General features: G+C 40.6%; 4 protein-coding genes across 8 annotated transcripts; 1 reads left to right on the forward strand and 3 right to left on the reverse strand.

Annotated features, from left to right (window-relative positions):
* Nucleotides 1–586: 586 nt before the first annotated feature.
* Nucleotides 587–24,152, reverse strand: tango6 (transport and golgi organization 6 homolog (Drosophila)). Of its 2 annotated transcripts, none has more exons than XM_034534004.1 (18): nucleotides 24,000–24,152; nucleotides 22,802–23,460; nucleotides 22,588–22,722; nucleotides 21,873–22,032; nucleotides 21,303–21,409; nucleotides 19,073–19,235; nucleotides 17,663–17,730; nucleotides 17,008–17,120; nucleotides 15,587–15,763; nucleotides 15,239–15,365; nucleotides 14,816–15,019; nucleotides 13,852–13,995; nucleotides 10,234–10,749; nucleotides 8,625–8,682; nucleotides 8,355–8,513; nucleotides 4,638–4,789; nucleotides 3,586–3,699; nucleotides 587–1,607 (listed from the first exon to the last, which is right to left on the reverse strand). In XM_034534004.1, the coding sequence occupies exons 1-18, from the start codon at nucleotides 24,058–24,060 to the stop codon at nucleotides 1,431–1,433; spliced, it is 3,294 nt and encodes a 1,097-aa protein (XP_034389895.1). In that variant the 5' UTR covers nucleotides 24,061–24,152; the 3' UTR covers nucleotides 587–1,430. The 2 variants fall into 2 exon arrangements, with proteins under 2 accessions (XP_034389895.1, XP_034389896.1); XM_034534005.1 differs by having other exon boundaries at nucleotides 22,802–23,457; nucleotides 24,000–24,135.
* A 958-nt stretch (nucleotides 24,153–25,110) lies between these two features.
* On the reverse strand, nucleotides 25,111–26,276 carry LOC117731745. The gene is made up of 4 exons (XM_034534088.1): nucleotides 26,186–26,276; nucleotides 26,021–26,085; nucleotides 25,886–25,944; nucleotides 25,111–25,800 (listed from the first exon to the last, which is right to left on the reverse strand). The coding sequence occupies exons 2-4, from the start codon at nucleotides 26,023–26,025 to the stop codon at nucleotides 25,208–25,210; spliced, it is 657 nt and encodes a 218-aa protein (XP_034389979.1). The 5' UTR covers nucleotides 26,026–26,085; nucleotides 26,186–26,276; the 3' UTR covers nucleotides 25,111–25,207.
* Nucleotides 26,277–30,270: 3,994 nt separating this feature from the next.
* Nucleotides 30,271–49,253, forward strand: LOC117731704 (C-Jun-amino-terminal kinase-interacting protein 1-like). Of its 2 annotated transcripts, none has more exons than XM_034534025.1 (12): nucleotides 30,271–30,725; nucleotides 37,218–37,293; nucleotides 39,016–39,576; nucleotides 39,871–40,455; nucleotides 41,940–42,131; nucleotides 43,092–43,167; nucleotides 43,246–43,412; nucleotides 43,505–43,608; nucleotides 46,807–46,917; nucleotides 47,194–47,264; nucleotides 47,389–47,487; nucleotides 48,308–49,253. In XM_034534025.1, exons 1-12 carry the CDS (start codon nucleotides 30,654–30,656, stop codon nucleotides 48,378–48,380), a joined length of 2,187 nt encoding a protein of 728 aa, XP_034389916.1. In that variant the 5' UTR covers nucleotides 30,271–30,653; the 3' UTR covers nucleotides 48,381–49,253. The 2 variants fall into 2 exon arrangements, with proteins under 2 accessions (XP_034389916.1, XP_034389917.1); XM_034534026.1 differs by having other exon boundaries at nucleotides 30,278–30,725; nucleotides 39,871–40,158.
* A 10,293-nt stretch (nucleotides 49,254–59,546) lies between these two features.
* On the reverse strand, nucleotides 59,547–69,110 carry c6h11orf49 (chromosome 6 C11orf49 homolog). 3 transcript variants are annotated; one of them, XM_034534076.1, is made up of 10 exons: nucleotides 68,884–69,110; nucleotides 68,640–68,742; nucleotides 67,977–68,107; nucleotides 67,570–67,654; nucleotides 65,590–65,675; nucleotides 64,537–64,747; nucleotides 61,889–61,998; nucleotides 60,963–61,026; nucleotides 60,399–60,481; nucleotides 59,944–60,070 (listed from the first exon to the last, which is right to left on the reverse strand). In XM_034534076.1, exons 1-10 carry the CDS (start codon nucleotides 68,963–68,965, stop codon nucleotides 60,051–60,053), a joined length of 975 nt encoding a protein of 324 aa, XP_034389967.1. In that variant the 5' UTR covers nucleotides 68,966–69,110; the 3' UTR covers nucleotides 59,944–60,050. The 3 variants fall into 3 exon arrangements, with proteins under 3 accessions (XP_034389966.1, XP_034389967.1, XP_034389968.1); XM_034534077.1 differs by lacking the exon at nucleotides 60,399–60,481 and adding an exon at nucleotides 60,337–60,385 and having other exon boundaries at nucleotides 60,031–60,070; XM_034534075.1 differs by lacking the exon at nucleotides 60,399–60,481 and having other exon boundaries at nucleotides 59,547–60,070.
* Between the last annotated feature and the right edge of the window lie 977 nt (nucleotides 69,111–70,087).

Genomic DNA, 70,087 nt, shown 5'->3' on the forward strand with positions numbered 1-70,087 from the left:
CCATGGGCCGCAAACAAAGCTGACGCTCCTTGTGTTTGCCGGCTGTATGTTCACACAGAGGAGGTCTGTGCGACCTGCCTCATACACCGTTAGCCTTTTGACAAATGGGAGGAACAAAACAAGGAATGTCTCTCTCCTCTCTTTGTCAGCCTGACTCGGTTGAAATGCTCCTGGACCGCTATTTGGCATTGTTGACATAGAAATAAAGAAGAATAATAACAGCTTATGTCTCTGTGTATGTCTTTCAAGTTTCTCTACAACTGGTCATCTGATTGACTTCATACTGCTGTGGAGCATCGCTGAGCAGGAAGCACTTGAGATACGGGACATTATTTACCATTAATGTGTAACTGTGTGCGGTGTGGTGCATCGATAGGGGACCCTATTATCTGTAACACCGCCAATCGGCATGCCGAGTACACCGTGCTCGCCGTCACTTGATACAATATTAACGGTTACGGTGACGAACAGCATGCTGGGTACTGTTCTGTTGATGGCCCCTAAATGACACATCTCATGGAACAAAAGGGAGTCAACGGAGCGTTGAGTGTGGGAAGTCGTCTGTATGGATGGTTCAAATCGGTCTATTCTGGATGGGCATTACACTAGGTTTCAAAGTTATGAAGATGCAAATACAGCTTTGTACGAGACCACGTCTGTGTAGAAAACTAAAGTAACGACACTAGGCGCACTTGTTAGAAGTATAACGGTTCCTTCAACACAAAAACACTTGTCTGTATTCGTCTCAAGGAGGTAAAAAGACAATTCTGCATTAGCATAAAACTCTTAAAATCATTTTACATAGAAACAGATTTGCATTCACAAGTAATTAAGATAACTTGCTGCATTCAATAACACTAACTAACAAAATCTTCTCTTCGTTGAAATCTAGCTTACACCTGCTGGTAGCTCCAAAAGTTATCAACCAGCTAATTGTAGTGATTGAACATTAAAAAATTTTTTTGTTTTTAAAGTCCACGGGCATGAGTATTTCTTATTATGATACATTTCAGTGGCTGTACTCAATTTAATTTAGCGCATCTATTTCAGTAACTATCACATCCCCCTGACCACCTCCTCCTAGTCATTAAGTGCTGTTGCTTTAAATATACATTTGTTGTCATTCTTAGAACAATTCTCTTTTTATATGCATGTCACAGTATACTTTTTCTTATGTCCTGCATCCCCCACATGTTTTAAATTCCGAACAATATGTTTTTGAAACTTTATTTTGGAAGTGGACTATTTGTAGTACAGCAGAACATGATGGTAGATACGGTTCCGGTTCTTTTCTTCTTAAGGAAAGACAGTGCTGTTACAGTAGTGTTGTCCTGTAGCTCTGAAACGTCCAGCGCTACCATTAAATCCACTTCACATGGAGGCAGAACTAGTGCTGCCTAGAGGGAGAGCATATACAAAGTCCATAAAGTCTATGGCAGGACAACAATCTTCTTCTCCAGCTTCTGTTCAGGGAAGATGAACCTCCTCATTAGGTCATCAATCTCCTCCAGAGCCAGCTGGGCATGGAGCACGGCAACATCATCCGGGTCTGAGCGAACCACCCACTTTAGAGCTCGGTACAGGTCCAACAAAACATCACCGAGAACCTGGAGAAGTGGAAGGAGAGAGACGGAAGTTACAGTTTTGACTGGTCTGTAGACAATTTGTTGCTACTGATCTTGTTTGTGTTGTCATCCAATTAAGTTTGGCTAATAATTTGGTAATTACTAATACAATTGATGGGCATAACTTCTAAAATAAGATCCAAGTTGTATGCAACTAGAATTCTCCTTCAAAGTTAACTCTCAAGGTGTATTAATAAAAATTAAAAAACTGCGCACAAAAGAAACCTGCTGTTTGCCAACGAGAGATTGCTTTACATAGCTGAAAAATAAAAACGATCATGAGTAAGAAGTTACAATCCTTTTTTCCCCTCAATACATTTGTTTATACCATTTATGGCCATTTTTTAAACTTGTTCAATACTGTTGAATAAACTTGTCACTTACTTTTACACACAATCCTCTAAACATATATATTTAGTGCTATATCTTCATCTCAAATGATCTTAAATCTTGTCATTTGCTCGCTGAGCTGACCTCTTCCCTCATCAAATTCATTTAATTGTACCGTTGACCCTGTCTGTCACGCGCACACACACACACACACACACACACACACACACACACACACACACACACACACACACACACACACACACACACACACACACACACACACACACACACACACACACACACACACACACACACACACACACACACACACACACACACACACACACACACACACACACACACACACACACACACACACACACACACACACACACACACACACACACACACACACACACACACACACACACACACACACACACACACACACACACACACACACACACACACACACACACACACACACACACACACCTCTCTCCTCACGACACTCTATTATTAGCCATGTACAGCTGGTGCTGACTTTCCAGCTGTTCCAGTAATGACAGGACCTGGCCTGGGAACAGCAGCTGGTCAGCTGACTTTAGTAATGGCTGCTTCCAATTTAGGAGGCCGAAGAACTGTGATGTGATTAGCCAGGACCCTGTGGTGGACTATCTAAGAACACCGTAACCACACTGACCCGTATGAGGAATGTGAAACGGTGAGAAAGAGTCAAGAATGGTGTTTGGAGTGAGCCTCCTTCCTGTGCTCGGTGAGAAGCTACCATTTGGTCTATTACCCCACTGATGACCAAAGGGAGACTGGGACTAGATTACAGGACCCGTCCGGCTCTGTAACCACAGCCTCTCACTCTCAAATACACACCTCATTATTCAGCCTGCCTAAAGCCTGAACAGGACACCATTGATCACTCTGACCTTTTGTCTTTGTTGATACAGAAGCTAACCAACCTGTATCTACACATGCTCAAATCTTCCATTCAGTCCTAATTACTAACCAACAGTCACACTGTGTTTAATGGGTTAATAGGTTGTAGAAAATGGTGGGTAATCAACGGAGGCCTAAGCTGTTTGTAATACAGGTTGAATATTATCCAGATTAATACCTAAGTTAAAGGCTAAAAATAAAGGCTCTTTGGTCATGCTAGTTCAGTAGGGTTTTTTTAATGACAAATACAGGATATATATTTCATTTTGTCAGAATGGCAATACAATTAAAATTTTAAAAAATCACTTTTTACCAGACAAAACAAAGAAACAAATCAAATGTATGAGCCTCTTCTGTTTATGAATTTCAATTCATATGAAAGATTACAATAATTGGGTCTATTGACATTTGATTACAAATGAAAGTTTCTCTACAGCCTTGAGACCACCTGAAAGCCTGTGTCCTGATGGGTTATTACCAACATGAGACTTTCAGAAGCAGCAATCACTTGGAACAGGGAGAACAAACACACTGTAAAGCCCTCTGAGGGGAGTTTGTAATTTATGATTTTGGGCTTTATAAAATAAACTGAATTGAAAAAACATTTAAAATATATATGTGTGTGTGTGTGTGTGTGTGTGTGTGTGTGTGTGTGTGTGTGTGTGTGTGTGTGTACCTGGGTGGTTTTGTCGCCAAGGCCTCGGAGCAGCAGGGTGATAACATGGACAGCAGCTCTCCTCACCTCTGCCTCCATCTCTGTCTTTATCAGAGCAGTCAGACAGGAGCTGAGCTGCGCACAATACGGCATTTGCAGTTATTTATAACGGTATAAACATGAAGGAACAGGCAAAAAGATGCACTACAGTTAGTGATCATGTCTAAATAGGATATACAGCACAACCCGGAGCTGTGCTTGATGTGGCATGTTTGTCAAAGACTCCCAATCAGCACGCACGCCTTCTTAAACAATCAGCTGGGATGTGTAGACGTGCTACTACTTTACATTGTGTTGCGTATATGACAATATATCAACAAGGGAAGCATTCCGACTCAGTTGTTTTGTCTTTTGTCTTCCCGTCTACCCCGGAAGTGTTCATGTGTCGTGTGTATAGGTGCAGATCAGCTGCTCGTGATCACCTTGCGCCCGCATTAAATCAAATATGACCAGTTTTACTATATTACGCTCTTTCTTTGAGGTACATCCTCACATGTATTATTTATTCTTTGAGTACACCATAGTGTGCAATATTGCATTTACACTATGGTAACTTCACAAGTAAATCAATACGGGCAAACAAGACATCTTCCATTCATCCATCTTTTTTAGAACAATTTTTTTTCTTTCACCATTTATCTACTGTAAAGCACATCAATTATTGCTATAATTTTTTGCAGTCTAAAACTTTTTAATTTTTTTTATTGAGGTGCCCTGGTGCATGTATTTTCCACAATGTGCTGCAACTATCTTTTTACTCGGAGTGTAAGAAATTATCGATACACTCGAGTATGGCAATATTATGTTTTGTGATATTTTATCTATCAAAAACACTATTGATTTTCAATTAATTGTTGACATGCAAAGATTTGCGGCAGACAATTGCTCAGATTGCACAAAGAAATGTGCTATGATGTTAGGGTCACAGGGACTGCGATAGCAAATCACACTGTTCTGACATGAACCAGTCAAGTTGCAATTTACACCCACTTCTGTCCAAAATGACCTCTCACCTCTTGGGCCAGCGGTCCCAGGGTGTAGTCCAGTTTCTGACACAGCTCACCCAGATTGGACAGACTGCTGGCCCGGACACTTTGGTCCGGGTCCCTGGTTCCTTGCAGGAAGACGACGATCAGAGGACGACCGAGGTGGGCCGCCAGTTCTCCTGGAGAAGGAGGAGTGGAAGAGGACCAAGAGGACAGATTAGTTTGTTGTACATCTAAGATGCATTCGCAGTATTAAAATATGGACATTATTCATGAGGTTAAATAAAGATGTCAACTCTAGCTGAGAGCATCTTCTACATCATAAAAATGAACATCATGTTACATAAGATGGAGAAATGCAAGACCTTCTTTAAAACATTGTTATTATTAAACGTAACAGGAAGTTTTGTCAGGCCTTGAGTCTTTAATATCAAAATAGCATAGCAATTTTGATTTGTGTTGATGTTAAAACTCTGTGTGGACAAAATTGGTAGTGTTTCTGAGCACTAAAGTCTCGTGACCTCTCATTTTACTGCAGCAAAGTCAGATAGTGCCCCGCAAACCTGGTTCTCCCGTGCCTCCCTTCCCACCACTGGGCCCAGCAATATGGCCCATATGAGGCCTAAAGAATATTACAATATTACAGATATTTTGCAGCAAAAATGGATAGTCCGAGAGAGGTCAGTGCTGCGCCAACGTAAGCAAATATTTGCTCAGCTAGCTTCTCAGAAAAACTTGGTGACGTCAACATTTAAGTCAAGCTAGTGAATATCTAATCCAACTTCAGCTTGATGCAGATCATAGAGTAAAACCTGCATCCAGCTGGGGATCCTAAAAAGAACTTCAGCCAGGTGCTTATGCAGTCTTTTTGATCCAGACTCAAATGTCTCCACGTCTATAGAATGGATTGCCGTGACATTTTAAACAAACATTCATGGTCACCAAAGGATGAATCCCACTGACTTTGATGATTCCCCGACTTAACTTGTGACCATTACTGACTAGGTAGAAATGTGTGGTTTCATATGTTTCAACAACTAACAAATGGATTGCATTTAAATTTGGTACAGACGTTTATAAATACATTACTTTTATTATCCCAGGAAGCAATTGGTTCTAAACTAATGCCATTCCCATCAGCCTTGGCTGTATTTTATAATAATAATAATAATAAAACATGAATGAGTCATATAGTGGAGTGCAGGGGTTAGCAGGTGAAGGAGAATTTGAAGAATTGGGTTTTGAGGGCTTGTTTGAATGAAGATAGGGGTGGGGGAGGGGTGTGTGGGGGGGGGGTGCAGCAGCTGATTGCATCATTCCCATGAAGACTCATGGCTGTACTAGCTCAAAAGGGTGCTTCTACTCAATACTGAGCAAAGGGTCTGAATACGTATGACCATGTGATACGTTTGCAAAGATTTCTACATTTCTGTTTTTTCTGTCAAGATGGGGTGCTGAGAATGAGGAATAAAATGAACTTTTTTGATTTTAGCAAATGGCTGCAATGAAACAAAGAGTGAAAAATGTAAAAGGGTCTGAATACTTTCCGTACCCACTGTATGTATGTGGTTTTATATATATATATATATATATATATATATATATATATATATATATATATATATATATATATATATATATATATATATATATACATACACACATATACAAAAAATACACTGCAGGACACCATGCATACATTCAAGAGTTTAAAATTGTGTACAATAAATAAGCATCCTACATTGATTTGCAGAGAGAGAACTAAGCCTACAGACCCAAAAGGAAAATTACAGCTCAGATCAGCGGAGTAACATGCCTAAATAAGCAAAAAGGAAGAGGACACAAGGCAAATACTGTAGAGGGGAGGAGAGTAGAAGTCTCAGTTTGGGCAAGAAAAAGAGATTCATGAGAGCAGCATGGATATCAGAGAGGGAGCTTTAAATGTGATCCAGCCATTTAAATTAACATCTTGACACAGGACTAATATTGTTGATTACAGAATGTAGTTGTACTCTAACAAGCTGAGTGTGGGTGACACTGTCACATAGGCAGACATACAAAGAACACAGCCGACTACCACTGCTCCTGCCAGGCAGCAGGGAGGACAGCCGGAGAGAAAGCAGCCAGATGACTGGCTAGTAGTTGTAAGAACAAGCACACAGACAGACACACACACACACACACACACACACACTCCCTGATCTGTTTACAATGTCCCAGATTACGCTTTTAGAATGCCAAGTACTTCTTCAGAATCACATAGCTCAGCTATTCTCCCTTTATTTACATGTCTCAATAAACTGCTTTAACAGATTTAATGGGAGAGAATCGCTGTGTTTCAGTGAGTGATCAGCAAGCACCCATAAACACACACAACTAAGAAAACAGATGCAACACTCCCACAGATACTATAAGATTTCCTAAACTGTTTTCTATTTATATATCCCCTTCCTGTTTATGTTATGTTAATACACTTTATGTCTCATCATTTTTGGTGCAGAGTTCTTCTGTTTGAGAACATGTTCTGCCCAGCATTGCACACTGTGGGCTTTCACAGGACTCTGTAAGGGCTTCTCTACCAGGCAAGTCAATGAAGAAAAGCGTCTTATTTACAAATGACAGACTACCAAAAAGGCAAATCTTGGCTACTCGGGTTGTTCAAGACAAGCACGGAAGCTATCTGTATGTCTGTGCAGCAAAATAATGTTCTATCCAATCTCTCAGCCAGAATATAAACCCCCGATTGTCCCAGGAAAGTGGTACGATGGCAATCTGGCAGATCAATAACAAGAGCTGGGGAAAAAAAACAAAACTAAACAGGGTTTTCAATCAGAGAACAGTTCTGATACACAAGGTCCCTTCTGAGCAGAGATCCGCATGGGAAACAAGTCTGCACCGGCTCTTATGGTGTGGTGGTTGCATGCGGATAGCGGTCCACCAGACAAATAATAATAATGGAAACAAATATGGACACATAAATAAACAAGCATATGTTAGAAGTGTGACTCTCTAACATTTTACAATTAAACTACGCCTGTACACCACCGTAAAGAATCTCGGCGTTATCTTTGATCAGGACTTGTCCTTTAACTCCCACGTAAAACAAATATTAAGGACTGCATTTTTTCCATCTACGTAACATTAAAAGAATCAGGCACATCCCGTCTCAAAGCGATGCAGAGAAACTGGTTCTGGCATCTCTCCACAGTTAGGCTCTGCAACTGTCATTTTTACTGAATCACTTACAACTGCATTAAAGAATGAGCATTAGTCTTTTTACAACAACAACTTGTTTAACACAAAATATTGTGCATAAAGATGGCCATTTAGATTTGTTGTTGAAGTGCAATTATATACCGAAATATAAGCAGACAATGGATTGAAATAATATATTTTAGGCCTACTTTACTGTAAGGTTGGAGAAGATTGCAAAGCTCTAATACCAAGTTCGTAGCCTTAATTGTTGAAGTCTCATGCACTCGTGAGACGGATGCTCAGACAAAAAGAAAATGGTGACCGGGTGATTGATTATCATTTTTAATTATTTACCATAATCTTGTCAATAGTGTGTTTATTGTCAGAGACGCAGGACACAAACCTCACAACATGGAGCATAATGTATGGTATCAATTGATTTGGTCTCTGTAGCTATGTCATCATCACATGAATGAATGCCTTCTTAGGGGTCATGATATGGGCATCAAGCAAAGGGAGTATCTGGGTTCACAAACAGATGACGCTCACCCATAGCCCTGCTCGCCCTCATCAGGACTTCTCCTACTTTGAGGCGAGATTCCAGGGAGTGCTCCTTGTTGGATGTGGGGAGGGAGGGTCCATGTTGGAAGTCTTTCAGGAGCCTTTCCAGAATCCTCTCGGGGTATGAATCAGCCAATGCAGACAGACCTAAAGACAATTCATACTCAGACTTTCATGTATTGTGTGATAGATTGGTAACAATATAAATCAATAACAACATTTATTAAATGTTTGGTTTAAGCTGCATCATTATATTACCTTGAATGGCTGACAGGTAGATGAATGAGTCTTCATGCTCTAGGTTTTCTAAAAAGAGCTGGAAAAGACATCAGCATAACAATTTAAAAAAAAAAATAGACTGCACTATAGTTTTATACGTTTCACATTACTGGAAACATTCGGCCATTCTGTATGAGAAATATCAACAATGTCACCAATACAGATCTTTCCAGGAGAACAAAAGAGGATGTACAGCACTGAATACATTAAACACAATACAACCAAAGGGAATATTCCCTGCCAATCCCAAGGTGCTTTAAGGGGTCCCTGGAGAATGGGAAAACAAAATCAATAGAGGGGGTCTCTGCTGTAACAGCAGGGGGTTGACGTTTATCTAAGGTGTACGCAGGAGGGGGTTGGGGGGTAGGAGGGCTACTTCTGATTACAGAGAATAGAAAACTAGTTGTTATTCTTTCTTGCCCATACCACATTAACAAGACCCTAGAGTACACTATGGTACCCTCTGGCTCAACCACCTCATTTATTATACATGTGTGCTCATAATGTCCCAGGAGACGAAGATAATACCACTACCTACACACTCCCGATGCACATATACTGCAATAATAGCACCATGTACCCAGCTTCTGTTTCAACCAAGCAAGATCCAACAGGGCGACATGATGACGCCATTGTGGAAGCATCTTGACCCAGCCGCTGCACAAATGCTATGGACTCAATGAAATACACTTTCAATTACGGCGCTATTGTTGGTCCGAACACGGTCTAAAGGTGTACTCGCATTCACCTTCTATTAAGCAAATTCAGGCCCGAAAAAGGACGAGCTGCCAGTGTCAGAATGTGGTTAGGTTACTGAAGCTTGTACAGAAACATTAAAGGTCTCTTTTATTTCATCAGTCATGTGTTACTCTCATGTTCACAGATGCACTATAAAAAAGGAGATAACCTTAATGTTAGTTACTGAAAAATAACAGCAATCAAATTCATTATTAACGCAAAATGGGCATTTCTAATAAATGTTCATTTTTTCCAGGCACTAACCTTGTTAAGTGAAGACATTTGTGTACCACTGATGGTTACTTACATCAGCAAAAGACATAGCCAATAGGATTACTGCTTTAATTATCATTATTATTCTACTACATCCACTGTAGCTGTTATTTTTGGTCGTAACTTTTTCATCATGCCTGCGACTCACTATATGAATCATCATCTGTCATATGCATTTAATGTGTTCTAAGACACGCACACACAGAGAGAGAGAGAGAGAGAGAGAGAGAAAGATGAATAATACACCACAATATAGTAAGGATGTATTAGAGAAAAAAGGCCAAACCTTGCATTGCTGAAAAACAACACTACATTGGCATAGTTTAAATAATTGTTTAACTTACACATTTCTTGGGATTAATGACTTACTATAAATTGTGGGGAAAAAAGCATTATAAAGAATATACTTGATAATTCATCTGAATGTCATATTTGGGTAAACTACCCCATTACATGTATTCTACTCTTCTCAGAAAAATAAAACTTCTATCAATATTTTCAGAGCATCATAACAGACTAAATTATAAGACAACAATAACAAATAAAAAAAACATTTGTACTGAACCAAGCAACCCACCATGAGGACTTTTTCCTGGGCCTGGACAGCCTCTGGGTTTTTGTTTTGCACCATCTGGGTCAGGACCCTCAGGGCAAACGCTCTTGTTGGCACATCCGGGTCACAGGCCTCTAGCAGCCAATCAGACAAGGGCTTGGTAGGAAGGGAAAGGTTCCTGGTTCCAGAGGTTCTACCTCCACCTTCTGGACTTACTCTCGCTGGATGTCTGTTTTGGGTGTTGCTAGGTGAATTACTGTCTGGTAGGGATGATTGAGGATTTATCCGTGAGTTGTTAGCTTCGGTTTGCATATTCTGCTTTTTCCTCGAAGGCACGCTGTTGTTCTTGACTGTCGTTTCAGGGTTTCTGGAGGGCGGCGCGACAGCGGGGAAGTTTTCAGGCCGGTAGGCACCGTGAGTGGCAATGACAGCTCTGAGGTCAGTAGCCAGCTCCTGGATGACCACGTCAGCATGCTTCTGAGACAGCGACTCCAGTAGTGGGAGCAGTCTCGACATTGAAGAGTAGTCCTCTATACTAATCTGTAATATAAAAAGGGGGAAAGGTTGTTTGGGAGAGAGCAGGGTGTGCATAGGAAACCCTAAAGAACTTTGGACTGACAATTTTTCTAATTTATACGACTGCAATGGATTTAAAATAAAGCATTCAATATGTGGTTGGAGTGTAGACTTTCAGCTTCATTTCAATGGACATAGTATGGCATTAACTGAATTAAAGACATTTTCACACGGTCCCCCACGTTTTCAGAGGTTCAGAAGTAATTGGACAAACTAGTGAATATAATGATCATTTTAATACTTGGGAGGAAAAGTCTTCCACCCATAGTCCTCACCAAACGCTGAGTTTCCTCCCTTAAGATGCTTTGCCAGGCCTTTACTGCAGCCTCCTTCAGGTGCTGCTTGTTTGTGGGTCTTTCTACCTTTCTGATCCTGTTCTTCAGTGTTCCCAGTAGTTTGCACTGTGTTGTAAACCATCTGTATTCAGCTTCATAAAAGGCATCTCTTGATTGTAGAATTTGACAAAGTCTACAATCAAGAGAAAGAATTCTACTACGTCTACTTTACATGTCCTCTGTGGTCTTCTGGGCCTTTGTGTTGGCGAGTCCTTACATTTTATTTGCTCACTCCTAATGGTTCTGCTACCTGCCTGATAGGTTGGTGTAGTTCGTCAGCCTTTTAATGGCCTCCTTCACTTGCATTGAAACCTCTTTGGTCTTCATGCTGAGAGTTCCATGGACCAGCTACCAAATGAAAATTCAACATGTTGAATCATCTCGAGACCCTTTTATCTGCTTAATTTGTCATGAAATAATGAGGGAACAGACCATTGTACAATTACCTCTGAAAATGTGGGCGACTGTAAACATTTGTGTAATTCCTAAATGGTTAATGTGATAGTTTTGTTGTATCCCTTGAATTAAAGCTGAAAGTCCACATATTGACTGTCATTTTAAATCCATTGCAGTGATGTAAAGAGGGAAATAAGAACAATAGTGTCACAGCATGAACATGCTGTAGCTTCCATGAATTTTGCTAAATGTTTGTTTGTTAGGGTCCGAGACTATAAATAAAAACTATTTGGCCTCATCACTCAGATTCGCAGCATATGTGCACATTGCATCCTGTAACATGCACAAAAACACAACACTAGGGGGCGCTACAGTAATTCGGCCAATTCTGGCTTTTTTTAATCAATCATCGCCGCTTTTAGCATATTTTACTATTACGCACTCCTCTCACAAAATGTATCCAATCGACTTCATTTTGATTTGTTCAAGGATGATCTGAAGACCTTAAAGATGAATGGTTATCAAAATGGTGAGTTTTCACTGAAAAACCTTGACGTGACGTAGAGCCCATGTTAGAGAAAGTTGTTGTAACTTCAAGGATAATCACAAAATTCTCACACATTATGGCGGTCCAGGTCTGAGCGCATTTACATGAATAAATGTTTGAATTTCTCATAGCGCCACCTAAGCGTTAAGTGACAAACTGCATCGGATTTACAAGACATGGTGTACACTTCACGCAGAGACACATGATGCGTATGTATGTTGACATTGTCATAGCGCCACCTACTGGCAAAAGGAAATTACACTATGATGCATTACTCCTAGTTTAGTGGCAACAACTCATTAAAACAGGCTCTTGGATCTCCACTAGACTTCCTTGAATCTGCCCCAAACGCAGCTACTGACTAAATTGGATGCTACTAATAACTTCCCGTCCCATACAGGTTGCAGCTATGTACCAAAAGAAATCTCATCACATTACCAAATAGAGCGGACAGAATCTCAACTGTTATGACGCACTTCGTATGGCTAATATGGGTCAACTAATATTATAAACATTGTTTATTGGCCCAGACCAATACTTGAGCACTGCATTTGGTCAATCATCCTTTTCTGACGTGGTGAAGAGTTGCAGCTCTATCAGCACTTTAAAAAATTGAAATAAAAATAAATAAATAATCAGTTAAAAGCTGCTCAGCCCTGTACCCGTTAAGCGCTGTAACTCGATTATGGTTTTTACTACTTACTTTTAATGTGCTCTGTGGCTTTGTATTGTGTGTTCTTCTCACCATATATACTGTTGTATTGTGTCTTTCATCCTTTAACGTTTGCTATTGTGTTATGTTTGTTATGACCTCTCAATGACAGATGCAAATTACCTGAAGCTATAATCTGGTACAGTGCATCAAATGGTGACATTTATGTTTGAACTGTACATGGTCCCTTTTAAATAAAGATAATTAAAAAAAAGTGACAAAAATTAAAATATCCAGGCAACTCAAGTTAAAAAGAAGTCAATCATTTGCATGGGAGCCAAAGAACTACAGGCTTTCATGTACATTTTAATTATATTACTGGAGTGAATATATGTCATATTTCAGTTAACCAGCGGATAGTAGCCTGAAACAAAGTACAATAACCTACTTTAAAACTTGTAAACTAGCTAGCCAGCTGTTACCATGTGGGATGTAGCTACATTTACGCAAGCATTCTAAAGCCCAGGCGCAGTGGAGCTCTTCACTGCAGTCGCAAAAAAAACTGCTAAGGATAATTAAGTGATCTAAGTCATACACGGACGGACGGGTAGACGACAGAAGAACTTCCATATAATGGTGGCATCAGGTATCAGTCCTTGGACTATGCCTGTGATGTGTCTGCTGCATGCAATGCAGACACACAATTTAGTGTTTACTCGATGGAAAGATGGCAGAGAGTGAGAGGAATTGATCTCTCTCTCTCTCTCATATATATATATATATATATATATATATATATATATATATATATATATATATATATATATAATATGTGCTTACATTTTGCTTGAATTTGCTTAGGAAGTAAAAAGTTCTGGGGTCAAAAATGGGGCTCGGAAAGAACTTAACCTAAACATCTACATAATGCATAATTTTGTTTTAAAAACAAAATATTTAGATTGTTGTTATTCCTGAGCTGCATGCATGCATTATAAGTGATGAATTAAGTGTTTACTCGTACTTAACTAATGCTTCATAGTGTGCAGTTATTATAAAGTGTTATAATATACATTTTATTGTATATTGACTTTAAATGAATGGCTCTGACTTGACTGGAAGTTTTCAGTTGTGAGTACCTCAGGTCCAGACAGCAGAGTGGCCACAACTCCCATCCCCATGCGCAGTGTTTCGCTCTCTACTGGGTTTCCAAGATGTGGACCAGGGGCCTGATCCAGACCCACGCAGGCCCTCTGAAGCATGGACATCAAGAAGTCCACTACCTGGAGAAAAGACAAACAGAATCACGGATACAAATAGACAGAGATTTAAAGGCCTCAAATGTGTTCAATATCAAAGCTAAATCTCAAGGTGGAGATTGTAGAAGGCCAAATAATAATAATAATAATAATAATAATAATGAACTAGGAGTACCAACAACTACTGCTGAGGACATTTTTTTTAATTGTGTCACAGACCAAATAGTTATGCCCCGACTGCATGTAGGTTATCTAGGCCTTGCTTTTAGCTGTGGCTATCAGAGTAGGTTGGTATTAAAAGGAATAAATGGTTTGTCTTGAAAAGTAGGATGTTATCAAGCTCCTCTTTTATGGAACCACTTTCCACTTTCAGTCCGGGGGGCAGACACAGTCACTCTATGAATAATTTCTGTCATATTCATTGAATGTGCTGTAACTCTTATGTTTTCCATTCTGTACACATGACATCTATTCATCTGTCCATCCTGATAGAGGGATCCTCCTCTGTTGCTCTACTGAAGGTTTCTTCCCTTTTTCTCCCTGTTAAAAGTTTTTTTTTTGGGGGGGGGGGGGGTTCCTGAACCGATGTGAGGGTCAAAGGTCAGGCGATGTCGTATGTGTACAGATTGTAAAGCCTTCTGAGGCAAATTTGAAAAAGTGTGATTCTGGGCTATACAAAATAAATTGAATTTAACTTGTTGTATCCCAATTGGGATAAACTCAATGGTTTTGTGATTTGTAAACCAACTACAAGCTATTTAAGAGTTCTTAGAAAAACACACAAAAGGCCTGGGTTTTGCAATTAAGCATTTCTGTTCATCCTTCTGCATATCTCTCCACTGACCTGTGAGGTTTTTCTCAGCAGCACAGTATGCTGCAGACAATCAACCATCACAGCCAACACCTGAAGCGAAGCGAGTCTCTGGCCTCGCCTCGAAGATGGAGCCAGCAGCCGCCGCTCCACCTCCAGAAGTGTCATAGTTGAGACGTACGGCTCCGGTTCATCTTCCTTGTCTTCATCTGTTGCTGCTGCCCAGCTGGCCAGCTCCTGCAGGAGAAGCAAATAAATGATGGACTGTCGACTGAGGATACCTTCTCTTCCAAGTGGAAAAACTAATAACTGTACAATATAACCCAATCAGCTACATGAATGTGAAGAGACTGCTCTGCCCCAGTCTTAATAAAACTAAATGGGAGTATTTATCACACTGGATTGAATTGTGTGTGTGTGGGGGGGGGGGTTGTGTGTGGTGTGTGTGGGTCTTACTTGCAGCAGGTCAAGGAAGAAGTCTCCAGGCAGGTCACGGTCTTTGAGTTCAGCCAACAGTTGCATAAGACACTCCAGCCTCCACTGCTCTCCTGACAGCTTCTCATAGAGAGCATCGTCCTCTTCACTGGTAGACAACAAAAGAGAAGTGAGGGATGACACTGAGAAACGAAGAGAGGCAAAATATACTATAAGTCATCATAGTATATATATATTTTTTTTTTTACTGTTGCCGATTGGCCCAAAACATCATGAAAGGAACGGTCCCATTCTACATTGTGTTTCTGTCCTGCTCGTCTTACCCTTTAGGGACGACATGCCCATCATGCATTTCTGTCTGTCATTCACCTGCATCTCTCCCTGGAGCTCAGCCTGGCTCCTCCATCGCTGCCCGGGGTGAAATGGAAGTCTGCTGCTACCTCGTTCTTCTGTCCCTGCAGACCTGAAAGCTGTCTCAGTGCTGAAAGGGCCGCAGGCTTCTCAGCGTGCCTCAGGTACCAAAGCAAGATCTCCTGACAGGGGGCGCTGTGGAGCACATTTTCATACGTACAATTTACATATACTATACATTTCTGTTGACTATTTTCCACAGATTCAGGATAGCACTGTTTTGTCTCCAACATGGAGAGATTGTTTAAAGGATAAGACTGGCTGTTCTATATTTCTATAACGGGCAACAAACCCAAAACAACCTTGTGTTTGTCAGTCTCTCAATCCTCTGATTTCCTGTCCTTGTCTTTGGCACTTCCATGCCCACTGGTTCCTACCGAAGACTAAGGGCTCTTTGACAAATACCACGTTTGCTCTGCACTATCGGCCTTCACAATTTCACTCAAGGCAAAAATTACAGGTGTGAGAACTCCCCGAAACACAATCCTGACCAAAAAGCCAAATCCTGGTCGGATCACATTAATCCATGGTTTGTTTCAAGCATGAACATTTTTAGTGTTCAAACCAAGTTCTAGCAGGCTGTTGTCAAAAGAAAATGAGCCGGGCTAGCACCTTGGAGGGGGAGGACAAATGTTTACTGGACATCTGATTTGATGGCTTTAAAGTCAGACACTTTTTATTATTTTACGAGAGAAGAGTTAATGTCAAGTAAGCAGCGTGCACAGTCGACTACAACAGGACGTAATTAGGTCCCGTAGAGATCTCCAGTGTACTCACATATTGGCAATGTGAAACCAAAACTAACTGGATCGGGGACCGTGTAACAGAAACGCTAGCCTTGGTTCAGACTTTCTTGTGCAAAAAAGGGCCTTTATCTTAATATTTATTTTCTGGTTTCATCTGGACAAAAAAAAAAAAAAAAATACCTTCACTGCAATGAATTACATATCTCAGTCAATTTTTGTAGTAAAAAAACAATAATAATAAAATAATTTTTTCTTCCAATTGGAGTTGCGTGTCTGCATTTGACTGACTGCAGCTGGCAGGCTGAGAGCTAAACTACAACAAGAGACAACGTTGCGCTGTAGCCTCCATGTAGACAGCGTGTTGACAGAGGTATGAACAGTAAGCACCACAGCAGCATCTAATAAGACACAGGTGACATTGTTTAGTAGGAAGGATTGAAGGCAGAGGCTAAATGTCTCTATGTGCTGGCAGTAAAAGTAGATTTCCATTTGCATCCATTGAGTTTTAACTTGGTACAGTCCTTCTTGAACGTCTACTACTTTTACTTTATGGAGATAAGGCAGTTTCCGTTGTTATTTCTGAGAGTAACAGAGTTTGTACACGAACATCCCAGCTAATAGAGAACATATTACCGTAGGTGGGAGACGTTCTGCTTGGTGAAACAGAAGAGGGAGAATATCACAGGGAGAACTTGTTCCAGAGCTTTGAGAAGAGAAGCTGACGGACTGTTTCCGACCACCCAGATCTGACGGCAACAAAAGACACAATAGCAGAGAAAATGTGTGAGAGGTATAATAAGGATTATATACAGTATTAGCAGGCAACATCAGGGTTACTACATGTACTATTAACTAATAACATCTACATCAATATAATTATATTATCACTATTCAGAAGATTTGTGATTTAGTTCGTTACTGCAAACACCCATCTTGTTTACACAACTCTTCAAGGCTGCACAGTCCTTAAATATTATGAAGTACACATTTTAATAGACTTAACCCCATCAGCTTTATGATCAACCTGCTGTATTTTTACGGGAGTATATGAAGAGTGTTTAGCTACAGTTTTACTCGTCATTATGACAGCACACGGAGCGGTGAGCGTAGATCAAATTCCAATATCACTCAATGTCACTATATAAATAGTTCCATTGGATTCTTTTCAGGAATCTGCTCTACAAAAAGACATACATTCCTGCCAAGGAAATAAACATTGTGGGTGCAGTGTCTTTGATCCTTACACTGAATTTGAAATCACCCCATTGTAGTGTTTAGTGGTCCTCACCTTGTACACGTCATTCATACAACGTGTGAGCTCCCATTCCTCCACAGCAGCTTGTAAATTACCCTCGTCTGGAAAACACACATATGCACCACAGTGTTCAGCCCTGTTGGTATCTGACTCATCACCATCAGCTGTTTTTGAGACTAAGTGGTGATGGCGAGCAGGACAAACAGGACAACAACCTACTGTCTGTTCCACTTGTAGAAAACAAGCTGCACATCTTAAGGATACATAACATGCAACCATTTTTGAAGACAATGACACAATGTATAACTAGGAGCAACAGGAGGGAGTGGGAATTAGGGTGCCTCCACATCAGGGACCCGGGCACGGATCCGAGTACACTTGATCCCCAAAGTCCAGTTAAGTGGATTGGTGTGAACACTGTGACAACCGACTGCGCCAAAACAAGGAACTGGGCCGCTATCTGGAATATGTAGTTATGACTAAGCTTCTGTCTCATTTCGTCACGTCCTGAGCAAAGCATCTGAAATTCCTCCATGAAATGCTTGCTTGAAGCTTGAAGTTTAGAACAACTGGATAATAGACATGAAAATCCTAAATTAGACTTATGGGATCATTTGAAAGTATGGACAATTCAACAACAGAACATCATAATAATAATAATAATGTCTAACTTGCACAATGATTTAGTTCCATTGAAATAGCGTAACAGTTATATTAACATCTGTATGTGTTCAACAACTGAGTGTCATTTCAAATATTGAACAATATTTATTGTCAGATTAGAAATTTAACTGGATCAGTTATATATAGTTTAATAATAAATAAATGATCTTTGCTCATTTCAAGTTAAATAAGGGCTAAATCTTTTAATCAAATATGAATTTAATTTAAGAACGTTCTACATCGCCCAGCCCTGGATGTGGTGCACAAAAATGTGACAACTCAACTGTCGAAAGACAACATTTCCGTGATGTGATGAAATGGATAATGGGCAAAAACCAAGGGAGCCTAATCTTCAATAGAGTCGCAAACCATCACACGACTGCCTCAAACTTCATTATCTCCACCCTCCGATCAAGAGAACACGGGGCTGGTTAGTCCACCAATGAGCAAGAAGTAGTACTTCAACTTTAGCATCTCTAATATTCTCATGAGTTTGAATTGCATGCTAAAACATAGGCATAGCCGTAGCAGCTATGAGGCCATGGAGGTGTGGACCTTGATAATGATTTCCTAAAAAGCGCACGGTTTCTCTGCATCTGAATGACATGAAACTGCGTAAAACTAACAGCTATCAATAAGACAGCCTTCTGCAGTGGTGTAAAAACTAACCAATATTATAGTAGTCTCTGAAACATAACTCCTCTCTGCTTTTGATAATACTATCTCTACTCTGAATGTAACATCTAACACACACATGGATATGATGGCCCCGGTACTGACTGGAAGCAGTGGTGCAGTGGTGGAGAGGTCTGAGCAGAGGAGTGAGCAGGTACTGCTGGGCCATGCTGGGCTTCTCCTGCAGCATGAAGAGCACTGCCCTGGTGGCCACACGTTGATGCTGCTGGGCTGTCAGCTTGTCCTTGAAGTGCAGGAGGTCAAGGATCTAGACAACAACAAATACAACTTAAATGAGCAAATTCTTATGCAGTCCAAACTCACTCATCAGGGGTCTATAGAAGTACAACAGGTTGAACTCTGATGGATGTCTACAATGGACAATTGTCTTTTAGATCTGTGTACATTCACATAAAAGTGGGCGTTTGGCATCATTTGACCCTTCTAGTGCGCAAAAGCAAGCGATCGCGTGCCGACGGAGGAATACTGGCAGAAATGAATGTTTATTTAAATCTATTTTACCACTCAAGGCCAGGTAAATGCCTCAAGATCGTTTATTTCTGATGTGACCGCTGCACAGTCTCTAACTTGTACCCTTTAAACGTATTGCATTAAGTTTGACACTGCCACATACTGAAGGATAAGTGTAGAATCAAAATCCAAGTGAAATACATTTTTAATGATTGAATATTATCTGTGATGACTACCAAAAGACTTTCTAATCAGTGTTCTATTAGCTGGAATAAAAGTAGTGTAAAATGGACTTCAACAAATCAGAACCAAGCCTAAAAACATGATCCAAAGTTATGCCATATGCAAGTGAGCGCCATACTAAATAATACAGTTAACTACTAATGTATGCTCCTGTGGGTTAATAGAAAGATTCTTGAGTCAGCATGAGTAAATGACCAGAGAACACAAAAACATGTTCAGTAGATCAGTGAGACAACAACAACAACAACCTTACATGCGGTGGCATTACTAATAATGTCACGGCCCAGTAGGTTTGCATTTATAACATATTCCCACGGCTGAGAATCTGGCCCGCTCATAGATCAACTATTGACAATAGAGTGATGCTATTTACACAGGACTTGATTAGTGAAAGCAGCTTTTGAGACATTTTCAATCCCAAACTCAGAACATAAACTGGTCTGGAGCAGATACGCTTACTATGGGAATCTAGCCAGGTTAAATAAACCATGATTTAAGGCTAAACATACCTCGCTAACCCACTAATCTAACTTCAAAGTACATTCCTCCAATTTCTTAGACTCATGTAAACAAACAAAAAAAATAAAATACAATTATAAAAGGAACTAGAAAAACATCTGGAACAGAAGATGAAGCAATTCACAATTAAATAAATAAATACATTAAATGATATATATATATATATATACACATACACACACATTCACATATACACACACACATTTCCAATAAATAAACAAGCTCAAAAGTGAGCTACATATTATGTAGGAATATTGCCAAATTCCTACATATTACCAAAACTGCTTCCAATTTAAAAACTCAAATATGATAAAACTGATCCATGATCCCTGGTATGCAATAAATAGGCCCGACACCATAGTATGAGAAACATCCCCATATCATGATGCTTGCGCCACTGTCTTCACAGTGTACTGTGGTTTGAATTCAGTGTTTTTGTCTGACAAACTGTCTGCGGCCCCTAGACCCAATAGAACAATCTTGCTTTCACAGTACACTGTGAAGACAGTGAAGCAAGCATCATTAGTGGTTTATTTCCATTATGTCTTTTATTTTTAGTTGATTGTTTTGAGGTTGATCGAGTTGATCGCAAATTAGCATTGATTAAAAGATCCTTTAAAAATATTTATTTTATACATTTTCAATTGTGTAAGTTCATAAGATGATTTTTATATTCAGTAGGCTTTCATTATCCTAAAAGCCCAGAGTCTCCCCCATATCAGGATGGTTTGACCCAACCTGCCACACACCACCTGTCATCAGCCATTTTGGTTGTTTTGTTGGACCTTCCACCACTAGGGGGCGTAGGGCCGCTGTCAATTGAGACAGAGGTCAATATAGTCAGGAGGAACACAGGTGTTCTAGATTGGCAGGAGCACACAGTTTTGTGAGAACGTGTGACAATGTGTGGTAATGTAGGATAATGACTTTTTTGATTTCTTTTATTTAATGGTTATGACAGAGAACGTGGTTTATTTCCCTTTTGTGTACAATTGTTAAGAATAAATTACCTTTACGTTTAAAACCTGAACATTGCATTGTTGCTGTTAGCTTAAGTTATGACGTGTGTGTGTGTGTGTGTGTGTGTCTGCATTGAGCTGACCTGATGACAGACTTGTCTGTAGTAGGTATCTGCTGAGGCAGACTGTTGAGGGCAGGTCACCAGGATCCTGGCCACACAGTCACATTTCCTCCAGTCGGACTCACCCCCTAGAGGACAGAAACAGTGTTGCACTTAGATTTGGATTCATCAAGTAGAAGGTCCTCTCTATGAAAAGATTCAAAAGCTAAACTACAAAATCTTAAGTAAATGATATAGAAGCAAACTGTGTGATGGAGGCAGATAATTCACTGAAACAATGATGTCATTAGTCGTTACACCCTTCCACAGCTTTTCTTATGAAAATACACTATACTTGTTCTAAAGTAGTTATGTTTGTCGTTTACCATATTTATCTATTAATGCACTATTTGTATTGTTTTTATATTGTATATATTGTATTCTATGTCTATTGTTATGCACCTTTCAGCGAGTCAAATTCAACGTACTTTGCCAATAAATTATTCTGATTCTGATTATTGTTCAGGTTCAACTACTAACATGCATTATGTTTGAGTGGTAACACGGTGTTCATCACTACTTTTCCTTGTTCCATCTTCCCCTCTCGCTCACCTGTTCCTCCCTCCAAGATGGCTCTGACTACAGCCTGGACACCCTTAGGCTGCATCAGGAGCTTAGACAGCAACTGACCACACAGACCCTTTAGCCAGGTGGGAGCTGATCCCGAGGCTGCCCTGCTGCTGGAACCATGGGAGCTTCCCCCTGCACCGGACTAAAGGAGGGACAGTACTTAAAAAAACAAAGCCTCACACACCTGTGAGCCTGACAAACACCTACATTGGGAAATCTGATTCATTCAATCACAGACTCAGCCTAAGGGAACAATCCGGCATAATTAAAGCACACTTTTGTGCGTATGCATTGTTTGTGAATGAGGCTCAATGTGTTATGACAACAAACTCTCAATGTAAACATAACTTTAGTTTGTTTACAAGAAAACTCCATGGGATCATTTGAATAATTGATCACCATATATAGCCAATCAAATAAAATATCACAACGTATAGTGGTTTTGATGAAATCATTCAGAAACTGTTTCCATTCCATTAAAGCAATTTAGAATCTCCAATTAACGACCTGAGCTGCATGTCTTTGGACTGTGGGAGGAAGCCGGAGAACCCGGAGGGAACCCATGCTGACACGGGGAGAATATTGCTTGCTGATTCATAAACGATAAAAAAAAAATTAAAAACACACTCCTAATTCCAGTTGCCCCTGCCATAACCCCCCCCCCCCCCCCCCCCCCACCAATCATAGACATGCACACCTGTTTGGATCCACCTTGGAGGATCAGCAGCTCCTTGATAATCATTGGCTGGTAGACCTTTCCTAGAAGACTTTTGAGAGCCTCCTTGCAAGTTTGACATTCCTCAGCACTGAGCTCCTGCATCTGAAAAAGAGTCTAAGAAAGACAAAAAATAAGTGCCTTTTATTTTTCTTGACTACGTGCATAAAAATCCTGTCATATCCTGACGCGTTACCTTCTTCTCCTCTGTGCCGCTTCTCTCTGTGCGGCATGGCTGGTAGCCAAGCTGGCACAATGCTGCCAACACATCTCCCAGATGCCGTGTGAACACCAATGTGGCGAGAGATGACAGCTCTGTCAACTGCAATAGAACGCTTGTGGTGGTGAAAAGCCTGTGTCCAGCTGCTGGCACTGCCCCGCAGCGGACAAGTTTGTCCACCATGGCTCCAAACGTTGACCTGCGACCCAGTGGCACACCTACTCCAGTGGCCAAGTATGGGCAGAGCCCCAGAGAAACCACAAACTGAAGGGCCGTTCCAAGCGTCTGCTGCTGGCCGACACTGAGGACATCAGGAGGTAAACGTGGCGCCATCTCAGAGGTGCGCTGTCTCGCTGCAGACGGAGTGGGGGTGTGCTGGAAAAGCTTGAGTTCTGCTGACAGGTGCCGCACTAACGTGAGGAGCAGTAGGAGACACTCCTGGACAAAACCCCATGTGGGGTCCTCTGTGTCGCCATTGAACCAGTCCGCCGCCACAATCACCTCCTCCCTGAGCCTCCTCACCTCCTCAAAGCTGCTGTCACTCTGAAGCCTCTCGTGAAGAAGGGCCCTGTTGGCCCGCAGCACTGCCAGGAGAGCCTCTTGGTGTGAGGACTGAGCATCATGTGCAGACGCTTCTAGAGACAACACAAAGCATTACATTGTGGGTTCTGTGTGACTTATTCTGTGCAGGGTGGATGATTGTATGTAGCCTGTTTTCCAGTATCACACTGTATGTTCAGTAGAGCTTTCACCTAACTGTTCACACCCCATCAGGTACAACGTCACAGAGGGTGGTAGAAAATGATAATTAACATGAATAAGAATGTTCTCTCATTTGTCTGGTACTATCAAACCACTGACTAGCATTCCTCCCACATATAACGTGAACTAGCTAGCTAATGTTATGCATCGTACAAATGGCAACGTGACTCCGAAGTTAGTTAACTTAAACATAATAACGTTACATTTAGTTAAATGCACAATTAAACGCATGCATACGAAACATGTACACAGGAAATGCCATCTACACCATGCTAGTTATACGTTTACAACCATGCTATACTTGGGCTAATCATTATCTCAGAATCGGTTGATTTAACATGTTATAATTAACGTCAGCGCTAGCTTCGTTACCTTCTCATACTAGTTAACGTTAGTTAAGTTATCCACTTACCACCAAGAGGTTTCGTAAGAATATGTATCGCTGAGAGGATAGCTGGAGTCCCCCGAGTCATCTCGCCATCACATGTACAACTCACTTAGTTACAGCACTTGTTCGCTGCTACAGAACATGGACATATGCTAACAGCTCCAATTGGCGCAGAATATATACGTCATCACGCATCGCCCGTGAATACGAAGTGGGCCTGCTCGAGGTCCCCAGTAGACTGGATGGCTTGTGAATTTGACTTAACAGGATACTTGGGGAGATTTATAAATCAGGATTTCGTAAATACTGTATAATATGAATAGTAACAGTAATGTTGCTATATTGAAAGCCTAATCTTTAAAATATGTATTCCTCCTGCATTGTAAAATGTCTCCCATGATAGAATTGTGGGGATGCCAAATATTTAGGGCAATGGACTTAAGCTAGATTTCTGGAAAGCTTTTACAGTTCTGATTTTAATTACATTATAGCGAACAATTCAGATGTGTCCAGTCCCCAGAGTAGGCCTATATACACACAGTGAATCAGCAGGGTTGCATAAACCCATTAAAAAATGTTATGAAGCTAAATCAAAGTCAACACCTATCCAGTTTGTGTCTCTTATACTTAATGAGGGCATTTGTTTTTCCCCACGGTCAGCGAGACAATGGAATTAAAGCCCCATCATCACGCTACAATATTTATCCATGTTATTGAAAAAACACATTTGTCTTGCATGCTATGAGAGCATTAGTGTCCAACAGCACTTGAGGAACCATCTGGTTGTAGTAGAGTGCCCCCTGCTGTATATCAGAAACGCAATTTTGAAATACAGTTATAACTCCAATGAAAGACAAATAATCAATTTCATACCATTTATAGATTAAGTGTACCATAGACTAACATAATAAAGCTAATGTAAAGTCTGTAATGAAAGCTACAGCTTAGTTTGCACCGTTAAGAGCTAGCAGTTAACACGTCCACTGGGTCCTGAGAACCGTTGCTCTACAGTTTGTACCATGGTTACATTCATTTCACAATGTGAGAGTTCATATAATAATAATAATAATAATAATAATAATAATAAAAAGCCACTTTGAAGCAACATTTTATTGGCATCAGGCTTTAACAGAATCAGTAGTAAGTCACCAGAACAAAAGACCTGCAAAAGCAGACATGAGTCAAACGCCTAGTATTGATCATAGGCATGCTGCATCTTACCACGGAGGACTTTAGAAGGCAGCTATGGTTGGAGCTTTAGCAGGACCACTTTGCTTAGAAGTTTTGCTGAAGAGTCTGGGTACTGGCATGTGTGGGCGAACAGGCTTTCCTGGGGCGTAGCGGGTTTGAGCAAATACTGCTCTTCCCCTCTGGTAGCTTGAACGAGAGCTAAGAGAGTAGACTGGCTCCAGAGCAGACACATCACTGAAAACTGGCTCAGGGATCTTTTCAACAGCATCGTAGCCGTCAGCCGGTTCAGAACTCCAGTTATCATAAGCAATATCCAGGCTGCCATCTGGCACACTATACCCTGCATAAGCAACCTGGTATGCAGGAACCTCAGGACTGTTGTTGTGTCCCTCTCCAAAACTAGTAGAGCCACTGCCAAAAGAATCACCCGGAGCCATTTTGCTGCTGAAACTGCCAGGTCCAACCTGGAAAAAGCCATCTTGAGGAGCATGAAGTCCAGTAGCTTTGTTAGAGCTTGGGTTGGGTAGACTTGGTAGAGGGGAGCTGCTGCCAGGGTCAGAACTCACACCCATTCCACTGAACCAAGTCCCAGAAGAAAGAGGCCACGGCATGAAGTGAAGATCAGCACCATGTTCTGTGGTGAGACAAACTTTACTTTAGTCATCAGCTTATATTAAGGCCATTCCAATATTTATTTAAATCATCCAGTGTAGTCTTACCTTTCCCCATCGGAAAACATGTAATGCACCCAATCAGCAGATAGGACATCCATAACACCCTACAAAAGAATAGACATGATTTTTAATTCGGAAGTTTACAGTAGCAATTTTAGATTTTAAAAGTAATTAACTTACCTCATTCTATCACAAGTTAATAAATTGAAGACTGGGCTAAGGATTTGTAAGCGTCCCAAGAGTACCTTCAAAGGATGAGAATAAAGTTTAAATTCCTAGCTAACAATGAGGTTACACTAGTAATAAGAGCAACAACCATCATTTATAATCAAAGCCTTCTCATACCTGCTAACAGCTGTGCCAATTTCAACAGAACCTTCTCTATTGTGTTAACCTACAGGAGCTCCCTTTAAATGACTGAATGCTGTGGGAGCTGATTACTTAGTGGTAACAGCTGATGGAGAAGGACACCTGTTGTGTGGCTGATTGACCTCCTTGTTAAAGAGCAAACACTGGACTAAAGTGAGCGTCTTTGCTTTGGTGAAAAAGAACACTTATAAATAGTGGCTTGAATACGGCACAAAAATAGATATTACATGAACAGTTGCCTATTTAGACAGTATAGGTCTCTGCTCTTCTGCCTGGCTCTTATATATCTTTGTTTTGTGCTTGAAATGATAAGGCTGCCAATACTCTCCATTAGTCTTATTGTTAACATATCCTATATGATAAGACCCGTACCAACAATTAATTGATCCTACTGACGGGTACTGTCAGTGCACCTGAAGCCTGAGCTCCATTACAAACATATCAATAAGCAACACATGTTCCTTCATGACCATGAACACACACACTGTAGTTCATGTTGACTCCATCTGACATACACCATCTTGCTGCAGAATATATATCCTCACTTTAGCACCAAATCTGCAGCTATACAAAAACACACAAAGAAATGCACTAATCCTTCCTGAAACCTCTGTCGAAAAAAGGTGATTTCTGACCCTTTTTATAAATCATTTATTTGTTGTAATAAGAGTTTTTAAAAGTTTGAATATATCTTGAATATATATATATATATAGTATTTTATTGAGTACAGTTGCATTCAAAAATCTATTTTGAAGGGAAATATATTATATCTATTGGTATTATGTAAATTATTTCTGCAGATGATTTTCTTTCTGGAACAAAGTGATATGCAAACACACTTTTTTTGCACAGAAAACATCCATACATTTTACAATCTAACAAAACATGATGGGTCAAACATATGCAAGAGAAAAAGTGTGCACAGGGACTTTTATCTGTGGTTATTAAAACCACTTGTTTCAGCTCGATTATCCTTTTTGTTAACATCAGTTTTGGACAGTGAATTAATGTATTAGGATTCTGATCATATTGGGCGCTTAGTTTTATTTCCTGTGCCTTCATTTCGGATGTGAGTGGGTACATTTGGTCTAAAGAGTTGTGCTTTGTCTCAGTGGAGCTTCATATTGCTGCTTTTAACATATGAGACATGCTGGTTTTGAACTGCCCATGTTATGAATGAACATATAAGAGTCTGTCCATTCTTGGTTTAAGGCTCTGGTTAAGCTGTCCACATTATTAAACTTTTTGGAGAACGACATGTGAAGTAACTTCTCTGAACCTCCGACTGTTGGCTCTCTCTCCACGTCTCACACACTGTTTATCCCACTCAGTCAAGGGGATGCTTCTTCTCTTCTTCTTTTTAGGCTTTATGGCGAATGGTATTCAACAAAAGGTGCATTACTGCCACCTACTGTATTGGGGTGTGACCAGAGTTATCTAACCCTTTCAATTCAATTTAATTCAGTTTATTTTTTATAGCCCAATATCACAAATCATGAATTTGCCTCAGAGGGCTTTACAATCTGTATACATACGACATCCCTGTCCCAGGACCTCACATCGGATCAGGAAAAACTCCCAAATAATAGCAAAAAACTTTTCATGGGGAAAAAAGGAGGAGGAGGATCCCTCTCCCCGGATGGACAGAAGCAATAGATGTCATGTGTACATATGAACAACGTTACTGAGTTACAACACATTCAATGAATATGACAATGTACGAATGGACCTCCACAATCCATGAAACAGAAGGAGGTAGAGAGGAGGGGGAGCGGGGCGCATCAGCAGGGTCATGGCCTCTCGTTCTAGTAAACCAGATTGTTTTAGTTTTCCCCACCGAAAACTTAAATCCCCATGCATAAGACCATCTTTCTACTTCATTCACAGCCTCTTGTACCTTCCCTTTAATATGGTCTGTGTTCTTCCCCCTCTTCCACAATGCTCCATCATCAGCAAATAGGGATCGTCCAATATCCCCCTGAACTCGAAGGAACACATCATTTATCATGATGGAGAACAGTATTGGACTAATTACACTACCCTGAGGGGTACCATTCTCCACCGGGTATCTTCTTGATAGTGCTCTCCCGATTCTGACTTGGATAACTCAGTCACGTAAAAAGTCTTTAATCCAATTGTATACTCTGCCCCCTATTCCCATCATATTTAACAACCCCTTCTTCCATATCATATGCTACTACATCAAAACACACCTGGGCTTTTTTTAAATTTCTGTCTCTAAATAAAATTTCTGTCTCTAAATAAATAATTGGGTCCATAGTTCCTCTACCTTTCCGAAATCCACTTTGATGAGCTGTTATCAATCCCCTGGTCTCCATATAAAAAGTTAATCTGTCTGTTATCCATAAATTTACCAACATGAGATGTTAGTGCTATGGGTCCATAATTTGTTGGGTTTGATGAGTCCTTGCCTGGTTTCCTGATTGGTATAATCACAGCCTCTTTCAATTAACTAGGCAGTCTCTCCACCTACCAAACTTTATTATAAAATAAAAAATATATAAAATTAAACCATGTTGCCATTGCTAACCTACATGGAGTATCCATTGGATACTCCATGGAAACCTGAGAGGCGAGAAAGCACAAAGACTCCGGGGAAGAAGTAGAGTTAGTAATGTGCAATGAAGAGACGTACATTTGTCATAAGGAGAGAGAGAAGAGGAGAGAGGAGCTCAGTGTATCCTAAAAAGTCGCCCAGCAGCCTATAGGCCGATAGCAGCATATCAAGGGGCTGGACCAGGGCAAACCTGAGCCAGCCATAACTATAAGCACTATTAAAGAGGAAAGTCTTAAGTCTATTCTTGAATGAGGTGACTGTGTCTGCCACCCGGACTGAAAGTGGAAGCTGGTTCCATAAAAGAGGAGCTTGATAACTGAAGGCTCTGGCTCCCATCCTACTTTTTAGGACTCTAGGAACCACAAGTAGCCCCGCATTTAGTGAGCGCAGCTCTCTAGTGGGGCAATATAGTACAATAAGCTCCTTAAACTGGGTCTCTAGCCCTGTGGTCTATGACTACACTTTGGAACCAGGAGACCCTGGTTCGTATCCGAGCTGGGACTAATTTCTCTACAAGGTACCCGGTTCGATTCCCGCTCTCCCCATAGTTGCAAGTGTCCTTGAGCAAGACACTGAACCCCCAGTTGCTCCCCGGGCGCTTCACAGCAGCCCTCTGCTCTTAAGGATGGGTTAAATGCAGAGAACAAATTTCATATGTGTATGTAACTATATGTAATATGTAGGTAAGGAGAAGAATTTTAAATGTGATTTTTGATTTTACAGGAAGTGACCGTAAGACTGTTTTGCCTGCTGCTGCTGCTTCTTCTTCTTCTTCGTCTTCTTCTTCTTCTTGTGGTTTAATGGCGGTTGACATCCATCTTATTGGTGCATTACCGCCACCTGCCTGCTGGATTACTAGTTGGCTAGCGGTTTCATTGTCTGTTTTAGTGAGTAATTGTTTTTTGTTTTTGTTTGTAAAATTACTGACTGGTTTGTTAAATTGCTGGCAGATTGACTTACTCACTGATTGGCTGACATGTTAATAGCAGACTAGTTTGTGGTTCACTGGTGATCTTTTGCTTGAGTAGTTTGCTGGCTGGCTGACTGACCAATGGGGTTTGTTGACTGACTGAATTACTGACTTGTTTGTTAGCTGCTGGCTGACTGAATGACCAAACGACTGGTTTATTGATGGTCTGGTGGACTGAAAGAGTGATTGACTGACTGTCCGCTTCTTGAATGACATGGTTAAATGACTGGTTTGCTGCCTGCTATTGAATGACTTGGCTTGTCTGTCTCCATTGTCTTGCCATGGGATCACTATTACAGTATAATCTTATTGGACTGGGTCACACACACAGACACAGACTCACTGTGTATTAACCTTAACTCACAGAAAACACAACAGGCAGATGAGCTGATGATGTTATGCCTTACTCTGATTGGTTGGCTCTGACTGCCTCCTCCCCTTCTCTCTCCCTCTCTGCATCGCTCTCTCTCTTTCATCCTGCCTTCCTCTCTCTGCCGGTCCTTGCTCATCCCATCGCTATGCAACACTAACCACATCCCTTTTTTCTCTCTCTCTTCCTTCCTCTGTCTGTTTCTCTACCTCTCCTCCCTGTTCTACTCTGTTCATGCCGGAAGATGATGGTGGTGGTGATGATGATGATGTGACACTGTGGCCAGCCAATGATCAGGCAAAAAGGGAGTGGAGGGGGTGGGTTTAGAGGCTGAGCTAAGTTCTGATCGATGCTGAGGAGAACGCGGAGGAAGAAGAGGAAGAGAGGGAGGTAGAGGTGGATGGCCTTGTTCAAGGTGAGGAGTGCCAACGCTGGTTTAATAAAAGAGGAGAAGAGGAGGAGAAGGAAGAGGAGGAGGGAGATAGGAAGCTGTCGCCTGTCAGAGAGGGATCAACCTGCGCTGTCATGGACAAATATCGACCCAAGAGACCAACCACCCTGGCTCTGTTCCCACAGCTGCCACAAGCTGGCACCCAGGTAGGGAGGCTGGGAGGATCCGTTGTTTTTTTAAAATGAGCTGGGCAGATTGGTTACAGTGTGAATATGTGAGTATGTGTATTATCATGGGTTATCTTGTGTGTAGTGTGTGTGCGCGTGTGTTTGTGCGTGCATGTGTGTGTGTGTGTGTGTGCGTGCGTGCATGCGTGTGTGTGTGCGTGCATTCGTGTGTGCGTGCGTGCTTCCTGGGAGGATCCTGTCTTCAGAATGAGACAGTTTGTGTATGCTGTTGCGTGTGTTTGTGTGTATGCTGGCAGTGGGATGGTTGTTCAAATGATTCAGCTGTAGCTGTATGTTGCTGTGTTTCATTAATTAGGTTTGTGTTTTGGTGGCTCTGTTCTCAGCAAATACCGATAAAATATTTAGAATATTAATATTTATTGGTCAATCTATACCATGTAGTTTTACAGCGGACCCTCAAGGACACTTTGAAAGAACATATTCCTTGTTGTGGGGACTGACCCTGATTGCGCTGTTAAAACAAGAGAATCCCATCTGCTCTGCCATCTTTTAAAATACTGTATATAACAAGTATATGTAAAATGGGTCAGTTGTAGCAGTATGTAGTAAGAGAACAGAAGAAGAGGATAATACAAAGCCAAAAAAAGAATATTGCTAGATATATTCTAGATGATTGTGAAGTATACTGTAAAATAAAGCCATGGCTCCTCAGGCAGTGTGCATTAATGAGTGGTCTCTGTAGGGACCAGCAGTGGTGACTAGCACTTACTCAGCAGTAGTATGCGTGTGTATCCCTTTAATTTAGTTGCATCCGATTTAGTGTGTCAGTACAGATCAGAGGAGAGTCATTTCAACACCTGGGGTTAACATCAACATCCAAATGACTTAATGTAGAAAGGAGTTCCTTATTTTCATTGAAACATGACGTGAAATCACCGTTTCTGCCTATCAAGGCCCAAATGATAATGCAATGGAAATACGATATAGGTGGTTAGATTTGGTCCGATTTAATTTATTATACAAGATGGTAGCCCAGTGTTGGGTTTCAGATCCAGTATACAATTCCTTATCAAAATCTAGCTATGTTTAGCTTTCAATATTTCCAAGTACCTGAAGTTTGTCATTTTCTCTAGTGATAAGAGATTACTTGCCTCAGACCCTAGTAAATGCAGGAAACCAGATCTAAATTGGAAACTGGCTATTGGGACCAAGGGTCCTGTATTTCATCTATAACTGTTGAAATTACAAGTCAATTTCACGTTATCAAACATTTTATTAACTTCACAGACTTTGCAAGAAGAAGAGGAAACATGGCATGTTATCATAGCATGATGCTACTTATGACCAGTACTTCAGTCCTATGGTAGCTTGTTTTAGCTCTAAGGCTAGGTTAGTTCCTTTTAATTACACTGAAAGAAAATTATTTTTTGAGTTAGCTTGACAGCTTACACATTTCTGTTAGCAGACAGACACATTCTTTGTTTGCTTGTTTTGTTTTTTCTTGGGGGTTTGAGATTAATTTCACACACATGAACCTCTGGACTAGCTGCTGTGTATGATTTAGAACAATTCAGTTTAGAACAGCACCCATTATTCAAATTTGAACCTTGGTGATTTTAACAAAGTTTGAGTTTAGGGTTGATTCAATTCATTTGGTAAATCCTAAATAGACTTTTACTTGGATAGTTATGCATGAACCAGAGGACTCTCAACTGGTTTAACACAAGCCACATGGAAGGTGGGATGGGGGAAGGAACCCGTCAGCGGGCCGCCATCCTCTTGTACGATTGAGGCCCTGAACAGAGGCCAGGCCAACCTCCAACCTCCAGGTCAGGAAACAGCAGTGCCTGGTATAGGCATACTGAAGGGGTGAGGGACCAGAGGCAGAGCCTTACTCCAGGAGGCAGAGAAGATACTCTTACTCTAGAAGATGAGTCTGTGCTGGCAGGTTTCCAGCTTCTGGTTGAGATGCTCAGTTTGACCAATGGATTGAGGGTGGTACCCAGAGGAGAGGCTGACTGTGGCGCCGACTAGAGAACAGAATTCCTTCCAAAACTGGGAAAGAAACTGGGCACCTCTGTCTAACACCACATCCCTGAGGAATTCATGTAATGCGAAACACATGGCACAAGATAGCCTCCGTCATCTCCTTGGCGGGAGGCAGTTGAGCAATGGAATAAAATTAACCATCTTGTAGAATCAAAGTCTAAGGAGATTTCAGGGGCGGTGAGGAACAGGAACTGGGTGTAGAAGACCAGGAGTTTGGCGTTGGGAGACCTTGTTCCGGGCACACAGGGCAAGCGGCCACATATTCCTAAACCTCCTTCTCCATAGATGAAGCTGGTCCTCTGTACCCCTAAATGACAGGAGGGGCAAGATGTGTGAGCCCAATGTAAAACCTGTGAGTGGAGAGAGACAGGGACAAACAACCGGTTGAGCTGACAGGTTCTCCTGCATCCGAGTGTTACCTCGAGCTTGCCGGACGTTTCCTCAATGCTCTATGGGACCTCCACCATACAGGAAGAGGGCAGAATACTGGTGGGAGAACTGGTGGGAGGACTTGAGATCAAACAGGCAGAACAGAGTTAATAAAACGTCTGTAAAAGTTAGTAAAACCTAGGAAACGTTGAACTATCTTACGATTAGTTGGCGTGGGCCAATAAGCTCAAACAGCACTGGCTTGAGAGAGGTCCATCTAATTTCGGGGCGAATGATGAAACCAAGAAATGTGACCGTGGAGGTGTGGAAATTACACTTCTCAGACTTAACAAAGAGTTGGTTTTCCAGGAGGCCTTGAAGGACCTGACAAAAAAACTGAACGTGGGTCTCCTCATCCGAGGAAAAGATGAGGAAAAGATGACAATTAAGACGAATTTGTTCAGCATGTCACGGAGAACATCATTAACCAGAGGCTGAAACACAGCTGGAGCTTTGGTGAAAACAATTATCATGAACAAAAATTGGTAGTGTTCACTGGGGGTGTTAAAGGCAGTCTTCCACTTGGCCCACTTCCTTATCTGCTCCAAGTTATAAGCATTCCTTAACTCTTACTTGATAAAGATCTTAGCATCTTACAGTAACTCACAGGCAGGGAGGGGGAAATCAGTTTTTTACTGTGACGTCATTAAGGCCTTGGTAGTCGTAGTGGTGGAAGGATGAATAATATCATAAGCAAGAGATGAATCGATGTATTTCTGCATTTCTACTCTTTCGGGCTGAGAGGGATAACAGGCATCCTTTCAAGGGCAAAGTTCCAGGGAGAAGATCGATGGCACAGTCATCGGGTCGATGTGGTGGCAGGAAGGGGACACAGGCCCTGTTGAGAAGATTGACGGTTTGATGGCATGTGACATCTTTTAAGTCATCCTGCAGCAGTGAAGTTGCTCCACTTGTTACCGCCGATTGACCCTTATTGTCATTGAACAACCCAGTATAGCACAATACATTGCAGAAAAAGAAAGCAAAACAATGTTTAGGATGAGTCTCGCAGTTAAAAAGAACTTGGAAAGTGAATTTAGTCTTTTTGCTCTACTTAAATTGTAGAGTTTTGACTGAATTGCCTCTAGCATGGACATTTAAAAATATTTCTTGAACATGTGAAAAAGTGGGCAAGGCTAAGAGACAAGGGCTAAGACACGTCCAGTCACGTCTATCGTCAACTCATTTTCCATAACCAGTGCAGCATAATAATCTTTTTTTATTTACTGTGGACTTTAAATTAGGACATCAGTACATAACAAAAATGTGTGAATCTATCTGGCAATGTGCTTTCCTACACTTGCTTACAATTGCTCTGATTGGGGTTAGGTAATATTGCTGCAGGAATGAGGAATTAGTTAGCAATTTTGCACTTCTGGTTCCCTCATCTCAAAGTCAATGTTTTATTTGTGGTTAGTTGTCTGAAATAAGGTCTTTGGTTATGATAAACATCAGAGGTTTGTTTTATGATATAAGATACTTCAGTAAATACCCCTGTTGTAAATGTCAAAGCTTTAAGGTGTCTTAAATAAGGCGGTTGCTAGCAATTGGGCAAATGAGACAACAGAACCCAAACTAATCCCCCTTGGATGAGAAAGAGTTTGTGAGGGACCACTGTGTAGTTTGTTCAACTTCAGCTCTTTATTTCTGCTGATTGAATTCACCCTTCAAATATCATAAAAGTGGTGTTCATTTGTGAAGATTATCTTGCTGATCAAAACTTGCTGATCAAAACTTGTATCATCATCATCATAAACTTGTGTCTCCCACGCTTATTTTCTGCATTAATCCACGATGGAGCCAGATGTGGTCAGTCACCTATCGCCTGTTCCTGTGGTTAGCCTTAAGTCTCATTTTTGAATTTTCTTTCTGCAACCGATTAACCATGAGCAAACTGAGTAGTGGAATAGCCTTAAGTCCTAGCTGGGCTAGCTTAGCTTCCATCTCGGCTCTCCTCCCTCACTTTTCGGTCGAGTTTGGTCCAGCTGGTCTGGCTGGGTGGTCGGAAGATGCTGTTGGTGGTGATTGACTCAAGATTGGCTGCATTTCATCTAATCTCCTCACTTCCTTCGCCATTGTTGATGAGTGTATCATATGTGCTCAAGTAATGAACACAAAAGGAGAACAAATTAAAACAAAGACGTAGTTCATTGGGGCTACCATTTGCTGCATGTTTTATGTGACTATTTGTTATTTTTAAAATACTGCATATTTGTAATGATTCATGATTACAAAACTGATACATTGACTTCCATTATCTTTTATGAATTAAATATTAGTAACAAATAGAAGAGCTGTGTCAACTGGAGGGTTACATTTCCCAGCATTGCAAAGAGATCCAACAGGAAAAAAAAGTGTGTTTGTAGCAGGACCCTCATAGTAAAAACACAGCACACATTCAGCATGTTCTGAATAATGTGACATAACAAGCTGCCCTTATTCACAAATAAATAATATACACTTATCTTCAAACAAATCCCCCTGTTATAGACAATAAGCATAATAGCTTTGGTACAAAAATAACTCTTTTCGAATAAAAGGTAAAACTACACAGTCTCTGTGGCAATGGAGAACACATAGTGTGTTACTGCTTTCCTAACCCGCTTTCCTCAGTGACGCCATGACTTTAGCTTGAGTTTGGTTGTAGAGTGTCGCTGTGTCCGTAAAAACGTTGAGATGAATATTGTATTTTGGTTCCAACACAACTCTGCAAGGAGAAGTGTGACTGCCAAATCCGATTTGCCTCGAAGTTTCAGAGTGCGGTACTCAAGCCGTGGTCAGAGGTATCACCAATACGCTGCTTCAAACGGTTTCTCAGTTTATCACTTGCTAGATTGGCTTGACTTAAAATAGGTTTGGCATACCCGTGCCTAATTTAGCTTTAGTAACATTAATAACCTGATGGAAATGTTTATGAATTTTAAACTACGGCGGCCTAACTGAATCGGTGCTGTTTTGATTCTTGCATTCATTTAAACTTTGTGCCACATCTTTAGAGACAGAATAGCCAGGGACCAATGCAGGGATAAACAGCCGGACACAGTAGGCGTGGTAACAGTATTGCTGGACAGATTCCACATAAAGGGCTTTTCCCAAACTGGGTAAAAGATAAGTATAGGATAAAGATACCACAACTTAATCGAATTGTGAGTTCTAAAAGGATCAAACTGTTGAGTGAGTTTGCTAGATAAAAACAAATATCCAACTGAAAAACCCAGCTATGTCATGACAACTCGTTCCCAAGGAAAGTATTATTAAACTATAGTGAGTCATACAGGTTATATGTTAAATCATTTAACTCATACTATTAATACTAGTTCTGATACATTGGTATATGTGTACTAAAACATTACATATATTTGATATTGCTGGCTTATTATAAGACATACAACTTTAACAGTGCTTTGAAAATGAAACATAATTCTTAAATCTTATTTGTGGAGATTTTGCAGATGCAAAATCAGACAATAAAAAGGCAATCCTTTTCATGAATTCAGTGTATGCCCTGCTGAAAGTGGAAGGGAACTCAACTGTCATGAGACGTTTGGGATAAAAACATGTTTTTATGGCTTTAAGGTGATAGTAACAGGTAAATTAACATCTTTCAAATGCATTGTTACCGTGTCACAGCTATTTCTGGGCATCAGAAAATGATAAATGGTGAAGAGACTGTTGCCACACAAATACTTAACTAACGACCTGATTAACGAGCTTATTAATCAAGAATATAAGATTTATAACTGTGTTTATGAATTGCATACTAATGAGTGTTAATGTTGAAACAATGCTTTATAAATGATGAATTAAGTGTTTATACTTAACAAATGCTAAATAGCATGTAGTTATTATAAAGTGTTACAGATTTTTCTGGAGGAATCTTAGTTATCCAGCAGATCCCTGCTCTTCCATGTAGATAACTTTTTATATCTATAATCGAGATGTATGCTTTAACACCTCAGGCTAAACTGTAAGCAAACTGTGTGTGTGTGTGTGTGTGTGTGTGTGCTACTCTGTTTCACTAACTCTATCCAGGACTCCATCAACAACAACTCTTTAGGCAAGAAGGACAGCTGGAAGGACTCCTGTGCCTCCTCCCCACATATTACAGGTATGGTACTACATACAGGAATAACTACTAAATTACACAGAAAAACAAACAACCCAAATCAAAGTTGAAATAACAATGTCAATATGGATTCTAATTTCAAATACAGTAAAACTATTGCAGAATTAGATATTTTCCGTAAACAAAATATAGATGAACAACTATAGGTTTATGTGTTGTTTTTAATTATTTGTTAACAAGGTGCACACTATAATGCACTACAACAGCATTGTTCTTCTTTTAAACAGCCGTAAGCAGATTCAACAGCAATTTTTACTGTAATCTCATTTCATCAAATGAATTTAAAGCCAAAGAAAGATAAATGGCTGAAGCCACGGATGTCCTATAGAGGCCGAGCACTTCATAATCTGGTGGCTTCTGCTCTTTGGCACAGCCTGGCCTGCATGGAACCACCTAAAGCGCTAACACAATGGTTGTCGGCAATCCTAGAGGATTTCTTCCGGGACATGCTGCATTGGGTCCTTACCAAAAAAGAGGGGTGGGAGGGGGTGCAGTGTCTGGTACATATAGCAAGCGGTGTGGCAACTTTCAGATTCCAGTTTGTCCAGAGCTATCTCACAGGTCCAACAGATATGGTTTGGAGAGACGTGAACAACTGTAAAGAAAGGCAGCTGGTCTGGGACTAGACACTGCAATATTTTTTATGGATTTTAATCTTTTAAAACTGTGTGGATTACCTCCTTTTTATTAGGCACCTTTTAAGGTATGGAACTTTTTTAAATGGAGGAGACTGGAACCTGCTTGCTTGCTCACTGCAATGGCGACTACAAGAACCTCTGGTTAACGGAGCCAGGATGGACAACACACCACCAGGTCTCAGCAGCACAGTGTACACCTCTGGAATTATTACCCTGAAGACAGTGGTGGATGAAGCAGGTCCCGGACTGATGGACGCACCAACGATGGCCTTTTTTCTTGGACTGAACTCCTTTTGGCAGAGCGGGTATATCTTTAGCAGGTGGGCTGACAGACTGACAGAGGAGGAGGTTAAGATGCTGCATGAATACGGCAGGGAGAGGAAACTCATGATGCGACTGATCCTTTTCCAGAGCTGGGTTTTCTTCCAGAACTGGATGGGGTCTCAAAACCGTTATTAAGAAGAACGTACTGTAAGCTTGTGGACCTGTACACATCGTAAGGATTAACCCTCCATTAATAAGAGGACTGGTGATTTACAGTGGAAGATTCTTTTTCTTTTTTTAAATCAACACTTTTATTTCTGTGAGTAACCCCTCTGTTTCCAGTGATTGCCAATTCATCAATGTAAAAGACTCTGTTACCTTTTGAATGCTCTGCCGATTGTTTTTAGACGGTTTGGTCTCAGATTACCTTCATTTTGTCAGTCTGCTATAAAAACACTGATGCCGCGAAGTGGCAGCTGCTCAACCTGATGGTAGGAGAGGCCAAAATGTGGTTCTACAGCAGTAGAAAGAGAGTGGAGGGCTGGACATCTATCTATCTATCTATCTATCTATCTATCTATCTATCTATCTATCTATCTATCTATCTATCTATCCTCAAGAATGAAGGGAAAAGGTCCTAAATATATTTCAAATGAATCATGTGCATTTTTTCTCAGTTCCTGTAATTCTTATTTATCCAGGATAAACTGCCTACTGTATGCTACTTTGATAATCCCTCTGTGTACAACTAATTGCCTAGTACATAATCTGATACTTTAGTTTTTTCTGTGTGTGTCTTAAGGGGATCTAACACCACCAAATATCCAACCAAAAGCAGAGGACAAAGTTCAGCACACCACGCGCCGTCCGGCCCCTAAACCACCCACAGCCAAGGGAGCAAACAGCAGAGCTAACTCTCAGGCTGCTGCATACACTGTAGACACGCGAGCTCGCCTGCGGGAAAGGCAGGTGTCAGGGGCCACACACACACAGTCCTCCAGCACACCAAGGAGTCAAAAGAAAGTAGGAAGAGGAGCCCCAGCAATGAGAGAGAGGAGCCTGGGAGACATCAGAGGAAAGGATGGAGTGACAGCAGGGAAGGATGATAGAAGAGGAGGAAGACTGTGTGAGCAGTCTAGGGGGAAAGAGAAAGAGAGAAATGGACATCAGAAACCAAGAGAAACAAATGGACTGAAAAGCCGTGGGGCTGATGGGAAAGGAAAAGTAGGTGTTAAAGAGGTTAACAAAAGAGGGGTATTGAAGCCCAATAACATACTGTCCAACCAGCAAGTTTATCCTTCCGCCATGGTGGTCCCACGCACGCCTGTAGCACCAAGAACCGAGGACAAGACCCAAGACCAAGGTAATGAACCCATCTTTAGCACAGGGTGGTGGGTGCTGAAACGTTTATATTCATTAATAAAGAAGAGTAGTGCTGGCTTCTTTCTGCTCAAAAGGCTAGTACTAGTTTGCTTTTGACGTGACGTTTAAAGTGAAGGTATATCTAATCTATTTAATAATATATGTTAAGAAGTTTAAGGTATGTAATATTATGTGCAGTGGTTCATAAATAATGGTGTCCACATTTGCAAACAGTTGCTACTTATACCACTATACTTAACCACTATGATATATCTAACACATTGTGTGTTTTAAGGCCAAAACCATGACAGGACCCAGGACAACCCCTCTATCCTCTCCCAGTCCAGCAGCGAGGGGGGGTCAAACAGAATGTCCCTCAGCTCAGACACAGAAGGCCCCCCACCAGGGCCTCTGCATCCTTCTCTATTCCACCGAATCGACCCCGTCATCAGCGAAGAAGAGGGGGAGGGAGATCCTACTCCCTGCGTGAACGTCCAGATTGGTCTATCCCCCTGCCTTACATATAAAGAAAAAACCGAGATGGACTGTACCAAGTCAGAGGTGGAAGCAAGGGGAGGAAAAGGTGACTATAGCACTGAGGTGGATGGCACCAACTCTGACACTCAGGGAGATGGTGCGGCTGCTCAGATTGTACCAAAGAGGGAAGCTAAGGCACTGCTAAACTATGACTCGGTTAAATACACTCTGGTGGTGGATGAACACGCTCAATTAGAGCTGGTCAGCCTCAAGGACTGTTTGCACAGTTACAATGAGCACAATGATGACAGTGATGCAGAGACGGTCTATCAGTCAGCTAATGAGGAGGAAGATCCAGAGTATGAGGAGGAAAGGAAGAGGAGAGAGGATGCAAGGAAGCAAGGTAAAAAAATCTTTTTTTTAACATGGCTCTTTTGTCCCAAACAGTTCATTAAAGGTCATGACGCTTAAGGGTTTATCCCTTTGGGAGCATGAATGTTCTCAGCAAATTCATAGTAATCTGCCTGTTAGGTTAAAGACATCTTGTGCACAAACTAAGTTTACAATTTGTCCTGGTGGAAACTAAAACTAATTCTATGAGTCTCTTGACCCATCCATCCCCTCCCACACTGCACCATCTTGCATGTTATACGATGCCAGTTGCTCTTCCCTTAAACCTAATGCTAAGTACTGAGTACTGACCAAGTTGCATCATTTGACGCCTTGGGTGTCAGAACGGGTTGCCGTACACTATTTATTACAGCTAAAGCAATAAAATCAACTTTTGAATATTTTGTGTCAAATTATTGATTTCTTTAGTAGTATCTCTGTAATGTACAGAAATGAACTCCTTCAGGGTGATTCAAGTCATGCTCACCCTGTCGGGTTTCTTTTCATAATGACCCTCTCGCTGTACATTATTCTTGTTATAGTATTAATGATTAATTATGGTTGAGTTAGAGGGTTGGTCGTGGGGGTTACCCAAAACATTAGGAATGGTCCTCTAGGGACCGTGAATATACACAATATATTTAATGTCAATCTTCTTAGCATTTTCAGCTCTGAATCCAAAAGTTGGAATTCAGTTTCAGTTTCAATGAATGAGGGACAGACTTAGTGACTGACATGAAATACTGTCTTTATTAAGTAAAACTGTTAAAACTTTGGCTCAAAATTGAGTGTTCATGTAGGACCCCATTGGCCATAACAAGAGGCTATAATTAAAAAACACATTATTCTTACACTCAGTGTGCAATAGATGTCTGGGAGTGTACCTTTTAAAATAAGAGATAAACCTTAATTTCTCATGGTACACAACAACAATAGCATTGACAAGGAAGGACCCATATGAATATGAAATACAGTCGACATTCCCTTAAGTTATTTTTGTAACATTACACTAATGTCTGCTTCATTTCAATCTGTTGATCTAATGAAAGGATAATAATTCTTCAAGATATGCATCTTTAGCATCACTAGAGGGGGTGCAATGTTGAGGATTTCAAACCAATTAACATTTTTCAAGGAATATTCTGTAGTAAATTATAATGATAATAGAATAAGCTTTATGTAAAAGAAAGAAAAACAAGAAAGCTAGCTAGCTCAATCAATTAATCAAACGTTTATTTCAGACTCAAGGTCCAGATAGTACAAAACATTAACTTGCTAGAAAGCTAGTGCTTTCCCTTTTTTGTTTATTTGTCAAATGAGGCTTTATGGTTTACTTTAGTAGTAGAGGGCCCAATGATAATAAGCCTTGTTGAGCACCACATTAGATGACATGGCATGTGTAGCTTCAGGAAAGAAGAAGATTGTCTGAAGTTGTAATCAAATCTGCATGATTATTGCTGCTAGTAGTTTAACTTTTCCTCGGTTTTTGGCTCCAAGACAGAAGGAAAGAGGAGGAAAACAGAAGAAAGAAGGAAGATGAGACTAAGATGAGGAGGGAAGAGGATGTGAAGAGGAGGAGGGAGGAAGAGGTGAAAAGGAGGGGGGAAGTTGTGGCAAGGATCTGCAAGCAGTCCAAGGTAACTTCAGAGGAAGAAGAGTCAAATGGAGGAAGGCCAGGAGCTTCCAGAAGTAAGAAGTTCCTCAACCTGTTTTCCCACCACAGTAGTCATTACAGCACTTCATTTTTGTAATATAATAATATTCTCTAAATATTTAGTGCATGCACAGTACAATAACATTTAGACATTAAAATAGTATAGTATTATAGAATTAAATATTACAAATAAAAAAAATTAAATGTAAAAGTCCATATGAGCATCATTGTAGTAAGTAACTACTTTTCTAGTCTTCCGACCACTTAAAGCTCCTTAACACTACATGTCATCATTCACACACTCACACACTCACACACTGATGGAGGAGCTACCATGCAAGGTGCCACCTTCCCATCAGGAGTAGCTAACTTTTATACACACATCCATACACTGTAGGCACAGCTACAGGAGCATTTTGTGGTTCAGTGTCTTGCCCAAGGACACATCAACATGGACTAGCGGAGCCGGGGATCGAACCGCCGATTCTCTGATTAAAGGACGACCCTGCTCACCACTGAACCACAGTCTTCTAGTAGTGGGGATGTACTGATGTTTTTAAACAAGAAACGTAGTAGTGGGAATATACCCCGATTGAATGTTAAGTCCAGTCTCAAAACATACTTTTATTCACTTGTGTTTTAATTCTCCTGATGTGGCGAATTTTGTGTTTATTTGTGCCTTTGAGCTGTGTGCATTGATGGTTATGTCGGTATTCATTTTACTTGGGATTTTAATCTTCATGAATAGATTTTACATTGACTTTGAGGGTGTGAAGGGTTTAAAGTTTAAGGGGTATGAGAAGTGACTTACCTTGTTATCTTTAAATATATATATTTTCCAATTCCACCACATTGGAAGTCTAAGCATTTTCATGGTGGTGGGGATTTGAGATCTCCATTCCTCAGTTAAGTGTCAAAATTGGATCGCTTGCTTTTTTTCATTAGAGGATCATATGATACAATTGTGAGTATAACATAAATGCTCTATTATTCAGGTGCTGGGTCATTTGGTGTGTTCTCCTGTGTTTTGGATGGAGTAGAGAGACAACAGAGCCACAGAGCTGTCTACAGGTCAAAACATGAACCTACACAAAGTAATTGTGACGTGTTCAAATAAACCCTTGAGACTGAAATCTGTACATTTTGTAGGTTTGTCCCCCGTCATGCAGATGAGCTGTACCTAGAAACAGATGATCCAGTGTTAATGCTGAACCAGTCTGAGGACCTGTGGTGTCAGGGTTACAACATGAGGACTGGAGCTACTGGCATCTTCCCTGCCTTCTATGCAGTCAGAGTGGCTAAAGATATTAACCAAGGTACATTGCAAAAAACTGTAATGAAAAAATAGAATAGCACTACCATCAACAACATCTCATAATTAAAGTTTTTTTCTCCTTTGTTCTCACAGTCCAAAAAGATGGCTGGATAGACCAGTTCCTGGTGCAATTCCTGGGTTCAGTTCAGGTCCCAATCCACAAAGGCAACGACATGCTTTGTGCTGCGATGCAGAAGGTACACACGAACAATGCACAACAGAACTTTCGCTGTGTCCCTGGTGTCCCCTGAGTGTGTGTGTGTGTGTGTGTGAGTGTGTGGCATGGGCACGGCTTCCATCACACTAGAAAGAGCGGGCCCCCCAGGATCAAAAGCTGCACCCCTGCACCTTCTTTTCCCAGTGCCTTTCACCCGCAGAGCGCTACTACGATCTGGGTAATCGGGAATTATTGGCTGTGGTCCTGGCTCTTGAGGAGTGGAGGCCCTGGTTGGAGGGAGTGGAGCAATCATTCATAGTTTGGACTGACCACAAAAACCTCTCTTACCTCTGCTCTGCCAAAAGATTAAACTCCTGCCAGGCTTGGTGGACTTTGTCCCTGGGAAGGTTCAACTTTACACTCACCTATCGCCCTGGTTCACGCAACACAAAACCCGATGCCCTTTCGTGTCAGTCCACCACAGAGAAACCCACCCTTGAGCCTGAATCAATTCTCTCCCCTTCTCGTGTGGTGGCCAGAGTTACATAGGGAGTTGAATCTCTCGTCCGGGAGGCGCAGCGCTCCCATCCGGACCCAGGTAACGGTCCTCTCAACTTTCTGTTTGTGCCTGATGCTGTCAGGTAACAAGTCTTACAATGGGAGCATTCCTCCAAACTTGCCTGCCATCCTGGGTTCCACCACACTTCATTAAACAACGGTTCTGGCTTGCTTTGGGTACCAACCACCGCTGTTTCCAGTCCAAGAAGAGGAGGTGGCGGTACCCTCTGTTCAAGCCAACCTCCGTAGGTGCCGGCAAATATGGAGGGAGGTCCAGTCTGCGCTCCTCCGGTAGCACGGAACAGGCGCCTTGCTGACCGTCATCGAAACCCTGCACCAACCTATCGCCCTTGTCAAAAGGTGTGGCTTTCTTCACGTGACTTACCCCTTCAGGTGGAATCCAGCAAGCTGGCCCCCCGCTTCATTGGACCCTATGAAGTGGGATCATCAATCCCTCTGCCTGGCTCAAACTCCCATCCTCTTTAAAGGTTCAGTCAACCTTCCACGTATCCCTACTCAAACCTGTTTCATCCAGTCCCCTGCTCCCCGCAGCCAGCTTTCATTCAATAGAAATCCATTCCTTCACCTACCCTGCTGTCTCCATGTCTGCACTTGGGTCCTGCCTAAACCCACCGTAACAAGAACCTAGCCATACAATGTGATAACTGTGGAGGTATTGTTGGAGCAAAACACCTGAGCACCTGTGACAGTGGAATTTGTAGTTAACACACGCACATGCACACACACACACACACACACACACACACACACACACACACACACACACACACACACACAGTAACATTACACTAACAAGTATAGGTTATGCTAGGTTATTCTCCTCAAACCATACACAAAGCTAGCTAGCTAACGTTAATAAAAGCTCATTTACACGGCAGAGTCTAACTTAACTTCTAAAAGAACGCAAAAACACATCTAGTAGCCTACTGCACAGACAACATATATGATCAATACTTTATTCATATTGTAGGGAACCAGTAAGTTAGCTGGTGAATGTCCCTGTTGCTGTTTAGAGACAAGTAAAAACAACATTTGGGGCACTGCGCTCAGCTGACTGAGATATGTGGCACTGAGATATGTGGCATGAAAGAGCAGCATTTGAGACGTGTTGCGGCAGATTCAAATTTCTAATTTTTTGGCACAATGTTTTTTGTATCACTGCAGTATACAGTATAGCAAAAATGTGAGCTTGTGAGTTTCTGAATTTGTGATTTATATGAAAGGATTTGTGCACATGCAATGAACAATTTGAGAAGCTATAACTGGTGTTGAGTTTGTGTAGGAGAAAAATAATATACAAGTTTGAAACTTTAAAAATATTCGTCTGTGACTTCTCATTTACTGATACACATGTGTGACTATTTCTTCAACTTCAACGACAAATTCCATTGTTACAGGTGCTTAGGTGTTTTGTTCCAATAATACTGTAATACTTCCACATTGAGCATAGAGCTAGTCGAATCTGAAACGTGGCTCCTTAAAGTTTATCATAAAGTTTCTAAAATATCAAAGTAAGTGTCTCTTGGTAGAAAAAATATTTTGAAAAGTAAACAAAAAAAAGTAAATCCTGACAGGACATGTGTTCTCATTCACCATCCGTAGCTATACCTTCTAAAGGAAATGTAATTTGAATGCAAAATATCATACAACCCGAGAAAGTAGCCGAGAACTATATATACGTGTATCATTGGCCCACCTTGGGCATTCATTCATCTCTGCCTCCACTTATTGCAGGGGGGTGTAGGTAGACGTCTTAAAGCCAAGACAAATAAAACCAAATCTGTCTGAGATTTGGACGAACTGACCCTTTAACTGTCTTAAATTCAGTGTTATATGGAACGAATTGCCTGTTGCAGCTGTAATTACTGGGGTTCCTTCACTGGCTACAAATCCTTATTAAGAACTTCACAGCACTTTTAATGCTCGAGGCTTAGTTTGTAAAGAGACACCTTATTTCCTTTCACCTTGTGTTTTACATTATACTTTTACTTTGCTGCAGGTGAAAAAAAAATAGTAAAATAATGTTAGTGATTTCTTGTGGGGAAATGAGCGCACACAAGTTGGAGTTCTGAATAATTGAGTTTCGTAGATTTTAACCAAAATTGTAGATGATCAAGTAACTGTATAATCATCCACATCGACCTTCACATCGGGCAGAAAATGTTCTCTTAATGTCTTCTGTTAATATTCAACAGTTACAAGGACATTTTCTTGGAAATATTCAGCAAAGAGTGGAACAATCCAAACTTCCAGTGGCTGTGTAGCTGACAGTTGACAGCTGACAGCTGACACGGCTGAGAACTAGGTTCAGGATAGTTTTTTTGGCCAAAGGAAAAACCAGTGGCCTCATCACATGTGTATTTTTCCAAATGTACATATGTATCCTATTATTTATTATACATACACGCCACATACTGGATGGAGGTCACAACTTTATTTCTGACACTTTTCATGCGAACACTTTGACAGCTTTCCCCGTATTTGAGCCTTTGGGTGTAGCCGTCATAACCATAAACATCATGGATGATAATGACCCTAAGACTGGCCTAACGCAACTGACCCATCTGAAATATATTTGTTGAAACCAGACGGTGCTACTCATGATTAAAGCTCCACAGTTTTGTTTATTGACTGATTTATGGATTATTTATGTTTACAGGTGGCGTGTAACAGGCGGTTAGCGGGTCAGCGTCCTTCAGCCTGTGTGCTGGAGGTTAGTGTAAAGGGAGTGAAGATCAGTTTGCAAGACCAGTGCCACTCTGCACGTAGGGTACGTGCACTACATATCTACCTACCAACCTCCATTCCTTCCTTCTTAAGTTTCAAACCTTTTTAAATCCAGTCACCTGCTGCATGTAATTATGATGTCGGCAATACGTTACTTTGCTGCAGTTAGGTGAGCACTGTATAGTGGCAATCAGCAGTACCTACAAGCTACATTGATATTAATATTGATGTCTACTCTGAGAAGTTGGATAAATATTACAGATAGAACAGACTTAAAACATTCAAAGTTGTACATCTCACTGTGTGTGGTTGCTATCAGGGGGACCAGTGTTTCCACTTCTTCCAGTTAAAGAACATCTCGTTCTGTGGCTGTCATCCAAAACACAGCAAGTGAGTCGGACCACTTGATCTAATCAATTTCTACACTTGCATGAGCAGGTTTGCCTCAACAAATATTTGTAAATGCACCTCTGAACTGTACATTTACTGAGTAATGCTGATAATTTCAATGCAGGTATTTTGGTATCATCACCAAACACCCTGACCAACAGCGCTTTGCCTGTCATGTGATGATGTCAGAGACAACATTACATCCTCTAGCCGAGTCTGTAGGGTAAGACCTATATGCTGTATTCTTTTCTATTCTGTTGTATACATAGTCTCTGCTATTAGATATGCATATCTGCTCAAGGGCAGTGGTAGAAAGTACTCTGAAAGTAACATGAAATACTTGACCTTCATTTGAGTATCACTGTTTTTTTGTGACTTTATCCTTCAACTCCATTACACAGGAAATACTGAACTGGCTCCACCATACTTCATGTACTCCCATAGGTTATATATTTTTAAAGCAAGAGTTACTTGAAACTTTGCTTAAGATTATATCTACAAAACATGTGATCAACTTATTAACAGGGAAGCGTATAAATTAAATACAATAACAGTATAAAAAGTATTTTAATCCATCTTGACCAGGTGCAGCATTGAAGGGCTGCTTACAGCTCAATGCATCAATAACCATGAGCATGTAATATAATGGTTTTAAAATGTCTGCATAATAAGTAGATTTTTTATTAGTCAAATGTCTTTATATCGAGCTATTGCTCCTTTTATTTAAAGATACTGTGGGGAGGAAAGCAAACAATGACACCACGCTGCTGGAGACGGTTTGAAACGACTTGTCTTTTGGGACGTAATTGTGTTAAAAACAAATGTTAGGTTGAGGTAACAACAGTCTTTTCTTCGTGACTTTTTCACCCGTGTATTATTCTATCTATCATTATATTATTTATTTTAAGATTATCTATAATGTCAGTCAGGCCAGTAGTTGTCAAGATATCTTGCTCTGTACCCAGTGAGAGTGTTGGATGTTACAACGTAACAGATGTGCTATCATCTCATTTTGTTTTATTCTCTTCTCTGTTGTCCCACAGGAGGGCATTCCAGCAGTATTACAAGGAGAACATTGGCTACTCCTGTCCCACTGAAGACATCTTCATTGAGTAACACCTCTCCCCCATCCACATTATGTATTGAATAATCAATATGTGCATGTAAGCTTGGTCTTACACAGCAAACTGGACCACTCATTTGTCTTTGTCAGAGTACTTGCATGGTGGATTTCGGTTTCTTACCTGCATCCAGTGATACTGCAAGTTGTTTCTTACTTTAACCATGTCACAATTTAAATACCTCTATGGATGGATTGGATCACATGAGATGTTCCATATACCGAGAACAAATGTGACATAAACCCTACCTAAATACAAATATGTGATTCATATATTTGACATGTAGATATTGGATGTAAAACCATATTGACAGCCTTCAGATTATGGAGTTAATTTAATGACATCAATGGGTGAACTGACATGTATAATAATGTAACAGTGACAGCTTTGGTAATTGATTAACCATGTAAGTAATGTATGAACAAAGTTGGTTAGCATGTGTGATCAAAGTTAGTTAGCAGCAATGTTAGCAGCTCACGGAGGTGGTTTAGGCACAGCAGTGCTTAAAGCTACTGTAAATGCTCATTGCAGCATGTGAACATGTGAACAATGACAATGTTTATCGTGTCAGCAGCTAACATCAGTTAGACACAAAGGCCAGCTGAGGCTGATGGGAATTGTTCATGAACCAAACTAGATGAAAAGGCAGCCGTTACAATTGATGTGAATCTCTGTAAAAGTCTATCTAATATATGTTAAGATATTTTAGTCTGTAAAAAATGTTGGACTTACTGACTGACATTGACATCAGGAAAAACCTCACCTGTTGGCTAATGATTTGCTGCTTTTCTCTGACATGTAATGGATAGTGAATATGTGTGTGTTTATGGACTGTTGGTCAGACAAGATAAACAATTTTAAAACATCACCATGAGCTCTGGGAACTTATAATCAACCTACTTTTTGACATTTCATAAACTGATTAATCAATCGAAACAAAACACTAATCAATTAAAAAAAGGTTCTTCACAACAATATCTAAATATTTGATCTGTTGTCACATCTGATGTCTTTGTGTGATGAATGCACTTCATGAAAAGGGTCTCTATGTGTAGCTTGAATTCTAGTTTATGTACATATGACAAACATCGTTATAACCCATTCTTACTTCTACTGACTGGTTTGTGCTCATTTTGATGATCACATGTGGTTAAACATTAAGCACTCTAAACTTGGGAGTTTCGATGTAAAGGTAGGACCATTTTGTTGACTAAAAGGAACATTTAGTTAGTAGTCACATTTTGCAACTAAGTTATGTATTCATTTAGGGAGGAGGAAAAGTAGCAAAACCTAGAAAGTTGTGTAAGATTTGTATGTAATATATATATATATATATATATATATATATATATATATATATATATATATATATATATATATATCCATCCATCCATCCATTTTCTGTTTTAGCTATCTAAATAATTGAAGAAAAGCATCTCCCTTAGTTAACATTCATCCTCTTGACCAAAATTAATTTCTAACAGTGAGTCTGCATGGATCAGCCATGTTAGTGATCATGAGCATTGTGTTCATTGGAATTCCAGTCACAGATATTTTGATGTGAATACAGTGTCAAATGATGTGAAACCAGTTCCAGGTGTTTGAGAGATGTACAGATGTTGCTGCATACACCAGCCTGTACTCAAACCCAGGTTAAGTTGCCTCAAAGGCAGCTATGTTCACCACACACTTGAGAATCTAAGAAGAAAGCAAGACTGCATGTTTATGAAAAGAGGGTAAATGGCTTTAGATTATCTTCTTACAACAATTTGAACATACACACAACTGATGGACCTGGTTGTTTCTCTGCACCAATGAGGACAGATTAATGTTTTTAAAATATATTTAAGAATTGATTCTGTATCTTATAACCCCTTGACTTGACAATCTACTCTTGAAGACATTTGGAGACGCTTTTAAGGTGCCTAATTTCTCTATTTTCTGCTTAATGTTCATTTTACAACAATTACAAACCCTGCAGGGTTTCTCTGGTTAAGCGATGAAATGTCCGTTTACTCTTTGTAATATCAAAGGCCCAAATGACGCTGTGCAATTTAGTGTGTGCAAAAGAACTGACTGCTGAGTAAGTGGATCACTGTGCAGTCATGTCCTTATTTTACCTGCTCAAATCTAGGACCAAATTGTGCTCAACTCAGCATGGAAAGTTATTTCTCATTTGACATAGAATTTGTTTCCTGTTTTCTTTTAGCTTGGATATATTTAGAGGGAAATACTGAACTTGGCTTTTTCATGATTTGGTTATCTAAGCAAGGGGAATTCATTTTAATGCAGTTCCTCCTTGTTTTTTCAGTCATTCGAAGAGTAGCTCCAGGCTTAAAGCTGCACCAATCAACACGTTGGATCAAATGATGATGTGCAATGTACAACGAGACACTCACAGTGATGAACCAGACAATGTTTACCCAACAATGCAGCAAAGCTCAGCTCTATGAAGATGTTGTGCTCATTGTTTTGCTTTCCAGCATGCAAACTATGCTCTTATCAACCTTTTTTTCTAAGAGCAACAGGAAGCTATTTTCAGCTAAAAGGCTCTGATAAAGCCACTGTGCACCCAGTATCAAACAGCTGACTGGAAAAGTTAGCAACTAACTGGTGAACATAGTGGTTTATTTAGCAGCTCTAATGAGCTGATGAAGACCAAAATAGAATTAAAAAGAAAGTGAATATTGGATTTCTCAGGCCATCTGAGACATGAATCAATACTCAGCGCCTGCCGGATATATAAAGAGACAAAAATTTGCAAACACGCTAAACAACACAGCTTTTATAGTATGGCAAAGTTGTGTTTTCAGCTTGTCCTGCTGCTTCAAGTAGCCTGAAAATCAATTAATGCAGCTTTAGATACAGGTTCTGAATGTTTTGACTGGAATTTCCAGCCAATCAGAATACATCTTCACAAGCAGTTGAACAATTTGGTAAACAATCTGAAATGTTTTGTCTTTCTGGTGTCGTGAAGACTGTTGAAATGTTGACCTCTGATGTCTCTAATCATAGGATTTAGGTATATACAGTCAATCTAGTAGTTTTGTAGCTGGATAATATGCCTCCCAAGATGGCTGCCATGGAATAGCTGACATCTCTGTGGAGAATTGTTTCTCCAATGATCTTGCTACTTTTGTAGCATAGGGAGGTTAGAAAATGCAAGGCAAAATTGACATCTTGACATCTGTGCAGGGCATGCAATTTCTGTCTGAAAATATTGGTATCGGTCTGCAAAGCTTGTATCAAATGAAGCCTTTACACAGGAAAACATTTGTATATCATGACCTGCCTTTCAGATAGCCATTGTCTATTTCAATAAATAGTTTGGGTGTTTTGAAGGTACTAATCCATAGTCAGTGTATTACACTGTAGATGGCGGTCAGCACATCCCCAGTTTGGAGAAACAAGCAGGAGCACCAACACAAGAGCAAAGCAATATACTGCAGTGGACAGCGCCAGCTGCACAATAGCCCTCTAAGAAAGGCACACCTAAAAAAAAATCTATATCCATTAAAGTATACGTTATATTTAGAGTATCTTCACTGCTTTATCTTGCCGTCAGACAGCCCTTTCTTCTAGGGGGAACAGAGCTGTTTAGCTGTCCACAGCATTACATTACTTTGCTCCAGTGCTGGTGCTCTTGTCTGCTTCTCCAATTTGGGACTATTGGATTAGTACCTCATACAACCCCACCTAAAAATGCCCAAACTATCATTCATTTTAGTTTGGTATACAATATTTCCATCATGCAACAGAAATTCGCCAACATTTAAACAGACAAGAATTTCACTACAATAGACTACAAATGTCACACTTCAAGTTGTTGTTTTTTCCTACAGGAGCAAACTAAGTGAATGAAAATAAATGGCAACCTGGAAGAAAGACAAACTATTCCAAAGTAGTGTACTATCCACCACATGCTCATTTCCATGCCAGCCATCCAAGGTGCACCACAGGAAGTTGTTCTGGTCCATCAGAAAGTGTCCTTTCTTTGTATTCCACTATTGTAATTCTAAAAGCATGGACATCTGCTGGACATGACTAATCAATATGGATATATCCTGTATATATACTGTATGTATGTATGTATGTTTTATAAGAGTTATCATTCTATGCTGTTGGTTTGACCAAAACCTGGGTGTAACACCGCATGATATCGATGTTGTAAAATGAAGAAGCACAGACAGGTAATGATGGTAGTTATTCTTGTCAATAAATCACATTTACAACTGCACTTAGAACATGTTCTTCAGTAGGAGCCTAAAGACCACCTTCAGTAAGTTTACCACATTCTTATTGATGATTCCTAACTGGACTTTGCTATGTATGAACTTGTTGGAGGACTAAACTTGAGCTACTGCCATTGTAGAGATTCAAAGATTTATTATTTAGTATTTACAACAGGCATATTAATATGGAGGGCTCTAGTTCCTTACTGCTGCTTTTATGGTTGAAAGGCATGACTGCTCGCTCGGTTTGTAGATAAATACAATGATGGAGATGGTTTTGCTTTTTCTAAGCCTTATATAGCAAATGGTATTTCAGTGTATAACAATGACTTCTTCATTTGTATAGTTCAGGAGTGGCAGACAATTTGGAAAGACCTGTTCAGCCTTCATTCAATACATTGTTCTAGTACTCACTCCCTCTATGTATTTCAAACAGTAGATACTTCATTTGGAGTAAACAATAAATGTTTAACATGATGCACACCTAAGATGCCATGGTTAGATCAGGAATCGTTCCATCTGGAGTGGTCCTGGTTGTGAAGAGAGTTGGACAAGGATCTGAATGATGGGATGTGGAGAAGAACTGGGCACTGATGTAATGGGGACTAGAGGTGAAGGGGCAGAGGAGTGGTGCAGCTGTTCATCTACAATGGCAGCTGACGCAGCAGAGAGGAGAAAAGTTTCAAAGTTTGACAATAACGATATGATTGATTTAGGAAGATTGTGGCAAGATCTGATTATTGCCAGCTCTGTTGTGAGAAATGGGAAATTACCATAAAATAGGGACCATAGTCACATGTATTTTCAGGGACAGAGCAGGCGACATTGACTCCTATTTAAAACAGATGGGCCCTATTTCTCTTACCTGGCTAACGTAGTGAGATGGATAATTTTCAGGATAAGATTACAAGTCAGGCTTATCGGTCAAAAATCACCTTAGCAACACATCAAAAATGTTGAACCTGCTCCAGCGCAGGCTCATTCAATCTAGCTGGATAAGCTGGCCACTCCCCCGGAAGAAAATGGCAGCTCCCTTCCTCATTGATGAAGGAGTGATATTAGTTAGATTAACGTTTTATAGGGAGAGAGTTCTCATCACGTCATGATGACTTCCTATACGAGTGCTATCCATTCTGCCCACAAGGAATCATTTATTAAAGACCTTCTGGAGCCTACATTGAACAGTCGGTCTCACAGACTGTATGCAGAGCGTTGTGGTACATTGTTGTACAGTGTGGTACATTGTGGTACATTGTTGTACAGTGTGGTACATTGTGGTACATTGTGGTACATTGTTGTACAGTGTTGAACAGTGTGGTACATTGTGGTACATTGTGGTACATTGTTGTACAGTGTGGTACATTGTGGTACATTGTGGTACATTGTTGTACAGTATTGTACATTGTGGTACAGAGTGGTACATTGTTGTACATTGTTGTACAGTGTTGAACAGTGTGGTACATTGTTGTACAGTGTGGTACATTGTTGTACATTGTTGTACAGTGTTGAACAGTGTGGTACATTGTTGTACAGTGTTGAACAGTGTGGTACATTGTTGTACATTGTGGTACATTGTTGTACAGTGTGGTACATTGTTGTACATTGTTGTACAGTGTTGTACAGTGTGGTACATTGTTGTACATTGTTGTACAGAGTGGTACAGTGTTGTACAGTGTGGTACATTGTTGTACAGAGTGGTACAGTGTTGTACATTGTTGTACATTGTTGTACAGAGTGGTACAGTGTTGTACAGTGTTGTACATTGTTGTACAGAGTGGTACAGTATTGTACATTGTTGTACAGTGTTGTACATTGTTGTACATTGTGGTACAGTGTTGTACATTGTTGTACATTGTGGTACATTGTTGTACATTGTTGTACAGTGTGGTACAGTATTGTACATTGTTGTACAGTGTTGTACATTGTTGTACATTGTTGTACAGTGTTGTACAGAGTGGTACAGTGTTGTACAGTGTTGTACATTGTTGTACAGAGTGGTACAGTATTGTACATTGTTGTACAGTGTGGTACAGTGTTGTACATTGTTGTACATTGTGGTACAGTGTTGTACAGTGTTGTACATTGTTGTACATTGTGGTACAGTGTTGTACATTGTTGTACATTGTTGTACAGTGTTGTACATTGTTGTACAGAGTGGTACAGTGTTGTACATTGTTGTACATTGTTGTACAGTGTTGTACAGTGTTGTACAGTGTGGTACAGTGGTGTACATTGTGGTACATTGTTGTACATTGTTGTACAGTGTGGTACAGTGTTGTACATTGTGGTACATTGTTGTACATTGTTGTACAGAGTGGTACATTGTTGTACAGTGTGGTACAGTGTTGTACATTGTGGTACATTGTTGTACATTGTTGTACAGAGTGGTACATTGTTGTACATTGTTGTACAGTGTGGTACAGTGGTGTACATTGTGGTACATTGTTGTACATTGTTGTACAGAGTGGTACATTGTTGTACATTGTTGTACAGAGTGGTAGTGTTGTACATTGTGGTACAGTGTGGTACATTGTTGTACATTGTTGTACAGAGTGGTAGTGTTGTACATTGTGGTACAGTGTCGTACAGTGTGGTACATTGTTGTACATTGTTGTACATTGTTGTACAGTGTGGTACAGTGTTGTACATTGTGGTACATTGTTGTACATTGTTGTACAGAGTGGTACAGTGTTGTACAGTGTGGTACAGTTCTGTACATTGTTGTACAGTTCTGTACATTGTTGTACAGTGTGGTACAGTGTTGTACATTGTTGTACAGTGTGGTACAGTGGTGTACATTGTGGTACATTGTTGTACAGAGTGGTACAGTGCTGTACATTGTGGTACAGTGTTGTACATTGTTGTACAGTGTGGTACAGTGTTGTACATTGTTGTACAGTGTTGTACATTGTTGTACAGAGTGGTACAGTGTTGTACAGTGTTGTACAGTGTGGTACAGTGTTGTACATTGTGGTACATTGTTGTACAGAGTGGTAGTGTTGTACAGTGTGGTACAGTGTGGTACATTGTTGTACAGTGTTGTACAGTGTTGTACATTGTGGTACAGTGTTGTACATTGTTGTACAGTGTTGTACATTGTGGTACATTGTGGTACAGTGTTGTACATTGTTGTACAGTGTGGTACAGTGTTGTACATTGTTGTACATTGTTGTACATTGTTGTACAGAGTGGTACAGTGTTGTACAGTGTGGTACAGTGTGGTACATTGTTGTACAGTGTTGTACATTGTGGTACAGTGTTGTACATTGTTGTACAGTGTGGTACAGTGTTGTACATTGTTGTACATTGTTGTACATTGTTGTACAGAGTGGTACAGTGTTGTACAGTGTGGTACAGTGTGGTACATTATTGTACAGTGTTGTACAGTGTTGTACATTGTGGTACATTGTTGCACATTGTTGTACATTGTTGTACAGAGTGGTACAGTGTGGTAGAGAGTGGTACAGTGTTGTACAGTGATGTACAGTGTTGTACATTGTTGTACAGTGTGGTACAGTGTTGTACATTGTTGTACAGTGTGGTACAGTGTTGTACATTGTGGTACAGTGTGGTACAGTGTTGTACATTGTTGTACATTGTTGTACAGTGTTGTACATTGTTGTACAGTGTGGTACAGTGTTGTACATTGTTGTACAGTGTGGTACAGTGTGGTACAGTGTTGTACATTGTTGTACAGTGTTGTACCGAGCAATGCCGAGCTGTTCGTAACTTGTATTTAGCGCTTAAGAAACTTATGGATGTTCATTACGTTCCCTGGCCATGTCCGAGTAAATGCAATAAAAGTTCTATATGGTCATCTCCACATACATGTATATACACATATTATCTACTCGTTCTGAAAGAGTTGAGATAGTTATTTTAGAGCAATTATCTGAAGAGTACTGAAGTCTGGTTTGAATTAACGGGATGGTTTGAGCGCGGATCAGCCTTTGAGAAACCAAGATAACCTGATGTCAATCATCGTGTTAATTTAAGCTGGATAATAGGACATTTGATCCACTTAGTTGAACCACGTACAAGAAATAGGGCCCTGGATTAAGATAAGCATAAATACAGTAAGATTGTTATTCACGTTCAATTCAGTTTGTATAGCCCCAAATCACAAATTACAAATTATCATCCCTGTCCCAGGACCTCACATCACATCAGGAAAAACTCCCAAAAAAACAGAAAAAAACCTTTCACGGGGAAAAAAGTGAAGAAACCTTCAGGAGAGCAACAGAGGAGGATCCCTCTCCCCGGATGGACAGATGCAATAGATGTCATATGTACAGATGAACAGCGTTACAGAGTTACATAAACACATTCAATGAATATGACGTTGGTGGTAATGATACCCGATTACACCATGTCAGTGATGACATGTTTAGCCGCATGTCATCATTCCGCTGCTGTTGTGGTGTCCAGCAAATGATGTGGGCTTCCCCTGGATGGACTGAAGTGTGATAGATGGAATGTGCACAGAATTAACAACAAAACAGAGTTACAATGACAGAACCAATAGCAGTAATAGCAAAATAATTATAATAGCAGTGGTTGTCAGGCAGGACCATGGCAGTAGCAGGACCACGGTCCAGGTACAACCATAATTCATGGAAGCCTGTAAGGCGAGAAAGCACAGAGACTCCGGGGAAGAAGCAAAGTTAGTAATGTGCATATTTATGGGACATGAATTTGTCAAGAAGGAGAGAGAGAAGAGGAGCTCATTGTATCCTAAAACATCCCCCAGAAAGTCTTAAGTCTATTCTTAAATGAGGTGACTGTGTCTGCCTCCCGGACTGAAAGTGGAAGCTGGTTCCATAAAAGAGGAGCTTGATAACTGAAGGCTCTGGATCCGTTCTATTTTTGGAGACTCTAGGAACCACGAGTAACCATGAAGTCAGTGAGCGCAGCTCTCTAGTGGGGTAATGTGGTACTATAAGCTCTCTAGTGGAGTAACAGGGTGTTATCAGCTCTTTAAGATAGGATGGTGCCTCACCAATCAAGGCTTTGTAGATGAGGATAAAGATTTTAAGTTATATTCAGAATGTTACAGGAAGCCAGTGCAGATAAGCTAATACAGGAGTAAAAGGATCACATTTCTTAGTTTGTATTTATTTTTTTATGAGGGAGTTAGAGAACATATCTTGATCAAAGATAACTCTGGGATTCTTTGCAGTGGTAATGGATGCCAGGGCACTGCCATCTAGTGTAACTATATCATAATTTACATCTGCGGTGTTCAGCATCATGGTTTTTACAGTATGTCAGGCCTGAATGTAGTGAGGGAGGAATGGTAAGCATTCTCATTACATAGTCAGAGAGGAAGTTGGCGAAGCTATCTCTCAAGTCCCAGATAACCACATGGCTTGGGGATATCCTACCAAACAGATGCATCACTGAAAACACATCACCGCCCTGTGGGTGTAATTGTCAATTTAAAATCACACCTAAAATCAAAGTGGAAAATATTAATCACAGCTGAGCTGATCAAACTCAACAACTCATAATAAGCATCAGTAATGTGTAATTATGCACTCCAATAGACACTGTGAGGCGAGAAGCCACAAAGACTCCGGGGAGGAAGCAGAGTTAATAAGGTGCAATGGAGAGATGTAAATTCGTCCAAAAGGAGAGAGAGAAGAGGAGATAGGTGCTCAGTGTATCCTAAAACATCCCCCAGCAGCGTATAAGCCTATAGCAGCATATCAAGGGGCTGGACCAGGGCAAACCTGATTCAGCCCTAACTATAAGCACTATTAAAGAGGAAAGTCATGTGGTGACTGTGTCTGCCCCCCGGACTATGCTCTCCCCCTGGAGGTCATTTTGTAGGACTCTGGTAGTGCTCTCTCTGTTCCTCCTCACACCAAAGAGCACCGGTCATGCTGCTGGGTTGTTGCCCTTCTACGGCCCTGTCCATCTCTCCTCCTGTACAGGCCCGTCTTCTGGTATCTCCTCCACGCTCTTGAGACTGTACTGGGAGAAACAGCAAACCTTCTTGGGGCGGCTTGACTACCTGTAAACCTGCATATACTGCAGGTACCACCTCACGCTACCAGTAGTGACAAGGGCACTAGCAAAATGCTAAACTCAAGAAAAATCAGCCAGGAAGGATAAGGAGAGACAAATGGTCTGTGGACAACACATTTAATGTGACGTTGTCGCTTTACTGCTTTATTCTATTATTTACACAATTATTTTCTTTCTTAGATAATTTTGATTGTTGTTATGTTTCATCTATTGTACTGTTTGATCAACTCTTACATTAGTCTGTCTTGCTTTGTTGGGTCTTTCTGTTGTTTTATTGCCTTGCTTTTGCTACTTTGGCTGTCAAAGCAAATTGTAAAGGTGCTATATAAATAAAGTTATTATTATTATTATTTGCACAAAAGCAGGTGAAATTGAAATTCCTAACTGGACAGTTCTATATCCTAGAAGTTTAATTTTAATTGATGATTTAATTTATTTTATTTACAAGAAACTCTTAAGGCCAAACACAACTGCAACGTCAAAGATAAGGGTCAGTGGATGCTGTTTAGAACAAATAAATCCAATATAACCACAAGAGGGCCATTAAAAGGAAGAGCTACACTAATCTAGCTAAAAGAGACCAAATACAAACAAAAACCTCAGTAACTGAGTCAAAAGGAGTAAACAGTGAACACAGATGAAACGGCGCCCCGGGTCACACGGTTGTTAGACCCAATTCACTCTGTGTTATTGTTGTAAGAGGATGTGAGGTCAGCTTTTCTGCAGATATATTCACACATTAATGTCCAGTGTTGTGGCCACCCTTACGGGAAGGATTTCAAGCAGCAGAAATGCTTTACATTCACCCAGAGTGTAATGAAAAGGTAGGTAGGGTTGCAAAGAAGTGTAGCCTTTTATCAAATATCAAGCATTTACAATCAGTAATTCTACCCTCAAGATGACAGGTTCCTATCTTTTATTCCAGTCACTCTGTAAAACCAGCAATGAGACCTGCTTTGTTTTGCAGGTCTCATTGCATAATAACATACAGTACTTAAAACTACTATTGTATTGGTGTTTCACTATGGTATCACTAACATGGCAACAACAGAAATTCAGGTGCAATTATAAATACTTTGAAATGGAGTATACACTGGAGTGATACTGTTGATATTGACCTTGGTTATACTGCTCAAAGTAATATCATTACTGCCAATTAAAACAAACATTCGGTTTGGTAAGATTACAGTAAACTACAGTTTTTCAGACTTCAGATGGAAGGTGACATGTCACAGATTGGTGAAAGATTAGAGGTCAGTTTTCAGAGGAGTCCGTCTCTTCCGTGGAACCATCGCTTTCCACCTCCATCTTCCTCCTGTGGTGGATGTTCCTCCTGGGGGAAGCCCTCCTCTGCACCTCCTTCAGCCCCCCCACCGCACTGCCGCTGCTGTTGCTGCTGGGACTTACTGAGATCTGGGCAATTCTGATCAGCACCGGAAAAGGAACGAGATATTAAGAGAAGAAAGGATGATAGCAGAAGTGAGAACATGTACATCAAAGAGGACAGGAAGTAAAGGACAGACAAAGGAAATGAGGACAATAAAATGACCAAATAGAAGAAGGAAAGAAAAAGAAAAGCTGTTCAAATATATTTAATGTATTTGTAACAGGTGTTGAAAGGACCGAAATGCAATACGACGGAGACAGTATAGTGAGTGGAGAGCAAGAATTTATTCATGCAGAACACACCGCAGGAAACAGACAGGGAAGCAGGAATCTCGGGGTCGGCTACAGAGGACTATGGTGGTTACCAGGGCAGAGGCAAGGTGGAGAAGTCCAAACAGGCATGGTCGTACCGGGGGGAGAGGCAAGGTGGAGAACAGTGCTGAATGGTCTGGCATAACACAGAGAACGATCTGGCAGTGACTGAGTGAAGCTGGGTCTTATATGCCAGAGGGAGTAGGCGCAGCAGAGTGGACAGGTGAGAGTGATGGGCGACTGTGGTTAGCAGGTCGGTCTTTCAATCAGGGGGTTGGCGGTTCAATCCCCGCCCTAGTCGATGTGTCCTTGAGCAAGACACTTAACCCTGAATTGCTCCCTGTAGCTGTGTCTACGGTGTATGATGTAACATGATTGTAAGTCGCTTTGGATACAAGCTAAATCTAAATCTTACATGTCATTTAGTAGCTAAATTTAGTAGCTAAATGACATGTAATTGTAATTGATGGACGAGATGGGTGTGACTAACAGGTGAAAACTACCATGTGCACTGAATGAGCTGATTAGGTGAGTGAGAGACAGAGTGGGGAGAATGGAAGCTAAACTGTGACAGTATTTGTGTATTATGATACAGTTTACACTGTATGTGCTCTCACAGTTTGTCCAGTTCCTGGTCCATCTCTGGATCGATGAGAAACTCCGCCATGCTAGGTAAGGCTCCTGCAGAAAGAGAACATTCGACTTTTTAAAGCATAGTCCCCGAATGTGTGTGAGATCTAATGATTCTGTGTCATTTTAAAGTGAACACAGATAATTGTCGCCAACTCTGCAGCTCTAGATTCTAGATTATTGTTTTGGTTTTACAGCCCATTGGCTGTTTGGTTGTTCAGTGTCAACTCTCTCATCAACCCCTGTAGCCAGCTGTTTGTTTCTCTGATAAACACACTGCCCCACAGACAAACTAAATGAGCTGTTGGCTGGTGAATACAATGGAGGATTTAGCAGTTTAAGAGACAGATATATATATATTTTTTAGGAGAGACCAAAATAGAACTAAAAGAGAGTGAATGCTGGTCTTCCATGCATGAGATGAACACACTATTATAATTAGGCCACATAGCATATAAAGGATCAGACTTGAAACTACTAGTGAACAAATAAGCATTACTGGAAGTCCAGCTTAACTAGGAGCTCTTGTCTGTCAACAGTTATTGAGTGAACTCAATCTCAAGTATGTCTACTAAATTGGATGTTTACTATTAGAACTGATGGACTAATTGAACAAACTGTTAAGTACTAGTTCATTTAACTTGTAATTCATAAAATGACAGTGGTCACTCATATTTGGATGTTAAACAAGTTTATATGTTGTATAGTGCATTAATATTGTTACAGTGTAATGTAGACTGCAAAGAACTGAACCAATGACCCAAAAACATTTTTAAAAAATGTCCGAAGGATACAGATTTATAGAATGGTAGAAAGTAACATCAGACTGGAACATTTGAAAGATTATCTTTGGGCTTACAGTCTTTGAGTAAATGTCAGTAGTAATACTCCGACTGTGTAATGTTAAACCTACCAATAGTTTGGTTGATAGTCTCGTGTTTAGCCAGGCTCATTAGGAAGCTGTCGTAAGAGACTCTGTTAGTCTGTCCAAGTACTTCCCTCATACAGGACCTGGGAGGATGACTTCACACAGGGACAAAACACTACGGGGTCAGATCACTCTCAATATTAATGAATGCACACAGAAAGATTCACAAATGTATTTCTTGATTTATATAGAAATGACTCTCGCCATTAAAATATTGTTTTCAATGCACATGTAAATAGTTATCATTATATGTAAATGTAAACAAAAAACACATGTGAAAAAAAATGTCATTCACAAATATACATCAGATGCACGGACTAATATGTCTTGTTTTAAATAAATATAAAGAAATCCACAAATACATGTATTTAAAAGGATTGGCTATTTCCATCCAAAACAAATGTGGCGCTTGTAACATAGCTTATATACAGTATTATTATTTACTCAGTTTCACTACATTTCTGGTCAGGTCATCATCAACACATGGTCCGTCTTTAGTTATAATCATGTTATTTGACGGTGGTATAAATATAATGGGGATGGGCGTTGCCCTGACATCGGGGTTAAGATCTGTCTCTTGTCCCGTGTGCTGAGAGCAACCTGCTGCTTCCTCAGCCCGACCTTCAGTTTGACTGTCAAACTGAAGGTCGGGCTGAGGAAGCGTATGTAATTACACACTCTCCGTTATTCCAACTGCATACTCATCTTCACTATTGCAGTTGTCAAGGAAGGATAGAGGAAAGGAGGACAGAAGACAGGAGGACAGAATGATAGAGGACAGAAGACAAGAGGACAGGAGGAAAAGAGGACAGGAGGACACAAAATATGAGGACAGAAGGATAGAGGACAGGAGGACAGAAGACAGGAGGACACAAAATATGAGGACAGAAGGATAGAGGACAGGAGGACAAGTGGACAGAAGACAAGAGGACAGGAGGAAAAGAGGACAGGAGGACACAAAATATGAGGACAGAAGGATAGAGGACAGGAGGAAAAGAGGACAGGAGGACAGAAGACAGAAGGGTAGAGGACAGGAGGAGAGAAGAGAGGAAGATATAGAACAGGAGGATAGAGGACAGGAGGATAGGAAGACAGGAGGACAGAAGACAAGAGAACAGGAAGACAAAAGACAAGAGGACAAGAGGAAAGGAGGAAAAGAGGACAGGAAGCCAGGAAGACAGAAGGAAAGAAGAGAAGAGGACAGGAGGACAGAAGACAAGAGGACACAGGAGGACAAGGGGACAGGAGGATAGGAAAACATAAGACAAGAGGACAGGAGGAAAAGAGGACAGAAGACAAGAGGACAGGAGGAAAGACGACAATAGGACAGGAGGAAACGAGGACAGAAGACAAGAGGACAGGAGGAAAGAAGACAATAGGACAGGAAGAAAGAAGACAATAGGACAGGAGGAAAGAAGACAATAGGACAGGAGGAAAGACGACAATAGGACAGGAGGAAAAGAGGACAGAAGACAAGAGGACAGGAGGAAAGAAGACAATAGGACAGGAGGAAACGAGGACAGAAGACAAGAGGACAGGAGGACAGAAGACAATAGGACAGGAGGAAACGAGGACAGAAGACAAGAGGAAACGAGGACAGAAGACAAGAGGACAGGAGGAAAGAAGACCATAGGACAGGAAGAATAGGACAGGAGGAAAAGAGGACAGAAGACAAGAGGACAGGAGGAAAGAAGACAATAGGACAGGAGGAAAAGAGGACAGAAGACAAGAGGACAGGAGGAAAAGAGGACAGGAGGAAAGAAGACAATAGGACAGGAGGAAAAGAGGACAGAAGACAAGAGGACAGGAGGAAAGAAGACAATAGGACAGGGGGAATATAGGACAGGAGGAAAAGAGGACAGAAGACAAGAGGACAGGAGGAAAGAAGACAATAGGACAGGAGGAAACGAGGACAGAAGACAAGAGGACAGGAGGACAGAAGACAATAGGACAGGAGGAAACGAGGACAGAAGACAAGAGGAAACGAGGACAGAAGACAAGAGGACAGGAGGAAAGAAGACAATAGGACAGGAAGAAAGAAGACAATATGACAGGAGGAAAAGAGGACAGAAGACAATAGGACAGGAGGAAAGAAGACAATAGGACAGGAAGAAAGAAGACAATAGGACAGGAGGAAAGAAGACAATAGGACAGGAGCTTTAATCTAATTCTTCTGACTTCAATTTCACATGTTTGGGCCTCTCCTACCATCCACGTCTCTTCTTGTCCTCCACTGACCAACTGCCTCACTGATATTAAATCATGGATGCAAACCAACTTCCTTAAACTCAACTGTGATCAATCTGACATGATGATCATCGGTCACAAATCCCTCCCTCTGGAACTCTCTTCCCAAACTCATCCACTGATCTTTCTATATTAAAATCTCAAATCAGAACCCACCTTGTTAGAACTGCTTTAAATGTTTGACTAATGTGTTTTTAGTGTAGAGCTCTTTTATGATGATTAATGAATGAATGTTTCTAAAGTGTCTTTCAGAATTTTGAAAAGCGCTATATAAATAAAATGTATCATTATTATTATTGTGAATACTATGCACACTATAATATCACAGTTTCTAGATGATGTCTGGTTCCAGTGGGTGAGGACTGGAGTGTGTGTGTGTGTTCTACCTGCATTTGAACCTGTCACACAGGGCATCAATACACTGAGCCAGAGTGGACGGTTCCACTCCGTCCTGCTGCTGCTGCTTCTCCTTGTCGTTCTCCTCTGCAGCCACAGAGGGGAGCCGCTCGATGGAGGTGGATGTGGGGACGATGACGGTGTTCGGACTCTTCCCTGCTAACAGATCCTGGTAGATCATCAGCACGCTGTCCAGGAACTCTGTTAACATTGCATTTCCTCATAGATTCAATATCAGATTTACATTTTATATGACTTCATATGGCTCACTTCTGATAAGAGTATTCCTTACACACTAATGGTAGATCATTTCTTATTTTTATATCAACTATTTGAACATAGAAATCCTTCCATTGTGCAAGAGTTTTCTCTTCGTCAGGCAGTTTTACCACATAGTAGATTAAATAAGCAATCCATAAGGAAAATATGGGACATTTGTATCACATTACACTTACTATATAGTCTTAAAGACAAACTGTTTGAATTAAATTATATTGAGTAAGAATTTAAACATTTAACATACAAAACTACATATTTTCTCTCTTACCTGTAGTGCTCAAACTAGATTGTTTTGGTCATGGCTGTACGCATTTTTTTTTTTTACAAAAGCTGAGCTTACTAGGGGTCACACACACACACACACACCCTGAAAAATGTAAGGGTTAAGGCTATTCCCGGATATAAATATGTTCACTTTAAGATGTTTGGAGAGAAATAGCAATAGCTTCAAAACCATGTCAGTTGGCAGTAGCATAAATGATCTGTCAGGCAGATATACATGAGAATCAGGCTCACTGTTACAATGAATCTTCCACATTACAATCTGAAAAAATAGAAGAGCCTAAAATCATCAGGAAACGTGGTCAAATTAATGTGAACCATGTTTCATTAAAGTGTTTAAAGTAAAAGGCTAAATATGTCTTTTTTTATTTTGGGGTGAACTTTCCAATATCACACTCCCATGTTAGTAATAGTTACTTCCAAACTGAGGGAACTGAATGTATACTGTACACAGCCATATGAAACATTAGCTGTTATTGTACCTGGGTAGTAGAACTGCAGCTGGAGGGCATAAAGGAAATCAGAAAAAGACATCAGACAGTCGATGGCATCGTCCATCAGAACAATTCTACAGGACAAGAGAAGACAAGGAGATGTCCACAGTTTATACCAGTCTTCTGTCAAGCAGATAAGTCCAGCGTAACATGTCAATGAAAAAACTGTATGCTCATAAAAACCAAAATATAGGAGTGGCATGCAACACAATCAAATACAAAAAAGGTTCTGAAGACAATGAATGATCATATTTTCTTGTTAGAGTTGTTGTAATATATTGCATTGGCATGTGCAGTATACAGAAGTATACACTGAACAAAAATATATACACTTTTGAAATAAATTCAAATAATAATAATATTTGGGGCGACTATGGGTCAGTGGTTAGCATGCCCATCTTTCAATCAAGGGGTTGGCAGTTCAATCCCCGCCCTAGTCGATGTGTCCTTGAGCAAGACACTTAACCCTGCATTGCTCCCCGTAGCTGTGTCTACGGTGTATAATGTAAAGTGTCTTTGAGTATCTAGAAAAGCACTATATAAATTAAATGGATTATTATTTATTATTAATAATAAAGGTTTTATTAAGATAAAACTGAATATTTTAGAGTGGCCTTTTATTGGGACCAGCCCAAGGCACACCTGTGTAAAACAAATCCTGCTGTCCATCAGCATCTCACTAACACAGATTTGTTCAGAGCAATAAGCCTTTTGTGTGAATCCAAAAAGATATTTTAGTTAAACTGATACTGAAGTATTGCATTTATATTTTTGTTTAGTTTACCTACATGATCGGGACTTGTTCTTTAACTCCCACGTGAAGCAAATCTCAAGGACTGCATTTTTTCATCTACTTAACATTTCAAAAATCAGGCACATCTTGTCTCAAAAAGATGCAGAAAAGCTGGTTCACGCGTTTGTTACTTCTAGACAAGATTACTGCAACTCCTTATTATCAGGCTGCTCTAATAAATCTCTTAAATCCCTCCAGTTGATCCAGAATGCTGCAGCTCGTGTACTCACAAAAACTAAGAAAAGAGATCACATTACTCCAGTATTAGCTGCTCTGCACTGGCTCCCTGTAAAATCAAGAATCACATTTAAAAATTCTCTTTTTTGGAACTAGCTTCCACTTTCAGTCCGGGAGGCAGACACAGTCACCTCATTCAAGAATAGACTTAAGACTTTCCTGTTTGATAGTGCTTATAGTTAGGGCTGAATCAGGTTTGCCCTGGTCCAGCCCCTTGATATGCTGCTATAGGCTTATAGGCTGCTGGGGGATGTTTTAGGATACACTGAGCACCTATCTCATCTTCTCTCTCTCCTTATGGATGAATTTACATCTCTCCATTGCACATTATTAACTCTGCTTCCTCCCCGGAGTCTTTGTGACTTCACGTCTCATAGGGTCATTGGACCTGGAGGTGTCTGATGCCTCCTGCCTCCTGCCGTGGCCCTGCTGGTGCCCCACCTTTCTTCCTCCTTCTGTTTCATGGATTGTTGAGGTCTGGATCGTGGTCCATGCCTACTACTCATTATTCATACATTTCTGTCATATTCATTGAATTTGTTGTAACTCTGTAACGCTGTTCATTCTGTACACATGACATCTATTCTTCTGTCCATCCGGGGAGAGGGATCCTCCTCTGTTGCTCTCCTGAAGGTTTCTTCACTTTTTTCCCCGTGAAAGGTTATTTTTGGGGAGTTTTTCCTGATTCGATGTGAGGTCAAAGGTCAGGGATGTCGTATGTGTACAGATTGTAAAGCCCTCTGAGTCAAATTTGTAATTTGTGATATTGGGCTATACAAAATAAACTGAATTGAATTGAATAATGATGACTACGCTGTACTTTAATATGTATTGAGTGGCCATCCTATTTGCTCTAAAGCATGTACCTCATACTAATTGAAAATACATATTTTTGTTGTGGTAACCAAACAACATTAAATGTGTGTCTGTGCACTGACCTGGCTGCATTCTGCACCATCTCCAAGGGGAAGTCTGGACACAATAACTGCAGCAGCGACCTGTACTCCAGCATGGACAGTAAGTCTGGAATACAACTCATTATAGTTACACAATAGACAACAGTGACGCACAGATTTCAATGTTAAGAACAGTCAGGCCACCCAAGTCAAGTTTAGTGGTTTTTACACGTCAATGAATTATTGTTTGGACACGTATGACAGTACACTACTGTATATTAGACTTCTAATTATTCATTATTAACAGTCTGTAATAACTAAGACGCTCTTATGTAATTACATACACAAAACCTTATATAGAGAAAGGGTGAACTATTTAATGACCATACCAATAAAACTAATAAAAACAGACCAAGCTTCCATTTGAATCGTCTCTGGCTCTCACTGACCTCCGCTCTTGCCGATCTGTCTGTAGCATCTCCAGAAGACTCTGATGAAGGAGGCTCTGTTATGGGGAGTGGCCCTGATGTAGTTATATTCTCTGAAGAGCACGTGGTTACTGTTCTTTACACTGCTGAAACTACAAACATGCACACACAGAGGAATTCATTAAAAAAAGAAGAAATCCACCTCAAAATCCATGTAATCTGTTGGATACGAAATGAAACACAAGATGCACTACATGTTGTTAACTTCCACCCACTCTCTCAGATATGACAGTTGTGCTTTTAAAACTCGTTTTGTAGCGACATCTCACGGTTCAGATTACAGTCGCTACGTACTGTGCATTAAAGCCAAAAAGTGAACAAGACACGTATGCATCCCTGGCTCCCTGAGTGTTTTATTGTACACATGTATATTGTGAATGAAACACATTCTCATATAATAGCACTGTTTTAGTATACATTTCCCACAAAAGAAACTACAATGGCAACTGAATGATTGTGATTATACTGTACACCTATTAATTCTAGTTACCTTATATTTTGTACTTTTCCAATATTATCTTTGAGGAGATTTGCTATTCCAAATGCTTTTTTATTACCCTCCCAAAGCCTACATCCCCGGGCCAGAGGAACTATGAGACTAGCTGTGTGTTGAGTGTGACATACTATTCAGCAAAGTAGCGGATCACACCGAACTGGCTGTATTCCTCTTTATGCTCCAGCAGCTGGGTCACTGCGTCACTCAGGTAGAACGACACATCACTGTCGGCTGTGACGGAAACAGACACACGATCATACACGCGCAGGAACAAAGACACGCACGCTGTCCACTGACGAGATGATTAGATAGCTCACGGCTGCTAGGTAATGCAAGTATACAGCAACGACAAGGAGCGAGCACGTGACCTACCGAGGTACTCGTCATCCGGGACGGTGGAATTAAAACGGTTCCTTCGGGCCATCCTTTCAGGAGAGGACGCGGAAGTGAACATGAATGACCTGAATGGAGCGAAGTGTGTGCACAGTTAAACGCATGTGATCTCGGTAGCATTAGGATTGCGCCACCACAGCACCGGCCGCCCTCAACATGGATGCGTTCTTAATATGGTGGGCTGGGGCTTCCATGGAAACAGCGGGATGTTGTGAGTTACATTCATGAAATGCCCCCGAACAACATAGCACACAAAGGTTCCATTGCTATTTCAACATAATAATGATACTAATACTACTAATACTACTACTAATAATAATACTCATCATTATTATTATTTAATGTTTAGCTCTATTGTCTATCGCCGTTGTTTTGTTTTAGCGCTGTTAAAGCACCATTATTAGTGGTCCGTTTTACTGATGTATTTGTCTTCACCTTTGCCGTCAAGGACGTCCCAACATCTGGATGAAGGGTCAGCCAGAGTGACGCTGACAGACACAAGTAGTAAAGCTACTGTGATGGATTTGTGGTGCTGGAAATACAGTCACCCATTTTTTTAAAGGGGGCTCACGGCTAAATTATCGCAAATTCATCATCATCATCATCATCATCGCAGCATGCAGGTTTTGGTCAGCTAGTAACGGAAGTGCGACGGTAGCTTACCTTAACGTTAAATAAAAAGGATGAACGTGGTACGGCTGCTGTTTTCCACACGTTTTTAGACACAGCGTGTGTGCGGCCCTTTTTACATCTGTAATGATGACAGGTCCTTTCTGGCTTTTTTTTTTTTTTTTTTAAATCAATAAATGTGTTAGAAAATGTCTTTTGTGTAAATTATTTTGCTCTTTTTTTCTAGGGAAATGTAACTTTCTGAATCTGGCAAGTATTTGAAACGTATTTGAATTTTCATCAGGTTTCTCTTCATAAACAATTATAAATGAACACGAGGAACACTTTTGAGATTACAAAAATGAAATGGAACCTATTTTACAAATAGTTTCCTGGAGCTTTCAGTGTCCATGTTGCAGGCTGTTATATGTTTGTAGCTCCCTGAAGCAGTTCATGTCCAGCTGAAGGCAGAACACCTTGCACTCCTCACACATCCAGGGAGTGCTGTTATGGCACAGAATACTCTCTGTCTGTCCCAGGCTGGCCTTCTGTCTGTTCTTTCCCCATTGTCCTT

The sequence above is a fragment of the Cyclopterus lumpus genome, chromosome 6 (genome assembly GCF_009769545.1).
Source record: "Cyclopterus lumpus isolate fCycLum1 chromosome 6, fCycLum1.pri, whole genome shotgun sequence".
NCBI classification, from domain to species: Eukaryota; Metazoa; Chordata; class Actinopteri; order Perciformes; family Cyclopteridae; genus Cyclopterus; species Cyclopterus lumpus.

Bases quoted from the DNA above. Each gene is read 5' to 3' on its own strand.
- tango6 (XM_034534004.1), bottom strand. From the start codon at position 24,060: ATGACTCGGGGGACTCCAGCTATCCTCTCAGCGATACATATTCTTACG. The intron at 15,764-17,007 runs GTAATATGTTCT...TGTGCTCCACAG, and splicing joins CAGAACGTCTCCCACCTACG to CGCCCCCTGTCAGGAGATCT. The intron at 15,366-15,586 runs GTGAATGACAGA...GTTGTCTACCAG, and splicing joins AGCTCCAGGGAGAGATGCAG to TGAAGAGGACGATGCTCTCT.
- LOC117731745 (XM_034534088.1), bottom strand. The intron at 25,801-25,885 runs GTAAGACTACAC...GTCTCACCACAG, and splicing joins ATGTTTTCCGATGGGGAAAG to AACATGGTGCTGATCTTCAC.
- LOC117731704 (XM_034534025.1), top strand. From the start codon at position 30,654: ATGGACAAATATCGACCCAAGAGACCAACCACCCTGGCTCTGTTCCCA. The intron at 39,577-39,870 runs GTAATGAACCCA...GTGTGTTTTAAG, and splicing joins GGACAAGACCCAAGACCAAG to GCCAAAACCATGACAGGACC. The intron at 42,132-43,091 runs GTAAGAAGTTCC...TCTATTATTCAG, and splicing joins AAGGCCAGGAGCTTCCAGAA to GTGCTGGGTCATTTGGTGTG.
- c6h11orf49 (XM_034534075.1), bottom strand. From the start codon at position 68,965: ATGTTCACTTCCGCGTCCTCTCCTGAAAGGATGGCCCGAAGGAACCGT. The intron at 68,743-68,883 runs GTAGGTCACGTG...TTTCCGTCACAG, and splicing joins CCCGGATGACGAGTACCTCG to CCGACAGTGATGTGTCGTTC. The intron at 68,108-68,639 runs GTATGTCACACT...GCATGTTTGTAG, and splicing joins ATCCGCTACTTTGCTGAATA to TTTCAGCAGTGTAAAGAACA.